Below are 64,460 nucleotides of genomic sequence, written 5' to 3'. Positions count from 1 at the left end.
TGACTTTCCTTTACCTCCACGTCCAGCCATAATTAGTCCGGGTTTTCTTTTGGTTTGAACTAAAGTGTTTGGAAGTTAGAAATTGAATTTGAACTTAATATTGCAAATATAAGGGAAGGGGCAAAATTATAATTTGGAGGCGGTATATGGGAATTAAGGGGCGGCGTGAAGCAAATCACATATTATATTCTGCATTTGACCCTGAAGTGTTGACTATACCATATAACGACAAAACCAAATCACAGTTCCACTTGAATACTGTTATCTTTATTTATGGATTCAAATCTTCTCTCCATTATTTTCTTTTTTCTTTTTTCCCGGAAAGAAAACCTTGCATTAATAAATATACGAGTTATTACGAATACAAACAGTATAGTTCTTAAGAACTTGGGAAAGTACGAGTTTGTCACATTTAAAGATAGAATTATAATGAAGAGTCGTATTGTTTAATTAATAGTTATAATGTTTAGTGAAAAATCGTGTGTTTTAGTGAAAAATCATATGTTTGAGTGAAGACTCATCTTAGAGTATAAATATTTACTTTGTGCTATACATTATGGTTACTTTGTTTTTTTTGATAAAGTAACCATTACTTTGTTTTTTCCACCATTGGATGATGAGGTACAAAATTAATTCAAATGTGAAGAAAAACAAAGTAATGAATCCAATGGTTGGAAAAAGTAATGATTACTTTGTCAAAAACAAAGTAATCATACTTAGTAGAGCAAAAAAAAAGTATTAAATAAACAATGCATTGCCTCATTTATTCTACTTTGTTTATTCTCTGATTTTCAGTTTATCTTCAACAAATTGATATCGAAGCTATGTTCGATCAGAATAAACAACTATAATCCTCTTTCTTGTGTCCCTCAATTAACGAAAGACAATTATGGTAAATGGAGCATCCAAATGAAGCCTCTTCTTGGATCTCTAGAAGAATATGAAATGGTTGAAAAAATGGTATATTGATATTGAAGTTGAAAATGAGGAAATAATAACACAAGTTCAAAAGGAGAGCCTAAATTAACCAAAGAAGAAAAACCACGGAGTCTTGTTTTGGATAACCAAGGAGTACAATCTTATGAAGTAACTTGAGAGAAAATAGCTTGTGCCACTTCAGCAAAGCAATCATCAGAATTTTGGAGAATTCTTTCTAATGAGATGAAAAGCTTAAAAGGGTTTGGTTGCAAACTCTTCGAGTGGAGTTTGAAAGTTTGTATAAAATGGAGTCGGAATCTGTTTCTGATTATTGTTCATGGGTATTATCTATAGTCAGCCAGTTAAAAAGAAATTGTGAAACTATGGATGATATTTGTGTCATAGAGAAAACCATTCATTTTTTGGATTCTAGATATGACCACATTGTGGCAGTCATTGAAGAATCTAAGGATTTGAATGTCATTACCATTGATGAACTCACAAGGTCATTGCAAGCTCAAGAAGAAAGATTAATAAAGAAAAAAAAGGAAGTAGCTCTAGATCAAGCAATCCAGTCAAAGTTGTCTATATAAATGAGAGAATGAAGATTTAAAAAATCAAAGAGGTAAAAATCGTGGTCTTGGAAGAGGAGAAAATTTTGGAGGAAGAGGCTCAAATACTTATAGAAAAGGCTATCATGCAACCAATGAGAATTTACGGAATGAAGCAAACCAAAGTTACAATTTCAGAGGTTCACAGCGAGCACGTGGATATGGAAATCAAAGAGGAAAAAGTCATGTCTATTTTAAATGCTATGATTGTCACAAACCTGATCATTTGGTGTTTGAATGCTTGCACAAGGAAGAAGAATAACCTGAAGCTAGTATGGTGCACAAAAACTGTTGAGCGATTTCCGCAAGTGCAAGGTTTCGCTTGTAGTAATAAAAAGATATCGATCCCACATGGAACGTTTTTCAACAAAAACTTATTTATGTGTAGTTTAAATACGACTTAAGGTTTATAAAAATAGATAATCGTTATTTGAAATTTGGTTTTGAGATTGATTAAATAAGAATTAGGTTAGAATGTGTAGAATGTTAGAAATCAATTCTGTTTTGAATATGAATTACAAAACAGAAACGTTTAGTGTTTAAAATAAGAGATTTATTGTGTTCGTTTGCATTAAGCAAAGAAAACAACTTTAAACTTTGTAAAAATTAAGAAAGTGTAATAACGTAAACTCCTTCAATTAAGAAGCTTTGAACCGCAGATAATCCTCCTACGGTCGGGTTAGATTGCTACCTTAACCAAATTAATTCTCAAAGAATGAATTTGCCTAAGTGTTCAACAAAGTTTCCTTGTAAAGATATTGAATTTAACTACGTTTTGATGAAAACACCAGAACTCACTTCGGATCATTTACCAAAGTGCTACATAAAATTATATTGAATGGAATGAACTTTATTAGATGAAATGTGAATTTGATACAAGTTTACAGAGAATAAAAAGCATGAAAGCATTCAAGAGGACTTAGTGAGTTCAGGTTGTCACTCCTTCCTCAAACCTCGTTAGAGTTTGTCAGGCTCCGGGATCGAATCCGCTACTTAATCTTCTCGCTGAATCTTCGGAATAGAGATGGTTCTTCTACTACCAAAATGTAAACTAATATACGAACAGATCTTAATCTAAATCTAAATGCTACTGTGTTTGTAATTAATTGATAAACAATGTGTGTACATCATATCGTTTTTACAAAATCGAACTTCTAACTCTGAATCGTTTTGACTCAGAATTTCTGCATAAATTCTGTACTAAATCTTAATTATCTAACTCTCTCCCCACAACTCTGAATCAACTCTTTATTTATAGATGTTGAAGAGTCGTGTCTAGGGGACGTGTCTGCTGCGAAGAGACGTTTCTATCCACTCGAACGGACGCGTTTCTTTGAAATCGAACATGTGTATGTTGTGCTGACAGAAAATCTGATGTTACCGAAAATGGTAAATCTCTACCGAGATTAGGGGGCAGGTTTTGGTCTTCAAAAACGGAGGAGAAGAAGACCAGGAGAACGCGTGTCGCGACCGAGAATAGGGAATCTCGGTCGCGACACGGATGATTATTCCCTATCTTGACTTCGTTTCCCATCTTCGTTTCGGTGCGTTTGATTTTCTTCGTCTTTGACTCTTTTCGTAGGGTTTTTCCTTCGTTTTTGACCTTTTTCGCTCCTATTTGGATTTTACCAAATATTTAGGTACCTTGCATGAAAGAAACATATTCAGACGTAAAAGTACTCTAAATAGATATAAACAGCACAAATTCATAGCAAAACTGATGTAAATATTAATGATATTTTAGGTATATTTTGGGCTTAACAAAAACCAAGAGCAAAATCAAGACACTTTATTGCTTATGTAAGATGTCTGGTATATAGACAGTGATGCTAGCAAACATATGACAGGTAACAAAAATTTGTTTCGAATTTATTTGAATCTGATTATGGAGAAGTAAAGGTGATAGATGGAAAAGCATACAAAGTTAGCGATGTTGGTGAATTGGAGTTCAAAACAAATCAAAGAAAAGTTGAAAGAATGTCTGAAGTCTACTTTGTTCCTGGTCTAAAAAAATATTTTGCTTTGTGGCGGTCATTTTTTGAAGAATGGGCTTGACATTCACTTCTATGACATGACCTATTATCGTCAAAGACAAATCAGATTATTGCTAAAGTTGGAGTTGCTTCAAATAATCTTTTCTCACTCACTCTCCAAAATCAAAGTATGTCTTGTTTTGTTGGTGTTGATAAAGGAGTTTCAAAATTATGGCATGATAGATATGGCCACTTGAACTATGAAATTTTGGAGATGATTTCAAGGAAAACGATGGTAAGAGGTTAAAGCCTATCAGCTTGGTAAGCAACACAAACTTCATTTTCCTTCTTAACTTCATGGAAAGCAAAAAGACTAGTGCAACTTATTCACTCAGATCTTTGTGGTCCGATGACAATTTCATCTCAAGGAGGTAACCGTTATTTTATCTCTTTAATTGATGATTAATCACGAAAAGTTTAGGTGTATTATGTCAAAGTTTTCCTAAAATTCAAAGATTTCAAGGTAGAAATAGAGAATTTTATTGGACTAAAAATCAACAACTTGAGGACTGACTGTGGAGGTGAATATCTCAAATGAATTTGAGAAATATTGTAGAGACAATGGTGTTCAGCATGAAATGATAGTCCTCCATACACCATGTCAAAATGGTGTGTGTGTGTGTGAGAAAGAGTATAACAATTATGGAGATGGCTAGATGTCTAGATGTCTTCTTAAAAGGAGGAGATTGTCAAGAAGATTTTAGGATGAAACTATTTCTTGTGCAATTTATCTTATAAATAGATCGCCCACAAAGAGCTTGGAGAATTGCATGCCACATGAAGCATGGTATGGTACAAAGTTGAATGTTCATCATCTAAAAGTACTTAGGAGTGTTTCTTATTCTCATATTCCAGATGCAATGAGAAGCAAATTGGATGACAAGTAAGAGAAATGTATTTCCATGGGCTATAGTAAAATAAGCAACACGTACAAATTGTATAATTCGATGACAAAGAAGACTGTGATAAGTCGAGATGTTCGATTTGATGAAAATTCCTTGTTTGAGGAGATGGAAGTTTAGAAATAAAATTTGCCAGTTTTTCCTTTTAAAGAGGAAGAAGAATTGTTTGACAATGCTGAAAATAATGTTAAAACAGGAAGTCCTCCTGCTTCTCCAAGTTCTTCATCAAGTTCATCTAGCCTTATAAAAGAAAAAAGTCTCCAAAGATATATGCTGTAACTATTGAAGTTGAGCAAAATGATGATGTATTTTTTTATTTCTTTATAGGAGAAGATACAATTTCTTTTAATGGTGCTTATCAAGAAGAAATCAGGAGGAGAGCCATGAAATAAGGAATTGACTCGATTGAAAAGAATGATAATGGATGTACAAGAAAAAATGGATGTACACAAAAACTCTATTAGAGTAAAATGGATGTACAAGACAAAGATGAAACCAAATGGCTCTATCAACAAGTGTAAGGCAACGTTGGTTGCAAAGGGTATAAGCAAAAGGAAGAAGAATATTTACAATGGTATTTGCTCTTGTTTCAAGACATGAGATGGTTTGATTACTTATTTCTCTTGATGTTCAAAATAATTGGAAGTTGATCCAAATGGATGTAAAATCTACTTATGCGAGCCTATTTGATAAGATTTTATGGAGTGAGCATTTTCAAGATGCAAACAAGATATTCTAACATTAGAGAAAAGTCTAAGCAAACAGTTGTGCATAAGGGTCAAACAGCCTACTATTTCCAGAATTTAGTCTTTTGGCGGGTCAGCGAATTTCCATGCAAATCTACAAAGAGAGAGAGGGATAGAAAGAAAAGTGTGTTACAACTGGAAAGAAATATTTGAATGCAATGATTTCCCTTTTTGTATCTGATGGTTTGGATTAGTTTAATCTTATCAGTTGTTCCCTCATGACAATAAGGGAGCATTTCATTAACAAGTTCACCCAGCTTAGGCTGGTGGTTATAAGTATTATTCTCCTTATTTAATTAAGAATGTTATCTTTAATGGTTAGGTGTATTGATTATGTAGACTTGATCAATCTATATATTAATGTTGTGAGATATTATGAGAGTGCTCTTATCGTATGGAATTGTCAACTCTTTCGCACCTGTGGCCTCGTGTAAGGAGTGAGGTGTAACGTAATCATCGATAGTGGAAGTCAATAAAACATCATTAACGATGTAGCAGCTAAGAAGTTCGGGTTGACTATGGAGGTGCACCCTAACCCCTATAGTGTAGGATGGATCAAGAATGTTGGAGAGATGAAGGTGACCCAAATGTGTAAAGTGCCTCTTAAGATAGGGGACTATAGTGATGAGATCTATTGTGATATCGTGTATATGGATGCTTGTCATCTACTTTTGGGGCATCCATGGCAATTCGATTGTGATGCTACCCATGCGGGAAGGAGGAAAACCTATCGTTTTGTGAAGGATGGTATTCGATACGTACTTGTAGACTACAAGGGACGAGTTGGGGTCCAACTCCTTTGAAGAAAGGGTGAATGATGATGACATCTAGATCTCTACCACAAACGCGGTGAGGGGAGTTGAAACGACGATTGAGGCTGAACCTGCATGTCACTTCCCACACATCGTGTCACTCGGCGTGTTACTACCACTCGACGTGGGAGCTTGTGCAAAGAAATGACGAATTACCTGCGAGAGACCAGAACTGGAGTCACACGGCGTGTGAGGTCCATTAAGATGACTTCTTCGTGAAGCTGAATCAAGAGGACAATAGTTGGAACCTCCATAATTACTGTTTTGTCAGTAAACTAATTATTGTCCTGCCACTAGACTTATTTTCCTTTCTACCATTTTATTTACACATCCATATTCTATCCCTAAGGTCCTTTAATTGTTTGTAATACTAGTGGGGGTATCTTAGTATATTTACTTAATCTAGAAGTGAGTATGTAAACTATTTTATTTGTAATAGAAAACATTACGAATATGAATATTTCTAGCTTCCATTGTTGAGAGCTTTTATTAATATTTGGGATTAACTCCTTCAAGCATAGATTTGAGAAGAAATTTTTTATGGATTTAAGATTAAAATCCTTACTTCGAGACGGATCCGTATGAAATTGGATTAATTGAAATTTAAAGATTGATGGTTAAAAAGAAATGTAGGTTTGAAAGAGAAAGCCAAGTTCCATGCATGGGGTTTTGATTTTGGAAGGGTCGTGCGTTATATTCCACAGATTCATATTCAAAAGATCAAAAGGGTCCTTTTCATTTTTAATTGCATGCTCTTTCTGAATTCTCTTCTTCTTCTTTTTTTCATTCTCACGACTAGACAAGACATATGAGAAAGTAATTAATGACTTAATAAATGCATTTTATTATGCATGACTTGTCAATTCTAAATGCATTTAATTATACGATATATTATAATATTATACGCTCAAGTCGTGACGGAACCAGGATCCCGGATGACCCGGGACTCAAATATATCAGTAAAAAAAAATTAAAACGTCAAAAAAAAATCGAAATTAATTGTGCGGTTGATGGTAAATTTTCAAAGTCCAGCCCGTTATGGTTGGACAAAAAAAATTTAGCCTCCAACGTATTAAAACTCTAAAAATATTGTCATTTTTTTTAGAAACTAACATTGAACTAATAGAAAATTAAACATGTTTACTTTTTTTTAAATGGTAAAGACATAATAAAAATGAATTCAAAAGTGTTATCAAAATAAAAATAAAGAGTCCATTTAAATTAATTAATAATGGTAACATGTTTTTATAATTATTGAAAAATAAAATTAAAATAAATAAAAACTTTTAAAAGAAAATGAGGTGGAAGGGAGTTAAACATAGGACATCTCAAATAGAAATAAGCATCCTTAACCATCTCATCTACCTTTAAATATTAAAATGATACTACATAGAGTCAATATAATTCTTTCCAAAATATTACCAGACACAATTACTAAAAAAAAATTTTCAATTATCTGGCCGCCTGCTGGGGCTCGAGCCCCCTAACCCCCCTGGTTCCGCCCCTGCGCTCAAGGCACAATATAAATAATTTATTATAAAATTCTAGATTATTTATATAAAATCTAAAATATAAATTTTAAACTTTAATTTATAAATTCAAAAATATTAGATAACATTAAATTATTGGCTTCATAAAATAACATGCTACACCAAATATATAATATAAGTTCTCTAATTATAGTCCAAATCCACCTTTTTTCTTTGAATGCATCCCACAGCCATCGTGCAAAGCATGAGAGGATCTAGCCTATGGCTCGGGGACGAAGTCTCTTTAACCGTCATGACCACTATTACGGATCGGTTTCAAGCTGAACTTGAAGGAGTTAATCTCGGATTTTACGTTCTAAATCCGTAGGTTGAAAAACCTTAACAAAACTTAAAGAACAAAATAAAATTATATTGATAAAAGTTAATTGATTATAAAGAAAGAGATGAATTTATATCATCTCAAAACCCTAAAGAGCAAATTATATAAAAATGGCAAATTACATAACTAATTAAAATGGTAAATATAAGGGTAAAGGGTGGTATAGTTGTAAATATGGAGTGGCATGGATTGTAATTAAGGAGTGACAGAGTTGTAATAAGGAGGAAGCTGAAGTAAGGAGTAAGGCTGATTCACAAGGCTTTTTAAAAGAGCCAACGCGGAGCGTGGGAAAAGTCACACGGGGCGTGACTTAAATCACGTGGAGCGTGGGTTAACTGCTGACCCAATAAGTGCCACTTCCCCGGATCCACTCATACTCCACGTGGAGCGTGGGTTTAGCTGCTGACTTGCCGCGTGGGACTATTTTAGGCCTCCTTTACTCGTTTGATTGTCCGTGTTTGATTCCTCCTCTGACTTCCCTCCCCCGGACTCGAGCCACAAACCACCCCCGATGTAGGGTGGTGCCGCCTCCTAATAGCTCCCTTAATATCATATTGTTTTTATACAATTGTAGTATTATTACAATATTTTAAGATGGTGGAATTAGTTTATGATGTATGGTTTAGTAGAGACGATCATGAGTTTAAATTCTATGAAATTTTTTTATTTATTTAAATTTTATTTTTTAAATAATAATATTACCGTTGTTAATTACTTTAAATAGTCTTATCTTCTTCTTTTTTTTTGGTAGGAACAGGAAAAGAAAACGAACAAACAAAGAAAACTAACCCGGGATCAGCCTAGGAAGGCTAACCCCAATTCTATCCTCTAAAAGAAGAGACGAAAGAAAGATGGGAGGATCAGAAAGGGTAGAGACACCTAACATCCCCTCATGCCCAGCTGCCGCCGAGCGATCCGCAACCCGGTTCTGTTCCATGTAAATGTGTCTGAACTTTAAGAACTCAAAGGAATGGCGAAGCCTTAAAATAGCTTTGATAAGATTTTGGCTGTTAAGACAAATAGTCTGGTTATCTGAAATCCTGTTGATTGCCTCCATGTTATCAGACTCCACAGGTAACCTCTTTACACCCAGGCTAATGGCAAGCTTGATACCCGAAAGAATACCCCACAGTTTCGTCGAAAAGGAAGAACCCATCCTCAGGTTCTGGGTAAACCCAGACAGCCAGGCGCCACCCGCATCACGAAGAACTCCTCCGGCAGCAATCTTGTCATTGCTAAGGCAGGAGCCATCCGTATTCAGCTTCACCACCCCTTCTCCTGGCCTGCTCCATCCAACGAGGTGGACCTCTCTTTTCTGGGTAGACCTGGCAAGGGGGTCCCATTTGAAGCTCTCAGTAATAATAGAGAGTTTTTTCGAGAAGAAATATCTTCTTAACTTTCTTAAACTCAATTTCTTCTTAAAAATGATTTTCAGACTTAAAAAAAACTTAACTTTTAAATTATATTTTACTTTATGAAAGTTATAAAAAGATGTATAATAAAAAAAATAAAACGCTAATTTTTATGGTTTTTAAAAAAATAGTGCTGGGCTTAAAAATAAATAATAACAAAGGATGTTCACTCTTTCTAAGTTGGATTTTATTAATGTTTCAGCCCCCAATATTTCAAAAGAATTTGTTGGGCTTGAATTTTAGAAAAGAGGAAATTACATAGAAAATTATGTTTGAATTTTTATTTGTAATTAACTATTTTTTATTTTTGTCTTTATAATTATATGGTATTTTCATTTTAAAATATCAAAAAATTTATATTTTTAATTATTATTTTATTAGACAATATTTATCCTTTTAAATGGATGTGTCTATTCATATAAAAAATAATTATTTGATATTATTGGAATTATTTTAACAAACATAAGACATTTGTAAATATTAAACCTTTTATGACTTTTATGTAACGGTCGCTTTAGAAAATTACCCTCCAATTCTTAGAAAAAAAAATAGATGTGCCACTGTATCAAAGTTTCCAGTTTTTTATTCTTCATTTCTCAATATAATTATTTAATTGGATGAGGTCAAATTTATCTTATTATTTTTCAAGTGTATATTTATTTCTAGCATATGAAAATGTATAATTTTATTCATAATGTCGCTGAGTAAGATCAATTTTTTATCCCTATTTGATAGAAAATTTGTACGAAGTGATTAAATAATTATTCAATTGACATATCGGATCTTCCTAACGAGTTTGTCGATAAACTGAAGCAGTTTTGGGTATTTTTACAAATTGTTTGTATCTATTTTAATAACATCGTAAACATTTTAGGTAGTTTTTGTGATCAACTTGTCTCTAACATACTTAAATATTGATATTTTGACAAATTATTTTTGTAACTGTGTTAGTAACAAACTAAATATTAGACGTAATTGATGTTTAAATATATAATTGACAGTTAAATAACAATAAACTAGTCTCTTTAATTTTTTTGTCAAATATGGGTAAAATTTTTTTTTTTTGATTGAAAATTGCATTTGCATTAATCACGGGGCTAAATTACATTGATCATTATAGCAAAAAATAGCGATTTCATCAGGGACCTCCTCTATCAGGATTATTGATGCTCCACTACGTCTACCCCATTGAGCTAGCTCATGTGCAACCATGTTGCCGTTTCGTCTGGTGTGAGAAAATTCTAATTTCTGGAAGTCTTCTGCAATCTGTTTAACGTCTTCAATTAGCATTGATCCACCACCCGGACCTGGTATCTTGCCGTTTAACGTATCAGCAAGTGAGGCGTTATCCGTTTCGAGTATTGCTCTTCTCCATGGGTAAAATTGATCTTATTTAAAAACGTTAAAGATAAAATTATATCATTTCATATGTTAAGAGTAAATCTGTATTAATATATATGAAACTTATCAGTTATTTAATTAAACAACGTCAAGCTGCAAAATATAAATTGTAATATTTGAGACATAAGGGGCCTAGAGGAATAAAACTGTCACGTCCGGGTCTAAATTTCTAGAATTTATACCTTGATAGTACTATATATTATAATTATTGGGTGTATGTGATTTTTATTTGGTGTTATAGGAAAAATTTGAAGTTAATTCGATGGTTTTATGTGTAAATTAAAAGTTTAGAGTAATTTTTAAAAGATTATATAAAGATGGAGGACCAAACTGGATATTTGCCAGATTTGGATTATATATAATCGAAGAGGTGGAGATCAGGATCACCTTTTGTTGTTTTTTCTTTTTCTTTTCTCTGTTCCTTTTATTTTTCGTTTTCTTCGTCGTTCTTCGACCGTTTCTACACCGTTTTTTTGATTTATGGAGATTCGACCGTTGGAATCACTCGAAATTGGAACCATAGCATCATTATGGATAGATCTAAGTCCTACCCGAAGAGTTTTTGAGTTTCGGCAGTGTTTGAAAGGAAATGTCTTAGACAGAATTTAGAGGAAAATTGAGCGGGTCTGTTTTCTTCAATTAGTGACCAAGGTAAGTAACTATCAACTATATTTTGAGTTTTATGTATATGGATATATATATATATATATATATATAATCAAAGAATTTGCAGAAATTGATATTTTAGGGTTATGCAGGAATTTTGTAAAATTATGGTTTTTCATGATTTTGCTTTTTCTTGTGAAATTACGGTTCAAATGAAGCTATTGATTATGCGTCTATGTGAATTTCAGATTTTACTTGATTATGTTGATTTAAGGTTTAATTTGGTTGATTTACATATATACATATATGTTTTTGGTTTCAATATATATCTATTTTGAACAAAATGAATTTGATGATTTATTACGAATTGTTTTTGGATTGAGAAATCGGTTGCGGTTATTATTGTTATTATTTTGGATTGAAGTCCAAATATGATTTTTATGATACAAAAGGGCTAATTGTAGCCAAATGATTTATGGTTATCAAATAGTTTGGAAATTGATTGTGAAAGGAAATTTGAGCACGTTATTATGATTTTATGATTTTATATCCATCGAGCGTTATCCGGATCGGTGCTTTTATATTTGAAGACCATGTTCAGTGAGGGACATGGCCTGTGTACACAGTGTGAAGACCTATTGGGTATGGCAGCGAAGTGTTGGGTAAGGCCATATGGGATAGGCAATGTTAAGAGACGTCTCGACTATATATGTGGTTATTGGATTGATACTTATGGGGAGAAACTCGAGGATGGATACAATATTTTAAGTTCATTTGGATTATGTTTTCGGTTATGATTGATTTTGATATAAGGTTTTACGTTTGATTAAATACGAGTGGTTTGATAAAACACTTATTTGATTACGATATTTTATAAGGTTTTGAACTCAAAAATGGATACAAGATTATATATTTTTATGGTTTTGGTTTACTACTTTGACTATATTATGAACTTCGTTTTGAGTATATTTTATAAGGTTTTGATTAAATCACTTTCTAAATGTATATATGTAGCTATGTTAAGTAAACTTGGTTTTTGTAGCTGATAGTTTCTTACTGAGATTTTTGTCTCACGTTTTTAAATGTTTTAATATTTTTAGGTGATAAAGTACAGGATATAGAGAATGTTACCGACCGATTAGATGAGGTTTGGAAGTTGGCTGCTTATTTCAATTGTAATATAATATGATATTATGATATTGAGATAAATTGGAGACTCCTAAGTATTGATTATGATCTTTCTATTTCACGCCTGATGCCGATTGAGGTCATTTAGGGTCGGGTGTGACAGTTTGGTATCAGAGCTCTAGGTTAAATTCTTCGGACCTAAGGTTGATAGTAATTGAGGAATATGAATATTTGGTGATAGCTAAGAAATAATCGATAGTAATTGAGGAATATGGATATTTGGTGCAGGCTAAGAAACACTAGTAAAAAAATGCTTACTTGTGTCGCACTTTTTCAGATTATTGCGTCGCACTTTTATGCGACACAACAGGGGTGCGACACAAGAACTTTGCATCGCTCTTGAGAACGACACAAGCTACTCATCTGTTGTGTCGTTTATTATATGAGCACGATACAATAGAACGATACTTCTTGTGACGCGCTCCAAGTGTGCGACACAAGCTCCCGAGTTAATCTGGTACACTTTGTATCGCTCCTTCACCACGCGCGACACAAAATATTGATTTTAAAAAAAAAATACAAAATTTTCCAGCATCCAGCATAAAATTTTATAATTAAAATTTACTTGATATTATAAAACATACACAATAAAACTACAAGTACCACATTGCATAAATACATACATATGTGAATTAGTTTCAGAAGCTTACGTCTCACATATTTTGAAAATGCAAGCACTAAATGTATCTTATAACAGATAAAGAAAATGCATGGTACACTACTCTAATACTTCAACAAGTATATTAGGCGGTCAGGATCTAGCATAAATTAGAGAGCATGCACTTCACGATCATTTCCAACAATTCCAATGCACATTGAAGCGCAAATACTGTCACTTTTCAACAGGCTACGGGTGCTGCACTTGGGTTTGGTAGAATTAGCCTGTACCGCAACTGCATTTCTGTTTGCAGATTGCAGCTCTTCAGTCGATTGCGACTCTTCGGCTGCTTGCCACTTTGGAGGGCTCTGCACGGTTGGACGTGTAACCGAATTTGCAGATCGCTTAATGACGACGATATCAGTTTCATCCGTTGAGCAGATGTGCTCCCTGGAGGAAAAGGAAAATATCATTTAGAAGAGAAAAGGCATCGGTTTGAAAAAGCAAATGTGTCCCACTGTGCTTACCTAGGCAAGGAGGTGGCGTGCTTCCTATGAGGACTGTTTCTTTCTCTTCTACCGTCGCATTCCTCAAGATGTGCAAATTGCTCCTTAAAGCAATCAACGCCACTGGCAAATCAAAAGATTGAGCATTGGTCAGTTTAATCTAAATTGTAACGTTTTTTCCTCTTTTATACTATAAGAGATACTACTTGAATGAATGTCTGACCTTGGATACACAAAGTGAGTATGATCTGTTCCACGGAGGTACTCTTTCAACATCTCTGGATGGTACTCCAAAATCTGTTTGTTTTAGAATATATTAATCACAAGGAAGGAGAATTCTACCACCAAAGCTAGCAGAGGATAAGTGAACTAAGCATCTTTGCCTCTCTATAAATCAGTTTTCTTACGTCATCTTTTGTCAACTTCCTCCTTTCAAATTCAAATTCTAATTTTGAAATGGGTTGCCTTGATGGTTCATTCTTCTTATTTGCTAAATCATAGAAATATGGATCTGCTAATGCCTGCACAGAGAACAAAAACGTATATCAAGATCAGAAGCAGATGAAATTCATATGAGAAGGATTTCAAACTAGAAATTACCTCCTCTGCAGATGGGCAATCTTAGCTAGGCTATCATTCATAACTTCTTCATGAAAGTTATTATCCTCATAGTTGCTCATACACTGCACAAGACTATCTTCTTGATTATGGGTTACACTTCCATTATCTTTTCTAGTCAAGGCTCCAATTTCAACTTTTGATTTCTCTAGGTCAGGTCCCATTTTTCATTAACTCAAGATATTTGCACATTCATCTGCAGGAACAAGTATAGTTATCCACATCAAAGCATTATAATCCATGTAACATTAGATAAAATATAAGGCAAAGGGGAGACTCCCCCAAAAGAAAAAAAAAACCCCTACAAAAATTAGAGTGAAAGATGCATGTAATTCAGACCCAAATTACAACTCAATGTCAGGCGTAATTTAGAAATTAAAAAAATAAAATTTGTTTTAAATTTGCATAAATATGTAAGCTTTAACCTAGCATAAGAAATTAAGAGGAAACAAACAGGGCGGAGCCAGGGAGGGTCGGCCGACCCTCAAACTCTAGACATGTCCATCACAATAGAATACTTAGATACGCACATGATGCATAAAACAATTAAATCTCAAAAATCCATAAAACAGAAAAGACAATTAAATAGACAAACAAACACCTGAAGATCTTCAGGAAGGTATTCGTGTTTCATAGAGAGATCCATTGCGCGCTTGATGCCCTGATGGCAGGCATCGACAATCTCTCTCAGAAGCCGATTGAGCGCCTCCTTAATATCAACACGAAAACATGTAAGAAACAAAAGGTTAAGCACCGAAATTAAAGTAAGCATGCTCAACGGAGAAGTGATCTTCACTCCCACTCAAAATGAGCATAATCACAAGAATCGCCCTAGTTGCACAAAAACATTAAAGACACTTCTCGTATCTCATTCGACCATCTATAAGATAAACATTAAAGGCACTTCTCGTATATAAATGGTAAACCATTCAATACATTCTCAAAAGTAGCGAAACACACAAAAAAAAAGAAACAAATAAAACAAGCAATGAAAAGAAGAAGTCAGTACCTCTCTTCTGCACTAGAACATTCAGAAGTGGATTACGCTGATTAGATTGAGAATTTGACAGCCGAACCTGTAATCAAATTTAAATGGAGAAATTCTAATCATTTTCTATATTGCCATAGTATTCATCTGAAAATGTAGGATTACCTGATCCCAGATATGGTACTGGGAACTCAAGAACAAAAACCAAAGACGGAAGTGCACATCCAATTTACTTTAGCAAAAGAAAAAACATTACTTACAGGAAGATTCTCCTTCACATCCCATAATCATAAGGTGATGTCTATCATGAGAACAACTATTGAGATAGGAAGCAACATTTAATATAAGAACAACTATTGAGATGCAATTGCCATATGTCAGAGACCAATTATACCACAAATTTATGAAGATCAATTAAATAGGACAAGCAATTGATATGGACAAACTGCAAAGTTAAGTGACTAGATACCCTTGAAAACAAGTGCACATAGTTCATAGTAATAACTCTAACCAGCATTCACTAAATATTCATTTAAATGCAAACCACACTCAGGGAAAGATTGAAGACATTGTGGGGTAAATTATACATGTCCATGTCTTATCCATGGCCTCCTTTCAAATAATTAAATTAGCTAAATCCCTAGCTATAAAATTAAACTAAAAAACATCTAAAACAAGTAAAGAATGAATAAGGGGAAAAAGAGCAATGCAATACATAGTTCATAGTAACAACTCTAACCAGCATTCACTTAATATTCATTTAAATGCAAACCACACTCAGGGAAAGATTGAAGACATTGTGGGGTAAATTATACATGTCCATGTCTTATCCATGGTATAATGGAACTGATTGACAAAGTACATTGACAAAGTAAAATAGTTCAATTTTTGAGGTGTTGAGTGATAGAACTATAAGTTATGGTATTTGAATAATAAAGAATTCTGGAAGCAATTAAATCAGGAAAATGGAAATAAAACAGAAAAAAATACAGAACAAACCATAAGCTCGATCCGAATGAAAATCACTCATGTCTTCAACATGGAGAGTGATAGGAAAATAACTGCAAGCATGTCTACATATGTTCCTGCAGCACATACATTATGTTGAAAAAATCGCAATTATTCACTAAAATCAAAGAAAAATAAGAGAAAAATTGTAATTAGGTACCTGCACAAACGATGACCTAATTGACTGTTTTCTAGTTAAACAGGATCATTCAAGTACATTGACAAAGTAAAATAGTTCAATTTTTGAGGTGTTGAGTGATAGAACTATAAGTTATGGTATTTGATACCAAAATAACAAGAACCTCAAACGTCATTAACAATAGAAACAAGCTGAACTATACTTGGACTAACAAGAAGGAGAAGAAGAAAACTAACAGAAAGAAAGAATAGAAAACCAAATTAAGAACGATAAGAACACAAAGTAGTAAACAGCTAATACATATAACCCAAAGAAATTCAAACAGAGAAACATCAATTCACAAAAGCCTAGCAAAACAATGAAATCGAAAACTGTATCTCACCGTTCTTCCATCGATAGTATGCTTATCTTGAAGAACCCTATCGAGAATAGGAGGATCTGCAAAAACAACGAAGCCAAAACCTCTGGGTCTTCCAGTCAAAAGAACTCCATCGCCGAATCGGTTGACTCAAGCCAGCGATTCTCAAGGAATTACCAGAGAAAAGAACCGGCGAAACAGAAATTGTAAGTTCCGGCAACGATAAGTAAGGCAATCGCGTGGTTTGAGCTAAAAAGAGGGGGCTGGGGGCTGCCAAATGATCCCTAACCTATTTGAGAATATGTAATAGGTTTTTTATTCTTTTAAACCCTTATTTTGTTTATTCAGGTTTAGTCCTTGCTAATCCAATTTTTGTTCAAATCGACCCATTCCCATTTTATAATTTAGTCCCCCATTGATTTATATACATAGGAATCTGAACCTGTTTACTTTGTCTCTTGTCAATTAGACCCCTCCATGTTTTAATCATGTATCTAATTGTTTGAATTAAGCTTAATTAGGTCGTTCCAAATAGTAGTTCGTATTAGTTGTGTCGCACTTTTATAAAGGAGCGACACAAAGATAACACACTCCTTCGCTTTTATAAAAGCGTGTCACAAAGATAAAACACTCCTTGTGTCGCTTTAGTAAAGGCGCGTCACAAGCTTGCTCTTGTGTCACACTGTAAGACATGCGATACAAGAAGTAACTCGTTTGTGACGCACGCTCTTCAAGCATGACACGGAATACTTAGTTGTGTCGCGTTTACAGAACGCGCGACACTAGTTAATCTGTTGTGTCGCTTTCTCTTCAAGCGCGACACAATAGGTGCGACACAAGTGAGCATTTCTGTACTAGTGAAATAATTTGAAATTTTTCGAGGATTTGATGGTTAGTAAAATATTGGGTGTAATTAGTAAATTATTTGATATTTGGCGACATGGGTTACATATATGATCTTAAGTATGACTTGGAGTTGATATGTGAGAGTTTAATAGTTAGCTTACAACCATATATATATGAGATATGAGTAAATTATAACTTTGAGCTAGAGATAATAGAGAATTGTCTATATAGGTGTTGCGGGAGAATCAGATTCGTATCTGAATCTTATGATGCATTTTTCTACCAGATAGAGGCTGAATATGTCATAGAGTCCTAAATGAAAGTTCTTTATTATTATCTTACGTTTCCAAGGGTTTTTGAATCGCCTTAATCGGACTCCGTATGAAAAAGTTATGCTGAAAACGGCATATGTTGGTCATTTTAGCGTTAAACCAGAATTTGGTTTTTGCTTTGATTTTTCTCCTTGTCTGAGAGACATTTCTACTGGTTTACATGATAAGTTGGTCTTCTTAGGACTATAGGAGATTGAAGAAATGATAAAGTGATAAATTGAAGATAATAGATATGGGATTGAGAAAGATAAAATATGGAGGTCTCATTTAATGGTTTTGGAAGTTGATTAATGATTGAGAGATTATAACATGAATTTAGTGTATTATAGAATCTTAAGTTGAATAAATGAGATATGAAATTTAAATTACTGTTTTATTGGTGAACTTCATTGGGTTGAGGTTTAGAATTATTGAGAGTTATATACATGATGTTTAGAGAGATACCGATGTTAGTGATCAATGAGAAGTAAAGTGGAAGAATATATTTGGAGTTCATGATTTGATGATTAAATATGAAAATTTGGTAAGCTTAAATAGTGTTTGAGGAAATAATTAGATATGAATGTTGAGGACAAATTTTACAGATTTTAAGCACAGTTTGAGGTAGGAAATTAAGAGCTATTGTGTTTGAGGATATTGCTTGGAGATTGCAAAAACTTTCATATTGCGATTTAAGTAAATCGTATTTGTTATTCATATAATTTGATGAGAAACTTAAATTTATTTGGAGTTATTAATGGGATGTAGGATGATGGGTATAAGAATGATCTATATTGATTTTTCTTATTGTAAGGATTTGATTATAGAGGTTTTACGAAAATAAATAAGTCAAGGTGATATTCATAGAGGAAATATGTTATCGCTATACGGTTTATATTTGATTGATAATGATGACTTGGAGTTCATATTCATCATGATTGGAGTGAAAAATTATAGATATAAGTATTATTATTATGATGAAGTAAGATTATATGCTGATGCAAATTATTGATTCGAATTATTTAAAGTTTAAGAAAAATATAATATCAAACATATTAGCGGTTCAAAAGTGATATTTTTGAAGTCTATAGAACTTGGAGATATGTGGAATATATTTGATATATATGCAATTGATGAAATCAATTGTGATTAAAGTGAGATTTTGTTTAATGATATGAAGATATGAATATACAGTATATCATATGATATAAAATTGAATATATGATGTTTGAAGTTTTATTGTGGCTTTATTGGTGATGGAATTGACTATGTTGAAGTTTAGAGTTACTAAGAGTATATTAAGATGTCGATATTGATAAATGACGAAGTTAATGGAAGGAAACATTAGAATTTGTGGTCTTATGATGATTATGAGGAATCTTGATAATGTGAAATAATTTTGTGATCTTGGAGATTATTTGAGGAATAAAATTTAGATTAGAGGATGTGAATTTCGAGGACGAAATTTTTTTTAAGGTGGAGAGAATTGTCACGTTCGGGTCTAAATTTCTAGAATTTATACCTTGATAGTACTATATATTATAATTATTGGGTGTATGTGATTTTTATTTGGTGTTATAGGAAAAATTTGAAGTTAATTCGATGGTTTTATGTGTAAATTAAAAGTTTAGAGTAATTTTTAAAAGATTATATAAAGATGGAGGACCAAACTGGATATTTATCAGATTTGGATTATATATAGTCAAAGAGGTGGAGATCAGGATCACCTTTTCTTGTTTTTTCTTTTTCTTTTCTCTGTTCTTTTATTTTTCGTTTTCTTCGTCGTTCTTCGACCGTTTCTACACCGTTTCTTTGATTTATAGAGATTTGACTGTTGGAATCACTCGAAATTGGAACCATAGCATCTTTATGGATAGATCTAAGTCCTACCCGAAGAGCTTTTGAGTTTCGGCAGTGTTTGGAAGGAAATGTCTTAGACAGAATTTAGAGGAGAATTGAGCGGGTCTGTTTTCTTCAATTAGTGACCAAGGTAAGTAACTATCAACTATATTTTGAGTTTTATGTATATGGATATATATATATATATATAATCAAAGAATTTGCAGAAATTGATATTTTAGGGTTATGCAGGAATTTTGTAAAATTAGGGTTTTTCATGATTTTGCTTTTTCTTGTGAAATTACGGTTCAAATGAAGCTATTGATTATGCGTCTATGTGAATTTCAGATTTTACTTGATTATGTTGATTTAAGGTTTAATTTGGTTGATTTACATATATACATATATGTTTTTGGTTTCAATATATATCTATATTGAACAAAATGAATTTGATGATTTATTACGAATTGTTTTTGGATTGAGAAATCGGTTGCGGTTATTATTGTTATTATTTTGGATTGAAGTCCAAATATGATTTTTATGATACAAAAGGGCTAATTGTAGCCAAATGATTTATGGTTATTAAATAGTTTGGAAATTGATTGTGAAAGGAAATTTGAGCACGTTATTATGATTTTATGATTTTATGATTTTATATCCATCGAGTGTTATCCGGATCGGTGCTTTTATATTTGAAGACCATGTTCAGTGAGGGACATGGCCTGTGTACACAGTGTGAAGACCTATTGGGTATGGCAGCGAAGTGTTGGGTAATGCCATATGGGATAGGCAATGTTAAGAGACGTCTCGACTATATATGTGGTTATTGGATTGATACTTATGGGGAGAAACTCAAGGATGGATACAATATTTTAAGTTCATTTGGATTATGTTTTCGGTTATGATTGATTTTGATATAAGGTTTTACGTTTGATTAAATACGAGTGGTTTGATAAAACACTTATTTGATTACGATATTTTATAAGGTTTTGAACTCAAAAATGGATACAAGATTATATATTTTTATGGTTTTGGTTTACTACTTTGACTATATTATGAACTTCAGTTTTGAGTATATTTTATAAGGTTTTGATTAAATCACTTTCTAAATGTGTATATGTAGCTATGTTAAGTAAACTTGGTTTTTGTAGCTGATAGTTTCTTACTGAGATTTTTGTCTCACGTTTTTAAATGTTTTAATATTTTTAGGTGATAAAGTACATGATATAGAGAAGGTTACCGACCGATTAGATGAGGTTTGGAAGTTGGCTGCTTATTTCAATTGTAATATAATATGATATTATGATATTGAGATAAATTGGAGACTCCTAAGTATTGATTATGATCTTTCTATTTCACGCCTGATGCCGATTGAGGTCATTTAGGGTCGGGTGTGACAAAAACTCAGAATTCAACTCCAAACAAACCTCTTATACTTGATCACTATATAAGTTTTAAGTTTCGATATTTCGCTAAAACAATATTATAGAGCCTATTTGGTTCAGATGATTATAGGGTCTATTTAGTTTAGTTGTTAGATAATAATAATAATGTAAATCTATAATTAAAAAATGAGAAAGAAACTTAGAATACTAATACTGATATAACATAATTTATAATTGAAATATACTTCATTGTAAGTATAATGTTTTAATATTTCTTTGATTATTTTCTTCAATATGTCTTCAACTTCAATGAACCACTATTGCGTGAAACTTTATATCTATTCGTACCAAAATGCATAATAATAATAAAAAAATACAATCCATATCAGTTAGATAAACCCAAATTAAAAAAAAATCAGTGCTTTTCACCAAATTTCTGAATTTGAAAACTTAATCTAAATGTCATTAAACCTAACGGTTGAGTTCATATAAAGCTGAAAATCTAAATTTTAGTTAGAGTTGACAATCGAAACGATTACACCTAGCAACATATACTAAAAAAGAATACAAATGTACAAAATCATTTTGAAAAAAAATAAGACAAATAAAAAAGAAGACATAGATAAGCTAGCGAAATGTATGGAATCTGGGGAACGACACAACTATTGTTTTATAAAAACAAAACAACAACACAATTGAGAACAAAGTACCTATTATATATGGAAAAAAAATGAATAATTACTTTTAGAAACATAAAGATTTCTTATAATTTCTTACACCTTTGCGTTTTCCGATTTTAGTTATCTATGCATCTTCTATTTCTATCGAACTTCTTTAGTTGGAGATATCAAAGTTTGAAATCTCCAAATGCTTGAAGAAAATGCCCATAAATAATTTATTAATGGGAACTGCTTCTAAATAGATTTGAATCTCTTAATGAAATAAAAACAAATTATATAAGGGAAAATTACAAAACAAGGTCAAATGGGAGGTCAATTTACATATTTAACCCATTTACTCAACCTACTACATATCTAGACTGTTTTTGTGTGACTTTCTCATGATACCCTCAATATTTACGTGTGTCTGTCTCCCTCCCGTCTGACTTCGCAGATTCGATATTATGTGAAGCCTACGAAGCTAATGTTTGGGTTTACTTGATGAATTTAATTAGCATATGCGGAGCCTGTGAAGCTAATGTTTGGTTTACTTGATGAATTTAATTAGCATATGCGAAGCCTGGATGTGTTTTAAAGCTAATTCGCGAAGTGGTATATAACAAAAAATGCCAAACAACAACGGATTCTAACATTAAAATCATAACATTATCAAAATTTACAACAAGATTGCCACAATAAACTCCTAACAAATCACTTCAATGTGAACCTGACTAATCTGGACGAAAATTTCTCTCTCTACAGGAAGTCCAGACCTTTTGGGATGAGAAATGGAAATCCAGACCTTTTGGGATGGACATGTCCCATGGTGCACACCAAGATTGGCACAATCTCTCCTAACCAATCATTTTAAAGTGAATGTGCCAATCTTGAGGGAAATTTCTCCCTATACAGGAAGGAAAGTCATCTCCCCTACATCCCAATACGCCGCCTTCTAGAAAGGGATGTTATGTAATCAACCACCTTCAGGAAAAATTAATCGTGTTAGGCAGGAAAAAGACGATTTTGGCTTTGCGAAATAAGGATTAGCGAAGCATACGAATGTAAATGTGCAGGGAAATAGATGATTTTACTTCACTAATCGATGTTTTCGCGAGGTATGCGAGGTCTGAAACGTGACGATCTACGTCGCATATCGATGCTTTCGCGAAGTCTGCGAGGGAAATCATGAACTTTTCTACTCGCAGACTTCGCGAACTAATCGATTCACGAAGTAGATCGTCACGTTTCAGGCTCTTTCTCTTCGTAGATCTTCACGAAATCATCGACTACGCGAAGTGTATTCATGAAACAATGCAGAAAAAACAGCAGATACTTACATTTTTCGCGCCTTTCACCCTTAAAAGCAACAATAACAATATAATAAACTAGGAAAAACGATGGAAATAACGTAGAATAACCATTTCTTTGATGGTAACAAGAAGAAAGAAACCAAGTAACGAGCAGGAACATGAAAATGAAGAATCATGGCTTCATTTTCTAGGATTAGGAAGTTGCAGAATCAAGAGATGAAGAGAGAAAAAAAAGAAATTCATTGTGATTTGGAGAAATGGTGCAGATTTCGTGCAATTTAAAGGAAGATAGGAATATCAAAAGTCTTCAAATCATTAATGGAGGAGCCAACAGCCGTTCGCGCACCCAAAGAGAAGAGGGTAGAGAACGTTCGCGTAAGGGGAAGTGAGAAGGTTAGGGGTATTATGGGAAAGTCACACAAAATCAGTCTAGATATGTAGTAGGTTGAGTAAATGGGTTAAATATGTAAATGAGCCTTCTATTTGATCCATTTTTATAATTTTCCCATTATAAAACTATATTATTTAAAGTAAGAACAAGATTATAAAACTATATTATAAGAGTAACAACAAAACTAATACATGATCAAAACTAAAAGTTGGTAATGACTTTGGTTTTAGGTGGCCAATGAATATATAGGTTTATTTGTGACTTTTGGATTTCTTTCACTTTGTGCTTTTTCATTTTTATGTAACTTTTACTTTTTTTGTTAGTACTTTAATTAATAGGATAGTAATTGAATTTTTTTTTATTATTATAAATTATAAATATATTTAAATAACTTTTTATTTTTTATTCTGTTATTATTAATTAATTAAATATTTTTAATTTTGATTTTTTATTACGTTGACAACTCATAAGAAAAGATCTTTAAAACATTAATCCTTATTTCTCCCTGATTTCACTATTATATATAATAATATAGATTGTTTGTTATCTCAGTTATTATATTTATAAAATAAACAAGTATCGAGTGAATCACATTAAGAACTTAAAATAAATTGTGAAAATTGACCAAATTGGTATATGATCTTATATTGATTCAATTCAACTTGGCTTGTTTAATTGTAGAATTACTAAAATATTTTTAATATATAACTTTCATTTTTTTTAAGAACTTTCACTTCTTTTAAACAAAGTATTAATGAAAATGTGTAAAATAAATTTATGAATACTTGGGAAAATGAAACATATATACCAAAAAAATAACATTTAATTATAGGTTTATAGAACCATTAAACACATGGTTCAAATGGTTAAAATACTAAATTAGCTTAATCAATCAATCAATGATGTTGCCTAATGTCATCCATCTCCTTCCGGTATTGCAGTTCTAGTTGCTCTTGGTGTCTAGAATTTAGGTTAAATTCATCTCTATCGTTTCCATGGATTTTAGATAGGATGGTCCTTTTCCGGGTGTAATTTCCTTCTGAAATCATTGCTTCTCTGAAAGTTTTACGTTTTTGTTTGATTCCACACTCATCGTACCAATGTTAACCCTGTTTCTGTAGTTCCCTTCGAGTCCTTGCTTGAGATGCCTGTAAGACAGCACAGACAGACAAAAATGGGTAAGAGTTCAGCGAACCCACTCTAATGTTTAACGCACCTCTTAGGTTTGTCATGTCTGTCTATTTATAGTTTTTCTGTCGAATCCTTCTTCTTCTTCTAGGAATCCCTCCTTTATTAGGAATCCTTATCCAATTGGGAGTAGTCTTCATTGGGAGTCTTTTACTAGAGGACATCTATTAGACGTCTTCCACCAGTTAGTCAGGAGGGTTTTCCTAGTGAATAATAGTTCCTGGAAGTTCATTGAATTCAAAAGCTCATGATGTTCCACATAGCCTATTAGATATAAAGGCTCTCCTTACTTCACGTGTCACTATTTTATTTTCTACTATATCACCATTAAAATATTAATAGTGAATTTTTTTTTTGGAGAAATTAAACCCACAAAAATGCTACAAACGTTTAAAAATTGAAATCAATTTCAATTCATACTTTTTGCAACACATATATTTAGACATAATTTTGATAATATTCAAAATAAAAAGAAATGCGATCAACGGAACTAATGAAAATTTTATTATATAATACGCTTACCTTAATCCATTATTAAGTATATAAATCTATACTAGTTTTTAACCCGTGCGATGCACGGATTCATCTTAACATGCAATTAATTATATAAAGGTGCTATATAAATTAAATATTATTATTTTATTTTCACATTTGCTTTAAATAATCTTTTTATAGATAAATATAATAATATAATTAAAATTAATATATTATATTATATTTCTTACCAAAAAAAAATATATTATATTATATTTTTTTATCAGTAAAAAAGGAGGAAGTGACACCTCAGCTCAATCGTTACTGTTTTATATTATATATAGATATGCAGAGAATTAGAGAGATTTTAAGGATTAATTTAAATTTTATAGAACTTTTAGATATAGATATGCAGAGAATTAGAGAGATTTTAGGGATTAATTTAAGTTATGTAGAACTCTTAGATATAGTACGGATAAAATAATCTTTTTATAGATAAATATAATAATATAATTAAAATTAATATATTATATTTTATATTTTATCAGTAAAAAAGGAGGAAGTGACACCTCAGCTCCATCGTTACTGTTTTATATCTATATATAGATATGCAGAGAATTAGAGAGATTTTAGGGATTAACCTATATTTTGTAGAACTTTTAGATATAGATATGCAGAGAATTGGAGAGAATTTATGGATTAATTTAAGTTCTGTAGAACTCTTAGATATAGTAAGGATAAAATAATCTTTTTATAGATAAATATAATCTATATATAATTAAAATTAATATATTATATATTATATTATATATTTTATCAGTAAAAAATGAGGAAGTGACACCTCAGCTCCATCGTTACTGTTTTATATTATATATAGATATTATATATAGATATGCAGAGAATTAGAGAGATTTTAGGGATTAATTTAAATTTTGTAGAACTTTTAGATATAGATATGCAGAGAATTAGAGAGATTTTAGAGATTAATTTAAGTTCTGTAGAACTCTTAGATATAGTACGGATAAAATAATCTTTTTATAGATAAATATAATAATATAATTAAAATTAATATTTTATATTTTATATTTTATATTTTATATTTTATCAGTAAAAAAGGAGGAAGTGACACCTCAGCTCCATCGTTACTGTTTTATATTATATATGCAGAGAATTAGAGAGATTTTAGAGATTAACATATATTTTGTAGAACTTTTAGATATAGATATGCAGAGAATTGAAGAGATTTTAGGGATTAATTTAAATTATGTAGAACTCTTAGATATAGTAAGGATAAAATAATCTTTTTATAGATAAATATAATAATATAATTAAAATTAATATATTAAATATTATATTATATATTTTATCAGTAAAAAATGAGGAAGTGACACCTCACCTCCATCGTTACTGTTTTATATTATATATAGATATGCAGAGAATTAGAGAGATTTTAGGGATTAATTTAAATTTTGTAGAACTTTTAGATATAGACATGCAGAGAATTACAGAGATTTTAGGGATTAAGTTAAGTTCTATAGAACTCTTAGATATAGTACGGATAAAATAATATTTTTATAGATAAATATAATAATATAATTAATATTAATATTTTATATTTTATATTTTATCAGTAAAAAAAGGAGGAAGTGACACATCAGCTCCATCGTTACTGTTTTATATTATATATAGATTTCATATATCCTAAAAATTCAATATCTAACACTAACTAAGTTGCAAGAAACTCATTTGCTATAAGATATAAATAATAGGTGTGAACCAAAACAATTTAACATTTATTTTACAATACTTTCGGATTGTAAATTTTCTCATAAAAAATAAAAAAAAAAATAGAATATTCAAAACTTAACATAATTATTTATAAAAATAGAAAAAAATAGGAAAATACAATCCCAACTTCTTTTTTTTTTTTGGTAAGTGAGGAAGCATCAAAAACAAAAGGAAGCTAGAAAAAGTCTCCAAAAAGAACTAAGACAAAAGAAGAAAAAAATCAAAGAATTGTGCTTCCCATATCAGCATGGAGGATATCTAGGAGGCCTGCAGGCGGCCTATCACACTCGTGATGACTTAAAGGAGAAGTTCCTGCGAAATTCGCCAACAAATCCGCTGCTTTGTTGCCCTTCCTGTGGATGTGAGCAACGCGAGCATCCCATCTCTATTTTAACATGTTCTGACAAGCCTCAATAAGCCAATAGTGCGATGATTTCCCGACCTAGAGGACCTCACACAGTTTACCACCACGAGTGCATCCACTTCAAAAACCACTCTTCGGAATCCCAATTTCCAGGCCAGGCTAATCCCATAATATAATCCCCAAAGCTCAGCCAGAGTGGTTGTGCTAATCCCCAAATTGCAAACAAAATCTCCTAACCAATTGTCGTTTGCATCTCGAATCAGGCCTCCACACAGTGTCCTAAAAATTGGCCAAGGCGGTAATTTTTAGAACACCGTCCCGATTTCCACTAATCGGGCGGTATAAATTGGTTGTCCGATTTTTAACCTTCTAAGTGGTCCTAGGCGGGTCTAGGCGGCTCCCAGGCGATCTTTTTGAAAAAATTGGCCCTTAAATTTTATATCAATTTTTTTAATTTTGAAAAAATATATATTAAATAACAAAAAAAAAAACTAAAAAAATTGTTAAACCATCAAATGTATTTTTAAGAATATTAATTTTATTTTACTTTAATACATTTTGTTATAAATGTTCTTTTATTGATATATTTGTTATTTTTTAAGGATATTAATGTAAATAATATTAAAATATGTATATTTTTCTATCCTAAATATTTTATATTGTTATTTTTACATAATATATTCATATATTAATTGTATATATATAATATTTTATTTAATAAAAAATAAATAAATACAAAAAATACAAATCCGATTAATCCCCGATTAATCAATAAGGGTCATGTCCGCGCGCCTAGTGTCTTTTACAACCTTGCACACGACGCCGCCCCGGGGTTCCCTTTGCTGGCCCCGTCACTATTAACCTTAACCCAATTCTCCCTCGGAGTTTTCCACAGCAAAGTACGGTTCTGACAATTATGGCAATTCTGGACGCCGTCGTTGACCATCCCATTCGACTTTCGCATTCCACGATCCATCTCTCTGGCCTGATAGCTGATAAACGCAGGTTTGTCCGCCACTTCTGGTTTTGAATCATCAAAGATCTTCTCATTTCTCCACCTCCCGATCCACCAACAACCAATTGCAAATATCGATCTCCATTGCAGGTCCTGCCATTTCTGTCGGCTCTGGATGTTCATTTGAACCCACTCCCTCAAGGTCCCCGCGAAAAACTGTTGTTGCATGGTGCGTGGAATGAAGTGCTTCCAAATAAGGCTCGCCTCATAACAATCCCTCAGAATGTGTAGGTTTGATTCCGATTTTTTACAGACCTTACATTCGTTCGTGTCGCTCAGGTGTCTCTTGACCCATCTTTCGTTCGACCGGGTCGCATCGTGAGAGATGGTCCAGATAAAATAGTGAATTCTCTCGGTTACCTCTGTTGGTCCCTGGTAATTAGTTCCAAGGGGGGGGTTAGGAACTAATATAACTTTTTCGCGTTTTAATTAAGCTGACTGGAAGTTATTTTGAGAGTTTATTAACTCAGCTTTTTGGTCAGCTTGGTGAGATATGTTTGAAGACAGCTTTAGTCAGATGTTGACTAAAGTTGTTTTCTTGTGAGTTGAGAATTGACACTCTTGGAGGTCAGCTTCTTAACTCAGCACCACTTATTTACTCAAGGTCAGCTTAGGCAATTTATATGCTGAGTAAATATAGCAAAGAACACATACAATATAAAAGAGAGTTCAGAGATTACTCAGTATCACTTATCCTGGTTCGGCCTCTCTGCCTACGTCCAGTCCCCAGAGTCCTCCGGGCTTTTTGAATCCAATACTGAGCTCTTTAACGGTAGAGCACAAACCAATTACAAGGCAGTTGAATATGCAAGAGTACCTTCCTCTATTCGTCTACTCAACTCCTACTAAGTGCTACAACCCAGCACCTAGATTTCTATACCACTGAATGCTTACAACCAAGCACTCAGCTTAACACTCTCAATATTCCTATTGATCACAGACTTGTTCTTTTTATGCTAAAGAACACTTTAGATGATTATACAATAATCAATCTAGCATTTACACAGAGAATAGAAAAGTGGGTGTAAGATCTTTTTGTATTTGAGTGCTTTCAGAATTTTCTCTCTTTGTATTTTTCTTTTGATGCTTGAGTAATGATCCAAGGTTCTTCATTGTCCTTTTATAGAAGGAAATTGCAGATTTGGATCCTTTGAATTGTTGTTACCGTTAACACCAAAACGGCTCTTTTGGGGAACAATTCCTGGTTAGTCTTCAGACTGCTCCGCCATTCCCTTTCACTGTTTTCTTCAGGCGTCAGGTTTGTCTTCTTGCGTCTGTCTTGTCTTTTTGTGCCAGTTGTCTTTTACCAATAATCCAGCGTCCCATGACTCTTGGAATTAGTCTTTTAGGTGTCTTCGAGGTTCCAATTATTGGTGCAGAAGATTGGCAGACTTTGTCCTTTAGTGAACGGATCCTTCATGCTGTCCTGACTGATATTCAGCTTTCTTCGTAATCTTCGGATGTTCGACTTCTAAGCTGGGTGCATACTTGGTCAGCTCCGTTCTGTGTAACCGCTTCTGAAGAAATCTTCAACTTTAGTCAGCTTCGTTTTGCTTTTGAGTTTTACTCCACTCAGCTTCCATTCTGTCAAGCTGAGTTGCTTTCCACTCAGCTTTGCTTATGCTGACTTTTGTCCTGTCTTTTACTTTGTATATATTTTTGCACTCAATATTGAACAAACTCATGAGTACAATTAAATCAAAGCATTTAAATTTAATTGCCTCTTAATCATGGATGATTTTGTCAAATCAAAATCTTGTGGAAAGGTGTTTCAACAAACTCCCCCATTTTGATGTTGGCAAAATACATAATTATGGAACTCAGTTATAAGTTACCCCATGATTGATATTTTTGGAATGACTCCCCCGTAAGGGTTGCACATATTGTCTTAACTTAGTTCTAAATCTTCCAATGTTTAATTGAATTAGTTTTAAGACATTTGTGTATACTTACTTGGTTTTAGATTTGAGCTTGTCTGGGTTAAAGTCAGTTTTTCAAAAATATTAGAAGTATGTTGTTTCTCATTTATTGCATAAGTTGTTTTGGTGTTAATGCATACTGAGTGTTTTTAACTTCTTGATTTGTTTGTTCAAAATTTAGTCAGGTCGGGAAGGAAATTAATACTTATAATATATTGACCTTTTAAATTCAAAACACAAATTCAAAAACACATATATTTAAAGACAGGATATAAAGCTAAGTCCTAGATATTGACTGAGCTAGTTCTACTTCTTCTTTTTCTGAGCCGAGTGATCAGCTTGGGCAATTCCTTTGCCTTTCTCTTTCTCTTTGCTTCCAGAAGCATTACCTGCAGGCTGAGGCTGAGTTCCTCCTTGACGCTGAGTTCCTCCCTGACTTGTCTCCCCCGTTTTGCCATCATCGGGTTTGTAGAGGAAGGTTTCATTTCGTGCTGCAGAGGAGAGATAATGGGAGTAGCGCTGAAGCCTTTTGGTACTTTCACCCAAGCCATCAATGACTGGTACACTATCGTCCTGGATATGCCTAGGAACCCGAAGGGAGCTGCTGATCATGCTGAGGAGGCATTCATGAGATTTGCTCAGGCAGGTGAGTGAGCTTGTGAGCTGACCAAAAGCTTGATGGAACAGTTTTAGCAGAGCAGAATCATAAAACATGCGCTGGGCATTGTTGATGCGCATTGCCTTCATGATAGCTTGTGAAAAGCTCATGAGTTCAGTGTTGGAGATTGGATCAACATCCATCTGGGCTCTGTCGATGTTGAGTAGTCTGACTGCTTCACTTAATTGGTCAATAGTACACTGGGAAGAGGAGGATACTAAGTCACGAGTACTGGTCAGCTCAGTATGAAGCTTGGTGAAGCATTGTTGAAGTTCGGCAGAGGTGGCAAACTCAGCATTGCCAGGTGGACTTGATTTGGTCAGCACAGCATTCAGATTGGTAAGGCAGTCTTGCAACTCAGCAGATGTAGCAGACTCAGGATTGGCAGTTGCGCTAGAGGTGGTCAGTTCCGCTGTTAGCTTAGCAAAATAGCTTTGAAGCTCAGTGGAAGTGGCATACCCTGGATTGACTTCTGACAGTTGGTGAATTTTGCCTTCAAGCAAATTCATATGGGTGGCCATTGTAAGCACTAGTTCAGTCAGTTTTGCTATTTGCCCTTGATTCGGTTGCTGAGTTTGAACCGTAGTGATAACGCTAACCAGATCTTTTAGTCCTCGAAGTTCATTCAGAAGCTGAGTAATACCTGACAGGTGGGAGGACTCAGCTTGAGTAGATTGGTGACTGTCAGCTTGAGTAGTGTTGAAGTCTTGAAGTAAGGACTGAGCAGAAGCAATGACACGTCTGCCAGACTCAGTAGCATTCAAGTATGCAAATTTAGCAGCATTAGACTCAAAGGCTGGGACGGAGTTTGATGGTGGTGGAGGAGTTGGTTCTCTGCCAGATTGAGTACCTTGATTGGTACCTGGACTTTGATTGATTGGATGAGCTGAGTCATCAACATGTTGTGTTGGAGGTGGAGTTTGATTAGACAAGTTAATCTGCTCAGCTTGAAGAGGTGAGGTGGAGACAGGAAGTGTGCCACCTTGAGCAGCTTGACTTGGATCTGCAAGGTTTTTGGCTTGTTCCTCATCCTGAGTAACAGAGGCTTGTTTTTCCACTGGATTTTCTGGTGGTGACTCGGTCTCATTAGAGAAGTACTGGAACTGGATTGTAGAGAGGTCAGTTTCAAGCTCATCAATGGGAAAGTCGTTCATGAGATCAATTTGCTTTTGCGCTTTCTTTTTGAGTCTTCGCCGCGTCTCAGCTTTTGGCGGTGAATGGTCAGTTCGAATACCTTCACTAGACTCAGTAGCAACTGTTTCCTCTTCTACAAGTTGCGCAACAGGACCCTCAACAACATTACTTTCTCTTTTTCTCTGCTCAGCATCATCCTGAGATTTCTCAACATTTGGAGATTCTTCCTGCTCAGTATTAGCTTCTTGGTGCTCAACATGTTGCTCAGTTTCTTCTACAGCTTCCTTTTCTTGGTCAGTTCCATGACCTTCAGGTTGAGTACAGTCTAGTGGGACAGCTTCCACTATTTTTAAGGAGTTACCCTTTTTCCTTTTCTTTAAAGGTGATTCTGAAGTTTCTTCTTCCTCATCCTCAGGCTCTTCTTGCCTTTTTCTTTTCTCAGCTTGCTCCTTAGCCTTATCAGCTTTAGCTTTTTCTTTTGATAATAGTCGTACTTTCTTTGGGACAGCATGAATGTCTTTTGAGCAGGTTTCTACAGCTTTCCTCTTCTTGCGCCTCTCAGGCTGAGCTGTCTTAGGTGACTCAGCATGAGCCTCAACATCTCTTGCAGGCTCAGTTTCGAGCTCAATTTCAGGTTGTTCAGCTTCTTCATCTTCTTCAGCATCTCCAACTCCTTCATATCCCTTTAAGAGTCGATTGTACAACAGTCCATCCAGTAGAACTGCAGTGATTTCACTCCCTAATGTACTTGTTTCATTCACCGTCTCTATTTGCTTGTCTTGAATAATTTTTGTAATGAGAGAGCCCAAGCGGAGTTTCTTACCACTTCGTTGAAAAGCGCCAATGAGGAAGACGGGAAGATTAAGCGGAGTGTAGGTCAGCATGTGCCAGATAAAGCACTGCTCGAAGTTGGAGGCGGATGAGGCTGAGTTGAGTTTTGGGAAGATGAAGTTGGTCAGCATGTAGTGGACCATCTTTTGTTCTTTACCCATACAAGTGCTGAGTATCTCGCCCTTATGATCCTTAGGTTTACAGAACCCTTTGAGCTTCTCAGCCATGTCCTTTGGCACTTTCTCCTTCGTCGTTCTAAACTGAATTCCTTCGTCTGGTAAATCTAGTAAGGTGGCTAAATATGCAGGGGTTATGATGATTTTCTGACCTTTAACTGTGGTCTCCAAATAGTCAGAGTCATCTGCATCAACATGTAGATTCGAGTAGAATTCCCGTACTAACCTGGGATAGGTTGTTCCTGAAAGAGAAAAGAGAACTTTCCACTTGTTCTTCTCGATCCATTCACAGAATGGTTTCTCAGACGACACAAAGCTTGGAGAAAACCATCGGCATTTTAGAACTTCCAGATTGTTGACCCTTGTGTGTACTTTGATCATTTTCCTTTCTATTTCCGTCGAAGGACCCGCCTGGTCAGCCTGAGTGGGTTTGTTTGAGGTTTGAGTTTTAGGGGTTTTGTTTTTGCCGGAAGCCATTTTTGAAGGTTTTGATGTTCTTAGGGAGAGAGAGAGATTTGATTTCAGAGAATCGTAGGAGTAAGGATTTGTGAGTGGGAATTCTTCCACATTTTATACCGATTTACGGCGGCCCTTATTCATTAACTAGCCGTTTTACCTAGGGATGTTCAACCGACAAAGATTCTGTCATTTATGACATCTTCGGCGCATGGGATTTGCCATTAATGTGCGTCTTTCCAAGGTGCCAGAGGTTACACGTGTAGGTTCATTTTACGCGAGTGGGTTTCTTTTTTATTTTTCTAGAATTCGAAGCATTCGTGATGTTAAGTGTCAATGTTTTGTCTATCTCTAAATAACTCAGCATACGTTTGAGCACTCAGTATGTGCTTCTACTCAGCATAAGATGAAGACTCAATATGTCTATCTACTCAGCATGGGATATTTACTCAACATTTGTATCTACTCAGTATAACCACTCAATGTTTATGTCTATTTAGAATGAGGTTATTTTTCTATTTTTAAACTTAATAGAGAGTAGATATTTATTGTTAATTTACTTAGCATGGAATTTGCACATTCATTCAAATTTCCACTCAGTATAGCAATCATTCAACCATACAGAATTATTGAGAGTGGATTTGACATACCAATTGCTCCCCTTAGTGTGTTGAATTATTCTCGTGCTAAGGGTTTAGTGAAGATATCTGCAAGCTGATCATTTGTTGGCACGTAGGTCAGCTTGATCTCATCTTTTAGTACATGGTCTCTGATGAAGTGATGCCTTATGCTAATATGCTTCATCCTGCTGTGTTGGACTGGATTTTTAGATAGATCAATGGCACTTTTGTTGTCGCATTTGATCTCTATTGTCTTTGTTTTGACTCCGTAATCCTCAAGCTGTTGTTTTATCCATAGGACTTGTGCAACACAGCTTCCAGCAGCCACGTACTCAGCTTTAGTTGTAGACAGAGCTACGGATGATTGCTTCTTGCTGAACCAAGATACTAGACAGCTTCCAAGGAAATGACATCCTCCTGAAGTACTCTTCCGTTCTAGCTTATCTCGTCCATAGTCAGCATCAGTATATCCAATGAGTGTGAAGTCATTTGAGGTTGGATACCATAGACCTGCATCAACTGAGCTTTGCAAGTATCTAAAAATTCTTTTTACAGCAGTTAGATGAGATTCCCTGGGGTCAGCTTGATATCTAGCACAATAGCATACTGAGTATTGAATATCCGGTCTACTGGCAGTGAGATAGAGTAAAGAACCTATCATACCTCGATAGAGTTTACTATCAACTGACTTACTCTTCTCATCCTTGCATAGGAAAGTATCAGTACCCATGGGGGTTGATATTGGTTTGCAATCTACCATGCTGAATTTCTTTAACATTTCCTTGGTGTACTTAGACTGACTTATAAAGATGTCATTCTTACCTTGCTTGATTTGAAGTCCAAGGAAGAAGTTGAGTTCACCCATCATGGACATTTCGAACTCAGTTTGCATCTGTTGGCTAAATTCTTTGTACAAAGATTCGTCAGTAGCACCAAAAATTATATCATCTACATATATCTGTGCAAGTAGGGTATGTTTACCCTTTTTCTTAATAAACAAGGTTGTGTCAGCTTTTCCCCTGACATAGTTCCTGGTCAGCAGGAAGTTGGTCAACCTCTCATACCAAGCTCTTGGAGCTTGCTTTAGGCCGTACAGGCCTTTTTGAGTTTATAAACGTGGTTTGGAAATTTTGGATCTTCAAACCCAGGAGGTTGATTAACATATACCTCTTCGTTTATAAAGCCATTAAGAAACGCACTTTTTACATCCATTTGGTATAGTTTAAAGTTCATGTAACTGGCATAGGCACACAGTATACGTATAGCTTCTAATCTAGCAACAGGAGCAAATGTTTCTCCATAGTCTATACCCTCTTGCTGACTATAGCCTTGGGCTACAAGTCGAGCTTTGTTTCTAATCACATTTCTATGCTCATCTAGCTTATTTCTAAAGACCCACTTGGTTCCTATGGGCTTTTGATTCCTAGGTTTAGGTACTAAATCCCATACCTCATTTCTGGTGAATTGGTCAAGCTCTTCTTGCATAGCATTGATCCAATATTCATCTTGCTCAGCATCAGCAAATTTCTTTGGCTCATGTATTGAGACGAATGCAACATTGCTGAGGTATTTTCTAAGCTGATCTCTGGTCATTAATTTGTTATTGGCGGCATCAAGAATGGCTTGTTCTGTATGTCCTCTTGGGATCTTTATTTCCTTGGGCAGTGTTGAGTCGTTTGGAAGAGGTGTTTCTACAATCTCTACAGGAATAGATTGGTCAGCAAATGATATTTCAATTTCTTGCTTACCTTGGGTCAGCTCCTGTATAGTTGACACAGAGGCTTCTGGTTGATCAGCGGAAGCTGAGCCTGGTTCATCTTCTTCAGGCTGAACTGACTTACCTGTAGGGTCAGTTTCATCGAACTCAACATGTACAGACTCTTCTACAACCTGAGTTCTTTTATTAAATACTCTATATGCTTTACTATTTGTTGAGTACCCTAAAAAGATCGCCTCGTCAGCTTTAGCATCAAATTTAGCAAGGTTGTCTTTTGTATTGAGTATAAAGCATTTACACCCAAAGGCACGAAAGTATCCAATGTTGGGCTTTCGTCCTTTCCAAAGCTCATATGGGGTTTTCTTAAGTATAGGTCTAACTAGAGCCCTATTCAGTATGTAACATGCCGTGTGAACAGCTTCACCCCAGAAGTACTTTGGAAGCCTATTTTCACTCAGCATTGTCCTAGCTATTTCGACAATGGTTCTATTTTTCCTTTCAACGACCCCATTTTGTTGAGGTGTTCTAGGAGCAGAGAAGTTGTGGTCAATACCACTGGTTTCACAGAATTCATCAAACTGTTGGTTTTTGAATTCTCCACCATTGTCACTTCTAATGTGAGCTACTCTTAGGTCTTTGTCATTTTCAAGCTTTTTAATCAATGTGGTAAACATCTCGAAAGTTTCATCTTTGCTGCTCAGCAAGATGATCCAAGTGTACCGAGAGAAATCATCTACAATAACCAAGGAATATTTCTTACCTCCCAAGCTGAGTGGCTGGATAGGTCCGAAAAGATCCAAGTGTAGTAATTCCAATGGTCTTTTGGTTGAGACAATATTTTTGCTATGAAATGACTTTTTAGTTTGTTTGCCTTGCTGACAAGCTTTACACAGTTGATCTTTTTCAAACTTTAATTTGGGTAATCCCTCAACTAATTGCTTTCTAGCTAATTTAGCAAGAAGGTCCATGCTGACATGCCCAAGTCTTCTATGCCATAGCCAAGAGTTGTCCTCTTTAGACACTAAGCATATGTTTTTAGAAAACTGTTTTTCTAAGTTTAACATGTATACATTTTCTACACGAGGGGCAGTTAAAATTAATTCATTTGTATTTCCCTCGAGTATTTGACACTTAGTATCACCAAATACAACCTTTCTGCCGCACTTGCAAAGCTGAGCTACACTTAGCAGATTGTATTTGAGGCCTTTAACTAAGGAGACAGACTCAATAGTTGGGTTACCTTTGATAGTACCTGAGCCGACTATCTTACCCTTCTTGTTGTCTCCAAAGCTTACACTTCCACCTCGTTTAAGCTCTAGTGTGATGAACTGAGTTTCATCACCTGTCATATGCCTTGAGCATGCGCTGTCTATATACCATAGTTTTGACTTCTCCACGCATGTCAAGCTGACCTGCAGTTTAAACTATTCATTTTTAGGTACCCAATTCCTTTTGGGTCCTTTCTTGTTAGTATAAACAGGTGCAAACTCATATTTTAACTTGTGACGGCATACTTTTATGGTGTGGCCTGGCTTACCACAGAAATCACAAAAAGGTACCCTTTGTGGGTTGAACTGAGTATGGTCAGCATTATTGTGTTGGGCATGCCAACATACTTTTGTGGTATGCCCTTTTCTTCCGCAGAAGTCACATTGGACAGTCCGCTTATTATGCCAACACACATCCTTTGTGTGTCCCCTTTTTCCACAACACTCACATTGAGTAGATTGCTTATGCTGACTAGTATTTGCGTACTCAGCATGGGGTTTATTTCTATTTGAGCCCTTCCCTTGACTCTATAACATTGTGATATCCTTTCTAAGTTTCTTTGACTCAGATTGAACCTCCGTGACAAACCTATGTAAGATTTGCATGTTGGTATGCAAGTCAGAGTTGTCCTGGAGAAGATATCGGAGGTCACTCAGTTTGACCTCTTCAATCTCATCACAGCGCCTGCTGAGTGCCTTAATCTTTTTGTTACACTTCTTAGTTAGTGTATATAGGCCACTCAGGGCATTTACCATTTCATTTCTAAGCAAAAGTAAGGATGTTACCTCATTGTTGTTTTCCTCCTGCTCGGAATCTTCAGAGAGGTCAGCTTGCTCAGATTGGGATTGGTCAGCTCCATCATCTGCCATAAAACATATGTTGGCTGTTTCATTTTGCTCAGCTTCGGATGATGTTGACACATCACTGTCACTCTATGTGGCTACCATAGCCTTTTTGCTTCCCTTCTTCTCCTTTTTGAGGTTGGGACAGCTTGACTTGATGTGCCCAGTTTGATGACACTCAAAGCATGTGACAGACTTCGAGCTGTCCTTCTTGTATTTGTCACTTGACCCGGCTTTATACTTGTCATTTCTTCTAAATGACCTTTTGCCGTTTCTATCATTCCTTCTGAACAGCTTCTTCATTTTTCTGGTGAACATGGCTATTTCCTCATCATCAGTTGACTCAGCTTTAGTCGAGTCAGCTTTCATGACAAATGACTTTTGTTTCTTATCTTCTGATTTTTCTTTCTCTTTGGCTTCAAAGTTTTTCATAGAGATTTCATGGGTCAGCAAGGATCCGATCAGCTCATCATATTTATAGGTAGTCAAGTCTTAAGCTTCTTCTACGGCTGTTTTCTTTGCTTGCCAACTCTTAGGCAGACTTCTCAGAATTTTCTTCACCTGTTCCTCTTCAGTGAAGTTCTTTCCAAGCCTTTTTAGCTCATTTATAATATTTGTGAACCTTGCGTTCATTTCTGAGATGTCTTCATTCTCATTCATCTCAAACAGCTCGTAGAGTCTCATATGTTGATTGACTTTAGACTCCTTAACTTTGCTTGTGCCTTCATAGGTTACTTCAAGCTTCTTCCAAATCTCTTGTGCTGACTCGCAACCTGAAATCTTATTGTATTCTGCAGCATCTAACGCACAGTGAAGCATGTTTATAGCCGAAGCATTATTTTGTAATTTTTTGAGGTCATCCTCTGTCCACTCAGCCTCACTTTTAACGATTTTCTCATCGTTAACAGTTTTGTATGGCACATGTGGACCTTGAACAATTGCAAGCCATGCACTCATGTTTGTGGCTTGAATAAAGTTTTTCATCCTATTCTTCCAAAATGTATAATTTGACCCAAAGAATAGGGGAGGTCTAGTGATTGATAGTCCCTCAGGGAGTATCTGTGTTGTTTGGTTGCCTGGAAGGAACCGAGTGCTATTCTCACCCATTTTTAGGGATCAGCTCAAGATTGTTAAATCTTTGAGTAGTGAGCTTAGGCTCTGATACCACTTGTTGGTCCCTGGTAATTAGTTCCAAGGGGGGGGGGGGGTTAGGAACTAATATAACTTTTTCGCGTTTTAATTAAGCTGACTGGAAGTTATTTTGAGAGTTTATTAACTCAGCTTTTTGGTCAGCTTGGTGAGATATGTTTGAAGACAGCTTTAGTCAGATGTTGACTAAAGTTGTTTTCTTGTGAGTTGAGAATTGACACTCTTGGAGGTCAGCTTCTTAACTCAGCACCACTTATTTACTCAAGGTCAGCTTAGGCAATTTATATGCTGAGTAAATATAGCAAAGAACACATACAATATAAAAGAGAGTTCAGAGATTACTCAGTATCACTTATCCTGGTTCGGCCTCTCTGCCTACGTCCAGTCCCCAGAGTCCTCCGGGCTTTTTGAATCCAATACTGAGCTCTTTAACGGTAGAGCACAAACCAATTACAAGGCAGTTGAATATGCAAGAGTACCTTCCTCTATTCGTCTACTCAACTCCTACTAAGTGCTACAACCCAGCACCTAGATTTCTATACCACTGAATGCTTACAACCAAGCACTCAGCTTAACACTCTCAATATTCCTATTGATCACAGACTTGTTCTTTTTATGCTAAAGAACACTTTAGATGATTATACAATAATCAATCTAGCATTTACACAGAGAATAGAAAAGTGGGTGTAAGATCTTTTTGTATTTGAGTGCTTTCAGAATTTTCTCTCTTTGTATTTTTCTTTTGATGCTTGAGTAATGATCCAAGGTTCTTCATTGTCCTTTTATAGAAGGAAATTGCAGATTTGGATCCTTTGAATTGTTGTTACCGTTAACACCAAAACGGCTCTTTTGGGGAACAATTCCTGGTTAGTCTTCAGACTGCTCCGCCATTCCCTTTCACTGTTTTCTTCAGGCGTCAGGTTTGTCTTCTTGCGTCTGTCTTGTCTTTTTGTGCCAGTTGTCTTTTACCAATAATCCAGCGTCCCATGACTCTTGGAATTAGTCTTTTAGGTGTCTTCGAGGTTCCAATTATTGGTGCAGAAGATTGACAGACTTTGTCCTTTAGTGAACGGATCCTTCATGTTGTCCTGACTGATATTCAGCTTTCTTCGTAATCTTCGGATGTTCGACTTCTAAGCTGGGTGCATACTTGGTCAGCTCCGTTCTGTGTAACCGCTTCTGAAGAAATCTTCAACTTTAGTCAGCTTCGTTTTGCTTCTGAGTTTTACTCCACTCAGCTTCCATTCTGTCAAGCTGAGTTGCTTTCCACTCAGCTTTGCTTATGCTGACTTTTGTCTTGTCTTTTACTTTGTATATATTTTTGCACTCAATATTGAACAAACTCATGAGTACAATTAAATCAAAGCATTTAAATTTAATTGCCTCTTAATCATGGATGATTTTGTCAAATCAAAATCTTGTGGAAAGGTGTTTCAACAAACTCCCCCATTTTGATGTTGGCAAAATACATAATTATGGAACTCAGTTATAAGTTACTCCATGATTGATATTTTTGGAATGACTCCCCCGTAAGGGTTGCACATATTGTCTTAACTTAGTTCTAAATCTTCCAATGTTTAATTGAATTAGTTTTAAGACATTTGTGTATACTTACTTGGTTTTAGATTTGAGCTTGTCTGGGTTAAAGTCAGTTTTTCAAAAATATTAGAAGTATGTTGTTTCTCATTTATTGCATAAGTTGTTTTGGTGTTAATGCATACTGAGTGTTTTTAACTTCTTGATTTGTTTGTTCAAAATTTAGTCAGGTCGGGAAGGAAATTAATACTTATAATATATTGACCTTTTAAATTCAAAACACAAATTCAAAAACACATATATTTAAAGACAGGATATAAAGCTAAGTCCTAGATATTGACTGGGCTAGTTCTACTTCTTCTTTTTCTGAGCCGAGTGATCAGCTTGGGCAATTCCTTTGCCTTTCTCTTTCTCTTTGCTTCCAGAAGCATTACCTGCAGGCTGAGGCTGAGTTCCTCCTTGACGCTGAGTTCCTCCTTGACTTGTCTCCCCCGTTTTGCCATCATCGGGTTTGTAGAGGAAGGTTTCATTTCGTGCTGCAGAGGAGAGATAATGGGAGTAGCGCTGAAGCCTTTTGGTACTTTCACCCAAGCCATCAATGACTGGTACACTATCGTCCTGGATATGCCTAGGAACCCGAAGGGAGCTGCTGATCATGCTGAGGAGGCATTCATGAGATTTGCTCAGGCAGGTGAGTGAGCTTGTGAGCTGACCAAAAGCTTGATGGAACAGTTTTAGCAGAGCAGAATCATAAAACATGCGCTGGGCATTGTTGATGCGCATTGCCTTCATGATAGCTTGTGAAAAGCTCATGAGTTCAGTGTTGGAGATTGGATCAACATCCATCTGGGCTCTGTCGATGTTGAGTAGTCTGACTGCTTCACTTAATTGGTCAATAGTACACTGGGAAGAGGAGGATACTAAGTCACGAGTACTGGTCAGCTCAGTATGAAGCTTGGTGAAGCATTGTTGAAGTTCGGCAGAGGTGGCAAACTCAGCATTGCCGGGTGGACTTGATTTGGTCAGCACAGCATTCAGATTGGTAAGGCAGTCTTGCAACTCAGCAGATGTAGCAGACTCAGGATTGGCAGTTGCGCTAGAGGTGGTCAGTTCCGCTGTTAGCTTAGCAAAATAGCTTTGAAGCTCAGTGGAAGTGGCATACCCTGGATTGACTTCTGACAGTTGGTGAATTTTGCCTTCAAGCGAATTCATATGGGTGGCCATTGTAAGCACTAGTTCAGTCAGTTTTGCTATTTGCCCTTGATTCGGTTGCTGAGTTTGAACCGTAGTGATAACGCTAACCAGATCTTTTAGTCCTCGAAGTTCATTCAGAAGCTGAGTAATACCTGACAGGTGGGAGGACTCAGCTTGAGTAGATTGGTGACTGTCAGCTTGAGTAGTGTTGAAGTCTTGAAGTAAGGACTGAGCAGAAGCAATGACACGTCTGCCAGACTCAGTAGCATTCAAGTATGCAAATTTAGCAGCATTAGACTCAAAGGCTGGGACGGAGTTTGATGGTGGTGGAGGAGTTGGTTCTCTGCCAGATTGAGTACCTTGATTGGTACCTGGACTTTGATTGATTGGATGAGCTGAGTCATCAACATGTTGTGTTGGAGGTGGAGTTTGATTAGACAAGTTAATCTGCTCAGCTTGAAGAGGTGAGGTGGAGACAGGAAGTGTGCCACCTTGAGCAGCTTGACTTGGATCTGCAAGGTTTTTGGCTTGTTCCTCATCCTGAGTAACAGAGGCTTGTTTTTCCACTGGATTTTCTGGTGGTGACTCGGTCTCATTAGAGAAGTACTGGAACTGGATTGTAGAGAGGTCAGTTTCAAGCTCATCAATGGGAAAGTCGTTCATGAGATCAATTTGCTTTTGCGCTTTCTTTTTGAGTCTTCGCCGCGTCTCAGCTTTTGGCGGTGAATGGTCAGTTCGAATACCTTCACTAGACTCAGTAGCAACTGTTTCCTCTTCTACAAGTTGCGCAACAGGACCCTCAACAACATTACTTTCTCTTTTTCTCTGCTCAGCATCATCCTGAGATTTCTCAACATTTGGAGATTCTTCCTGCTCAGTATTAGCTTCTTGGTGCTCAACATGTTGCTCAGTTTCTTCTACAGCTTCCTTTTCTTGGTCAGTTCCATGACCTTCAGGTTGAGTACAGTCTAGTGGGACAGCTTCCACTATTTTTAAGGAGTTACCCTTTTTCCTTTTCTTTAAAGGTGATTCTGAAGTTTCTTCTTCCTCATCCTCAGGCTCTTCTTGCCTTTTTCTTTTCTCAGCTTGCTCCTTAGCCTTATCAGCTTTAGCTTTTTCTTTTGATAATAGTCGTACTTTCTTTGGGACAGCATGAATGTCTTTTGAGCAGGTTTCTACAGCTTTCCTCTTCTTGCGCCTCTCAGGCTGAGCTGTCTTAGGTGACTCAGCATGAGCCTCAACATCTCTTGCAGGCTCAGTTTCGAGCTCAATTTCAGGTTGTTCAGCTTCTTCATCTTCTTCAGCATCTCCAACTCCTTCATATCCCTTTAAGAGTTGATTGTACAATAGTCCATCCAGTAGAACTGCAGTGATTTCACTCCCTAATGTACTTGTTTCATTCACCGTCTCTATTTGCTTGTCTTGAATAATTTTTGTAATGAGAGAGCCCAAGCGGAGTTTCTTACCACTTCGTTGAAAAGCGCCAATGAGGAAGACGGGAAGATTAAGCGGAGTGTAGGTCAGCATGTGCCAGATAAAGCACTGCTCGAAGTTGGAGGCGGATGAGGCTGAGTTGAGTTTTGGGAAGATGAAGTTGGTCAGCATGTAGTGGACCATCTTTTGTTCTTTACCCATACAAGTGCTGAGTATCTCGCCCTTATGATCCTTAGGTTTACAGAACCCCTTGAGCTTCTCAGCCATGTCCTTTGGCACTTTCTCCTTCGTCGTTCTAAACTGAATTCCTTCGTCTGGTAAATCTAGTAAGGTGGCTAAATATGCAGGGGTTATGATGATTTTCTGACCTTTAACTGTGGTCTCCAAATAGTCAGAGTCATCTGCATCAACATGTAGATTCGAGTAGAATTCCCGTACTAACCTGGGATAGGTTGTTCCTGAAAGAGAGAAGAGAACTTTCCACTTGTTCTTCTCGATCCATTCACAGAATGGTTTCTCAGACGAGACAAAGCTTGGAGAAAACCATCGGCATTTTAGAACTTCCAGATTGTTGACCCTTGTGTGTACTTTGATCATTTTCCTTTCTATTTCCGTCGAAGGACCCGCCTGGTCAGCCTGAGTGGGTTTGTTTGAGGTTTGAGTTTTAGGGGTTTTGTTTTTGCCGGAAGCCATTTTTGAAGGTTTTGATGTTCTTAGGGAGAGAGAGAGATTTGATTTCAGAGAATCGTAGGAGTAAGGATTTGTGAGTGGGAATTCTTCCACATTTTATACCGATTTACGGCGGCCCTTATTCATTAACTAGCCGTTTTACCTAGGGATGTTCAACCGACAAAGATTCTGTCATTTATGACATCTTCGGCGCATGGGATTTGCCATTAATGTGCGTCTTTCCAAGGTGCCAGAGGTTACACGTGTAGGTTCATTTTACGCGAGTGGGTTTCTTTTTTATTTTTCTAGAATTCGAAGCATTCGTGATGTTAAGTGTCAATGTTTTGTCTATCTCTAAATAACTCAGCATACGTTTGAGCACTCAGTATGTGCTTCTACTCAGCATAAGATGAAGACTCAATATGTCTATCTACTCAGCATGGGATATTTACTCAACATTTGTATCTACTCAGTATAACCACTCAATGTTTATGTCTATTTAGAATGAGGTTATTTTTCTATTTTTAAACTTAATAGAGAGTAGATATTTATTGTTAATTTACTTAGCATGGAATTTGCACATTCATTCAAATTTCCACTCAGTATAGCAATCATTCAATCATACAGAATTATTTAGAGTGGATTTGACATACCAATTGCTCCCCTTAGTGTGTTGAATTATTCTCGTGCTAAGGGTTTAGTGAAGATATCTGCAAGCTGATCATTTGTTGGCACGTAGGTCAGCTTGATCTCATCTTTTAGTACATGGTCTCTGATGAAGTGATGCCTTATGCTAATATGCTTCATCTTGCTGTGTTGGACTGGATTTTTAGATAGATCAATGGCACTTTTGTTGTCGCATTTGATCTCTATTGTCTTTGTTTTGACTCCGTAATCCTCAAGCTGTTGTTTTATCCATAGGACTTGTGCAACACAGCTTCCAGCAGCCACGTACTCAGCTTTAGTTGTAGACAGAGCTACGGATGATTGCTTCTTGCTGAACCAAGATACTAGACAGCTTCCAAGGAAATGACATCCTCCTGAAGTACTCTTCCGTTCTAGCTTATCTCGTCCATAGTCAGCATCAGTATATCCAATGAGTGTGAAGTCATTTGAGGTTGGATACCATAGACCTGCATCAACTGAGCTTTGCAAGTATCTAAAAATTCTTTTTACAGCAGTTAGATGAGATTCCCTGGGGTCAGCTTGATATCTAGCACAATAGCATACTGAGTATTGAATATCCGGTCTACTGGCAGTGAGATAGAGTAAAGAACCTATCATACCTCGATAGAGTTTACTATCAACTGACTTACTCTTCTCATCCTTGCATAGGACAGTATCAGTACCCATGGGGGTTGATATTGGTTTGCAATCTACCATGCTGAATTTCTTTAACATTTCCTTGGTGTACTTAGACTGACTTATAAAGATGCCATTCTTACCTTGCTTGATTTGAAGTCCAAGGAAGAAGTTGAGTTCACCCATCATGGACATTTCGAACTCAGTTTGCATCTGTTGGCTAAATTCTTTGTACAAAGATTCGTCAGTAGCACCAAAAATTATATCATCTACATATATCTGTGCAAGTAGGGTATGTTTACCCTTTTTCTTAATAAACAAGGTTGTGTCAGCTTTTCCCCTGACATAGTTCCTGGTCAGCAGGAAGTTGGTCAACCTCTCATACCAAGCTCTTGGAGCTTGCTTTAGGCCGTACAGGGCCTTTTTGAGTTTATAAACGTGGTTTGGAAATTTTGGATCTTCAAACCCAGGAGGTTGATTAACATATACCTCTTCGTTTATAAAGCCATTAAGAAACGCACTTTTTACATCCATTTGGTATAGTTTAAAGTTCATGTAACTGGCATAGGCACACAATATACGTATAGCTTCTAATCTAGCAACAGGAGCAAATGTTTCTCCATAGTCTATACCCTCTTGCTGACTATAGCCTTGGGCTACAAGTCGAGCTTTGTTTCTAATCACATTTCTATGCTCATCTAGCTTATTTCTAAAGACCCACTTGGTTCCTATGGGCTTTTGATTCCTAGGTTTAGGTACTAAATCCCATACCTCATTTCTGGTGAATTGGTCAAGCTCTTCTTGCATAGCATTGATCCAATATTCATCTTGCTCAGCATCAGCAAATTTCTTTGGCTCATGTATTGAGACGAATGCAACATTGCTGAGGTATTTTCTAAGCTGATCTCTGGTCATTAATTTGTTATTGGCGGCATCAAGAATGGCTTGTTCTGTATGTCCTCTTGGGATCTTTATTTCCTTGGGCAGTGTTGAGTCGTTTGGAAGAGGTGTTTCTACAATCTCTACAGGAATAGATTGGTCAGCAAATGATATTTCAATTTCTTGCTTACCTTGGGTCAGCTCCTGTATAGTTGACACAGAGGCTTCTGGTTGATCAGCGGAAGCTGAGCCTGGTTCATCTTCTTCAGGCTGAACTGACTTACCTGTAGGGTCAGTTTCATCGAACTCAACATGTACAGACTCTTCTACAACCTGAGTTCTTTTATTAAATACTCTATATGCTTTACTATTTGTTGAGTACCCTAAAAAGATCGCCTCGTCAGCTTTAGCATCAAATTTAGCAAGGTTGTCTTTTGTATTGAGTATAAAGCATTTACACCCAAGGGCACGAAAGTATCCAATGTTGGGCTTTCGTCCTTTCCAAAGCTCATATGGGGTTTTCTTAAGTATAGGTCTAACTAGAGCCCTATTCAGTATGTAACATGCCGTGTGAACAGCTTCACCCCAGAAGTACTTTGGAAGCCTATTTTCACTCAGCATTGTCCTAGCTATTTCGACAATGGTTCTATTTTTCCTTTCAACGACCCCATTTTGTTGAGGTGTTCTAGGAGCAGAGAAGTTGTGGTCAATACCACTGGTTTCACAGAATTCATCAAACTGTTGGTTTTTGAATTCTCCACCATTGTCACTTCTAATGTGAGCTACTCTTAGGTCTTTGTCATTTTCAAGCTTTTTAATCAATGTGGTAAACATCTCGAAAGTTTCATCTTTGCTGCTCAGCAAGATGATCCAAGTGTACCGAGAGAAATCATCTACAATAACCAAGGAATATTTCTTACCTCCCAAGCTGAGTGGCTGGATAGGTCCGAAAAGATCCAAGTGTAGTAATTCCAATGGTCTTTTGGTTGAGACAATATTTTTGCTATGAAATGACTTTTTAGTTTGTTTGCCTTGCTGACAAGCTTTACACAGTTGATCTTTTTCAAACTTTAATTTGGGTAATCCCTCAACTAATTGCTTTCTAGCTAATTTAGCAAGAAGGTCCATGCTGACATGCCCAAGTCTTCTATGCCATAGCCAAGAGTTGTCCTCTTTAGACACTAAGCATATGTTTTTAGAAAACTGTTTTTCTAAGTTTAACATGTATACATTTTCTACACGAGGGGCAGTTAAAATTAATTCATTTGTATTTCCCTCGAGTATTTGACACTTAGTATCACCAAATACAACCTTTCTGCCGCACTTGCAAAGCTGAGCTACACTTAGCAGATTGTATTTGAGGCCTTTAACTAAGGAGACAGACTCAATAGTTGGGTTACCTTTGATAGTACCTGAGCCGACTATCTTACCCTTCTTGTTGTCTCCAAAGCTTACACTTCCACCTCGTTTAAGCTCTAGTGTGATGAACTGAGTTTCATCACCTGTCATATGCCTTGAGCATGCGCTGTCTATATACCATAGTTTTGACTTCTCCACGCATGTCAAGCTGACCTGCAGTTTAAACTATTCATTTTTAGGTACCCAATTCCTTTTGGGTCCTTTCTTGTTAGTATAAACAGGTGCAAACTCATATTTTAACTTGTGACGGCATACTTTTATGGTGTGGCCTGGCTTACCACAGAAATCACAAAAAGGTACCCTTTGTGGGTTGAACTGAGTATGGTCAGCATTATTGTGTTGGGCATGCCAACATACTTTTGTGGTATGCCCTTTTCTTCCGCAGAAGTCACATTGGACAGTCCGCTTATTATGCCAACACACATCCTTTGTGTGTCCCCTTTTTCCACAACACTCACATTGAGTAGATTGCTTATGCTGACTAGTATTTGCGTACTCAGCATGGGGTTTATTTCTATTTGAGCCCTTCCCTTGACTCTATAACATTGTGATATCCTTTCTAAGTTTCTTTGACTCAGATTGAACCTCCGTGACAAACCTATGTAAGATTTGCATGTTGGTATGCAAGTCAGAGTTGTCCTGGAGAAGATATCGGAGGTCACTCAGTTTGACCTCTTCAATCTCATCACAGCGCCTGCTGAGTGCCTTAATCTTTTTGTTACACTTCTTAGTTAGTGTATATAGGCCACTCAGGGCATTTACCATTTCATTTCTAAGCAAAAGTAAGGATGTTACCTCATTGTTGTTTTCCTCCTGCTCGGAATCTTCAGAGAGGTCAGCTTGCTCAGATTGGGATTGGTCAGCTCCATCATCTGCCATAAAACATATGTTGGCTGTTTCATTTTGCTCAGCTTCGGATGATGTTGACACATCACTGTCACTCTATGTGGCTACCATAGCCTTTTTGCTTCCCTTCTTCTCCTTTTTGAGGTTGGGACAGCTTGACTTGATGTGCCCAGTTTGATGACACTCAAAGCATGTGACAGACTTCGAGCTGTCCTTCTTGTATTTGTCACTTGACCCGGCTTTATACTTGTCATTTCTTCTAAATGACCTTTTGCCGTTTCTATCATTCCTTCTAAACAGCTTCTTCATTTTTCTGGTGAACATGGCTATTTCCTCATCATCAGTTGACTCAGCTTTAGTCGAGTCAGCTTTCATGACAAGTGACTTTTGTTTCTTATCTTCTGATTTTTCTTTCTCTTTGGCTTCAAAGTTTTTCATAGAGATTTCATGGGTCAGCAAGGATCCGATCAGCTCATCATATTTATAGGTAGTCAAGTCTTAAGCTTCTTCTACGGCTGTTTTCTTTGCTTGCCAACTCTTAGGCAGACTTCTCAGAATTTTCTTCACCTGTTCCTCTTCAGTGAAGTTCTTTCCAAGCCTTTTTAGCTCATTTATAATATTTGTGAACCTTGCGTTCATTTCTGAGATGTCTTCATTCTCATTCATCTCAAACAGCTCGTAGAGTCTCATATGTTGATTGACTTTAGACTCCTTAACTTTGCTTGTGCCTTCATAGGTTACTTCAAGCTTCTTCCAAATCTCTTGTGCTGACTCGCAACCTGAAATCTTATTGTATTCTGCAGCATCTAACGCACAGTGAAGCATGTTTATAGCCGAAGCATTATTTTGTAATTTTCTGAGGTCATCCTCTGTCCACTCAGCCTCACTTTTAACGATTTTCTCATCGTTAACAGTTTTGTATGGCACATGTGGACCTTGAACAATTGCAAGCCATGCACTCATGTTTGTGGCTTGAATAAAGTTTTTCATCCTATTCTTCCAAAATGTATAATTTGACCCAAAGAATAGGGGAGGTCTAGTGATTGATAGTCCCTCAGGGAGTATCTGTGTTGTTTGGTTGCCTGGAAGGAACCGAGTGCTATTCTCACCCATTTTTAGGGATCAGCTCAAGATTGTTAAATCTTTGAGTAGTGAGCTTAGGCTCTGATACCACTTGTTGGTCCCTGGTAATTAGTTCCAAGGGGGGGGGTTAGGAACTAATATAACTTTTTCGCGTTTTAATTAAGCTAACTGGAAGTTATTTTGAGAGTTTATTAACTCAGCTTTTTGGTCAGCTTGGTGAGATATGTTTGAAGACAGCTTTAGTCAGATGTTGACTAAAGTTGTTTTCTTGTGAGTTGAGAATTGACACTCTTGGAGGTCAGCTTCTTAACTCAGCACCACTTATTTACTCAAGGTCAGCTTAGGCAATTTATATGCTGAGTAAATATAGCAAAGAACACATACAATATAAAAGAGAGTTCAGAGATTACTCAGTATCACTTATCCTGGTTCGGCCTCTCTGCCTACGTCCAGTCCCTAGAGTCCTCCGGGCTTTTTGAATCCAATACTGAGCTCTTTAACGGTAGAGCACAAACCAATTACAAGGCAGTTGAATATGCAAGAGTACCTTCCTCTATTCGTCTACTCAACTCCTACTAAGTGCTACAACCCAGCACCTAGATTTCTATACCACTGAATGCTTACAACCAAGCACTCAGCTTAACACTCTCAATATTCCTATTGATCACAGACTTGTTCTTTTTATGCTAAAGAACACTTTAGATGATTATACAACAATCAATCTAGCATTTACACAGAGAATAGAAAAGTGGGTGTAAGATCTTTTTGTATTTGAGTGCTTTCAGAATTTTCTCTCTTTGTATTTTTCTTTTGATGCTTGAGTAATGATCCAAGGTTCTTCATTGTCCTTTTATAGAAGGAAATTGCAGATTTGGATCCTTTGAATTGTTGTTACCATTAACACCAAAACGGCTCTTTTGGGGAACAATTTCTGGTTAGTCTTCAGACTGCTTCGCCATTCCCTTTCACTATTTTCTTCAGGCGTCAGGTTTGTCTTCTTACGTCTGTCTTGTCTTTTTGTGCCAGTTGTCTTTTACCAATAATCCAGCGTCCCATGACTCTTGGAATTAGTCTTTTAGGTGTCTGCGAGGTTCCAATTATTGGTGCAGAAGATTGGCAGACTTTGTCCTTTAGTGAACGGATCCTTCATGCTGTCCTGACTGATATTCAGCTTTCTTCGTAATCTTCGGATGTTCGACTTCTAAGCTGGGTGCATACTTGGTCATCTCCGTTCTGTGTAACCGCTTCTGAAGAAATCTTCAACTTTAGTCAGCTTCGTTTTGCTTCTGAGTTTTACTCCACTCAGCTTCCATTCTGTCAAGCTGAGTTGCTTTCCACTCAGCTTTGCTTATGCTGACTTTTGTCCTGTCTTTTACTTTGTATATATTTTTGCACTCAATATTGAACAAACTCATTAGTACAATTAAATCAAAGCATTTAAATTTAATTGCCTCTTAATCATGGATGATTTTGTCAAATCAAAATCTTGTGGAAAGGTGTTTCAAGACAAGTTCCTTCAATCCAGTTGTCGTTCCAGAACAAAGTATCTTATCCATTTTTTACTACACGGTTTAGGCCTTTTCTTAGCAGTTCCACTCCGTAGAGAATGCTCTTCCAAATGTGGCTCTTCGTTCTACTATTTCTGAACATATCAAGCCCCTCTCTCTTACCCGCATAGTTTCCGCGAAGCGCACGGACCCATAACGACTCAGGTTCGGTTATCATTTGCCACCCGAGTTTGGCAATGTTTGCTATATTGGCCGCCCTAGCCTGTCTGATTCCCAAACCTCCTTTCCTGCAGGATTTGCACACAGTGTTCCAGCGCACCAGGTGAATTTTCTGTCCCCTCTCTGAACTTCTCCGTAGGAACTTCCGGCTAATTACATCCAATTTTTGACATATACTTACCGGAAGAGCCACTGTCTGCATTGTATAGATCGGCAGTGCTGAGAGGACCGATTTGATTAGCTTCATTCTCCCTGCAAAAGATAAGGTTTTTTCCTTCCACTCCGAGAGTCACTGCTTTACCCGGTCTACCACATGGTTGTAGGTAGCCTTGTTAACTCTTTCATGAATGATATTCACTCCCAGATATCATCCCAGGCTATTCGTGCATCGGATTCCCAGTTCGGAGACCTCTTCAGCCTTGATATTCGGTCTGATGTTTGAAGAGAAGAAGACACAAGATTTTTCAAGGCTCACTTTTTGTCCCGAGCAGTCGCAGAAGTAGTTAAGAATATCCTTGATCAGTTTGGCTTGATTCCATGTTGCTTCTGACAGTAAGATTATGTCATCGGCGAAGAAACAGTGCATCAGATGTGGGCCATTAGAAGATAGAGTAGCTGGTTTCCATTCTCCTCTCGTTGTTGCTTCCAGAATCAAGTGGTTTAGCCTCTCTAAACATAAAATAAAGAGATATGGAGAAAGCGGGTCTCCTTGTCGGAGCCCCCTAGAGGGTTTGAAGCCCTCTCCTTATTCACCGTTCCAAAGTACATGTAGAGATGGCTAGGAGACACAAGCCATGATAATATCCACCATGCCGGCGGGAAGGCCCACTTGCTGCAAAGTCTCACGAAGGAAGCTCCAACTGATTTTGTCATAAGCTTTCTCTAGGTCTAACTTTAGGAGCATAAAAGCTTTCTTTCCTTTCTTCTTCTCAAAAGTATGCACAGCCTCCTGAATCAGAATAATATTATCCGTAATTTGCCCGCCAGGCACAAAGCTACATTGCATCGGGCCGACAATACCAGGAAGAAGCGATTTCAGCCTCCCAACTATACATTTAGTTATAAGTTTGTAGCTGACATTACATAAGCTTATCGGTCTAAACTGAGATAAGGATTCAGGATTCCCAACCTTTGGTATAAGCATGATCAATGTATTGTTAATCCCATCCTCCAACCTCCCTTCATTCAGGGCTCGTAGAGTACAAGCACCCATTTTAGCTCCCACTATCTCCCAAAATTTCTAGTAGAAACCCGCCTGCAGCCCATCGGGCCTTGGGGCTTTCCAAGCACTCATCGTTCCCAATGCAGCCCAGACCTCCTCCATACCATACGACTTTGCTAGCTCCTACATATCCATCGTCTCAAGCCTTGGGAAAGAAACCTGGGTCAGCAGTTGAGGCCTCACGTTCATTTCTTCGTTGTACAGCTTTCTGAAGAAACGGGTTGCCATCTCACTAAGCTTGTCTCCATTCCACTCCCACATCCCTTCATCTTTTTTTAAACCAGCCACATTGTTCCGTCTTGTGCGAATAACAGTAGAAATATAAAAGTAAGAGGTGTTATGGTCCCCTTTGCAGAGCCACTGAACCCGTGACTTCTGGTGCTAGTACAGTTCCTCCTGCTCTATAATAGAATTCAGTTCAGCGCACAGCCTCTCCTCCAACCTTAGTAGACCTCTAGTGCACCGGTTAGCCAATGCGCGCTGCACCCCTTCTAGTCTCGCATAGGTTCTGTTCTTTCTTGCAAAAATATTCCCAAAACTCTGCTTATTCCACCGAATCAGGTTGTCTTTGATGTTCGTTGTTGCTTCCATCAGCGAAGCCGAGTCCCGCCAGCCCTGCTGAATTTGGTTTCTAAGAGAATCGTCTGTTAGCCACGCTCTCATAAACCGAAATGGGACAGCAGTTCTATTCTCGGCGTTCCATAGGTCTATCAGCAACTGGACATGGTCTGACTGGAACCGCTGAAGATGTTTTACGACAGCTTCCAGGTATTTCAGGCGCCAGTCAATAGAACAAAGACCCCTATCAATACGACAGGCCACTCGGGTGCGGGGGGAGGAGCCGCGGTACCAAGTGAATTTTAGGCCAATGAAGCCTAAATCCACCAGCTCCATTTGGTTAATCCAGTTAGCAAAAGGGGCGCATCTATCCAAAACTCTAGCTGAGCCTCCCTATTTCTCATTAGTCTCCTTAATGCAGTTGAAATCCCCACAAAGTAACCAAAGCTGAACCACCTGACTTTTAATATCAAGAAGATCCTTAAAGAACCTCCTCTTATGAGCCATTTGAGGCCTCATGTAACTAGCAGTCAGAAGAAAAGAAGACCTGTCTCCCGTGCCCCACTGCATAGTAACTTCACAGTGAAGGAATTGGTAATTCCTGAAGATCACATCAATCTTTACCAAGTTCTCATCCCAAAAGACCCAAACTCCACCGCTGAAACCCCCAGCTTCCACTATTTCATACTTTGTTAAACCAATCTACTTACCAATGTTAGTAGCACGGGTACTCGGGATGCGTGTTTCTAGAAGGCAAAGGATAGCATGGTGGTAAGTACCCACCATCAGTCTTAGAGCTCGCTGAAAATTGGTGCCTCATGCACCAAAACAATTCCAGGTTATAATCTTTATAAACAGTTGGGAAAACATGTAACAATGCAACCATCAAAGCACTATGATGGAGATGGAGGGTGATTTTATCCCCCCTGGCTTTTCTTTCTAGAATTCGTAGTGTCGAGCGATCCCACAATTTTTGATTCAATATGTTGTTGCCCCTAACTTTCAGAACCTCAACTTCACTGCTCAGGGACCCAATTTCCTTTAACGGTATGCGAGGCTCCACTTCAGTGCATGTTCGCTTCCCTCTGCCTATTTCCAGTGCAGAACTAATCATATCACCGTGCTCTCCTCCTTCAATCTCCATATTATCTCCTAGGAGACCTGCAAATCTTTTAGTGTAGCTGAACAGATTAGAGTCTTGGTTTTCCTTGTTTCGAATGGTTGAAGTCAAAATAGATTTTCCTTTCTTTTTGGCTAAGCTCCTGTCTGTCGGTTTCTGCTGTGATAAAGCTGAGCCTTATTGCTTGCCAAATCCACGAAAATCGACCCCCGACTGCAGGTTCAGGTTCATGTGCGTTGGGGAAGCAAACGGATTAGCATTAACCAAACATCGCTGATCCTCCCGCTCTTTATCATTTTGCCCTTTGTCACTCTACCACTTCCTCGCCGCTGCTGTGTTGAACCTTCTTTTCGAAACAATCATCCAGGGCCCATAAGCCCCAGCCCCCTCTTCATTCTCACCAGGTTGTTTTGTTGTTTCCACGTTCACATTTACATCATTGTTAGTTTCCGCTTCCTTGTTTTGCTCTCCCGTAACCATGTTGTTAGTGCTTTGAGTCTCCCTAGTAGGAATAGCACCAGGCCAGCAGCAATCCGTTTTGACATGCCCATAGCACCCACAATTGGTGCAAGTAGTGTGCAGACCCTCTTACTCAACTCTCTGGACTTCACCCTCTAGCTCAAACTGTGCTATTAGTGGTTTCAGTAGATCAATTTCTACGTAGATTCTGTCGGCCTCTCGTTTTCATTGCCATGTTCTCATCCACACGAACCGGTTTCCCAACAGCTCCAGCAAGGCCAAGAAGAACATCCTCATCATAGTATAATAGAGGGAGTTGAGGTAATTGTATCCATACCATGGATTTCTCAACACAAGCATCCAGCGGGTTAAAGTTGGCCGACCAAGTTCGAACGGTGAGATAGTGCCCCTGAACCATCCAGGGTCCATCATTGATGACGTGATCTCTGTCCATGTCTTCATCAAATTGCACAAGATGGAAGACTTCTCCCAAGTCCATCATGTTAATTCCTGCAATTGGTTTCCATAGCTCTAACGTTCTTTTCTGTAGTGCGACGTATCCCAGATTTCTTCCCAGGAGCTTCACTATTAGGGCTTTCTCCCACGATTTTGCCAGCTTCCTCTTCAATTCCGGGTCAATCGTCACTTTGGGGATTAGGGGTTCGGTTTCGTCCACCGTGATATTCACAAGGCCTGTTGCGCGTAGATCAATGCGGATTCGGGGGGGTGTGGATGGACTTGGCCATAGCGATATCTCTCAATGTTAGTTTAGCGGCCATCGATGTTTCCGGCGGGACAGTGCACTGTTTATCGGGCGGGACGGGATGGGAGGCGGCGACGGTCGTTCTCCATGGAGAAAGGGGTTTCGGTCGTTCTCCATGCTCTAGAATATTTACGCGTTTTTATATGGTTATGAATTATTGTCTAAATACAATCCCAACTTCATTTTGTCATAATTGAACGCTATTTTTTTATATTTCTATTTTTTAATTAATAAATATAATAATTGATTTTAATAATATGAAATCAAATATACAAAATAATTATAAAAAAAAACCTCATATTCATCAAATATTCAAAAAATGGTCTGAATATCAAATTAAGGTGTTTTTTTTACTTCTCGTAATTAAAATTATAGAAAAAAAATATGACTAACCACAAACTTAAAACCATATTTTTGCATGGTTGTCAAAACCGGACCGGTCAAACAACCGGAAAAGACAAAGGGTCAAGGGTTTGAGGTTTAACCGGGATCCAACCGGGGTTCAACCGGTATTCAAAAATCATATGCAAATTATATTTTTATTCATATTTAATCTTATAACATAGTAGGATAATTCCTAAAAAAATGTTCCTTTTAATAATAATTTTAAAAACAATGTTTGGTTTAAGAAAATGACCACTGTAATGCTCTAATAATTTACCATAGTTAGTTGACACCGGTAATTAATACACTTTTTATTTTTTTATTTTTATTCTATTCAATAGTTTAGATCCAGCTGCCGGAACTACTCCTACCATGGATAGTTTCTGACCCCGTCTGTTGGAACTACTCCTATTATATATGATTTCGACCTCCTGTTTCTAACAAATTAAGGTTCCTAGTGATTAACTGTGTCATTGAGTTTGAATTTAATTAAAAAATTCAACTTGATTAATATATAATAGATGATAAATTTCTCTAAGTTTGTTCAAAACGAGTCAATCTTACTTTCGTAATTCTTTTTCCGCACACACGTGTACATTAACTCAGCAATTAAATCGAACTTACTTAATTTAGATTATGAAAGTAAGCTTGAATCGTTTTGAATAACTTAGAGAAATTTATCGCCTATCATATATTAATTAAATTCAAACTTAATGACTTAATAGGAGTAGTTCCAACGGCTGAGGTTCGTAAACTTTCCATAGTAGGGATGGTTTCTGCGATCGGGGGCTAAACTGAATAAAAGTAAAAAAACTAAAAAGTGTGTTATTAAAATATGATAATAAAATGTAGGGACTAATAAATTATTTACCTATATTATTTATTATGTTCTTTGGTAAAAAAAAGTTTTGGGTAAATTATTACACCTATGGCCACTGATTTTATCCATTTTCACATTATGGCCACTGAACTTCATTTTTTTCCCCGTATGGCCACTGAACTTTACACTTTTTAACACAGGTGACCACTTAACGTCTCAAAACGACTATTGACAGCTAAAAATAAAAAATCCAAAGCGTTAATGATATTTTAAGGAACTTTAATTCTTGAAAATTTTCGTTTTGAGGTCATTTAGGTGTTGTTTGGTTAGGAGAGAAAAAATGAATTTCTAGAGAGAGAAAACTCCAAAAAATATGATTTTCGAAAATAAAAAATGTGGTTTCATGGTAAATGTCGTTCTGAACAACTTTAATTCTTGAAAATTTTCATTTTGAGATCGTTAACGGTCATTTTGAGAAGTTAGTTGAAATTGAGTGGCCACTGGTATTAAAAAGTGTAAAGTTTAGTGGTCATACCGGAAAAAAATGAAATTGAGTGGCCATAATATGAAAATAGGTAAAGTTTAGTGGCCATGAATGTAATTTACCCAAAAAGTTTTATATGTCCAAAATGATGAAATACTAAATTCTGATTAATTTGTTGTATGCGTGCAAATAATGGTTTTTATATACATAGAATAGAATTGTGGCTTTTTTTTTTGAAGGGTGAATTTGTTTTTTTTAATAAAATAATATTATTATTGTGGGTGCTGCAGCATTAAATGCTGCAGCAGCCTACACAAACACCGGATTCATTGCAATAATGACACCGGTATTTTTATTACCGCGTACAGTATTACAGTGATCATTTTTTTAAACCAAACATTATTTTTAAAATTATTATTAAAAGGAACATTTTTTATAGGAATTATCCTAACATAGTATAATATTAACTATATTCATAAAATTTTTACTAATATAATAACATTTATTTAGTATCAAAACATGATATCAAATTAATAAATTTAACAAGACAAATAAATATAAAAATTAAAGAAAATATATACTTTTAAAATTACTAGTGATTACTTTTTATTAATAATAAACATGTAAATATGTTAATAGGATATGTATTTTATAATTCAACTTAAATTTAAATTTATTAGATTTTTAAAATTTATTTCTATATATTTAAAATCTAAATGCTAATTAAACTGTATTAATATTGAGAAAATATAATAATTTTTTTAATGATATTTATCTAAATAGAAAAAAATAATACCAAATCATATTTTAATTATTTAAGTTATAACATTATTATTTATTCTTAAATAGTTAATAATAGACATTAGTGAGATGGTAGTGTAGTGGTGAGTATTAGAGTCTATAGACCAAAGGTCCAAAGTTCGAATCCTACCTTTGTCAAAATTTATATATTTTTTTAAGTAAACATGTCTAAAAGCAAATCGGACCAAACCGCTTAATCGGCACGGGATCAACCGGTTCATGGTTGAACTGGCCGGTTTGAGCGGGTCTGAACGGTTTTCAAGGATTTAACAATCGGACCACCTTCGGGCTGAAATTTTGACCGGTTCTAGTTGGACCAACCGGACCGGTCCGGGTTTGATAACCTTGTATTTTTGTGGAGAAATTAATCCACTAAAAAATATCAATTACAATACATAAAGTTTGTTCACCAGTGGGGTGGGGTTTGAAACAGTGAACCAAAGGTCAAATGAGCAAAGAATTCAGATTCAGGTTTGTCTTCATTTCGTCAAGTTTTGATGCATGTTTTTGCTCCATATTACTATGATATAAAAATTCATGTTATTAAAAGTCTCCTCTCTCTGTAGGAGTGTTTCGTCTCCTCTCTCTGTAGGAGTCCGTGCTTTGTTGTTCGTCTGTGTTTCGCCGCCGTCGGGAACGGATTAGCACTCCCCACCCTGGTATCTTTTCTAATTAATTCTACCTGAGCGGCTCTTATCTGTTGGTTATATTTAGCCAATTATTATCACAAGAATCAAAAACAAGTGTTGTAGAGTACCTAGTTCTGTTTCTCGGCTGTGGTAACATTACCTTGTTCACATACGTGCTGTTGGGTCCGATTTCAAACCTTTTGATGGAGTACTTGTTAAAAACTGAGTGATGGAGAAGTTTATCGAGCACTTATCATTGGAGGAAGAAGATGAAGAGGAGGCTATGGATTTTGGTATAACTGGAGGAAGTAATGCTGTGCCAGAAAAAAAACCTACGTATGATTGGGCGATTTTTATCAGATAGGCCAATAAATTATATCGCAATGAAGAATCAGCTGGAGAGCCTGTGGAGACCTTTGAAAGGGGTAACGATACTTGAACTGGAAGCAAATCTGTCTTCTTTCGAGTTCTTTCATGAGGTGGATCATGACCGCATCTTAGCGGGGGGACCTTGGTCATTTAGCAATAATATATTGGTCATGAACGAGTGGAAAGCCAACACCGCCCCCGAAGAAGTGAGTTTGGATTTCGCGGTTTTCTGGATCCAGGTGTATGACCTTCCTGTAGGAAGCATGTCAGAATCAGTCGGAAAGCAGATAGGTAACTTTATTGGCAAGTTCTTGGAATACGATGCTTCAAATAACTCTGTGTTTCGGAGGTTGTTCATGAGAATACGAGTATCAATTGACGTCCGCAAGCCTCTTAAAAGATACAAGAAAATTAAGAAACACCAGGAAGATGCTTATATACAGTTCAAATATGAGCGATTGAGTAACTTTTGTTATCTTTGTGGAAAGCTGGGACATACTGAGAATTTCTGCGAATTGATGTTCCAGGGACCGAGGTCTGAACTGAGAAGAGATTGGGGCGACTGGTTAAAAGCTCCGATCCGCAGAGGAGGGGAACAGATTGGGGCTAAGTGGCTAAGGGAGCCGAGAGATGCCGCAGAGGCAGGAGCAGGAGGTTCAAAGTGGGGAGAGAAGGGGCCAATTGCACAACATAGCAATTCAATTCTCACAGATCGTACTAATACAGGGGCAAGTTCACTACCTAAAACTGGAATCAATGACCAGAATAAGAGGGGCAAAGATATATAGCAAGGCAACGATGAAAATGCAAATAAAAAATCAAGTGAGGTTGTCTCAGAGATGGAGCAAGATGAAGATGAGACGCTGGAAATACAGGATGAGAAGAAGCGCCGCAGAAATGCAACAAATATGAGTCTCAAAACAGCTGCTGCAGGAGGGGCTATGCCCTCTATATTTACAACTTCATCTCAGAACCAAAAGGTTAACTCAGATGGGTCTATTTCTTTCATCACTAAAGATTTGAACTTATCTAACAGTCCCGATTCGGCGAGGCCTGATATCCAGGTCCGCCGGGATCAATGAGTTGCCTCAGTTGGAACTGCCGGGGATTGGGGAATTCCCGAGCAGTTCGCAGTCTCGTCGAGATTGTTAGAACGTATTCCCCAACAGTGGTGTGCTTGATTGAAACTATGTGTGATAGGAACAGGGTGGATATTGTGAGGAGGAAACTAAATTTCAGCAATTGTTTTGCTGTTGATAGTCACGGGCACAGTGGAGGATTGGCGGTATTATGGAAGGAAAATTCGGCTCTCTCAGTGACAGGATATTCGGCTCGACACATTGAGTTACAGATTCATGATTCGTTGAAAGGGGATTGGAGACTAGTCTCCTTTTACGGCTACGCTGATCGGAATCAACATCATCGCTCCTGGGATTTATTAAATCAGCTCTCTTCAGCATCCATTCTCCCGACGGTGATCATTGGAGACTTTAACTGCATACTTTCACAGAACGAAAAAATGGGAGGGCTTCAATTCCCTCAATCACTCATTGAAAAGTTTGCGGAAACTCTTTTCACGTGCAATTTACATGATCTCACAGTGCAGGGAGAAAATTACACCTGGGAGAGGGGCCGTGGATCTCCAAATTGGATTCGGGAAAAGCTGGACCGAGCTGTAGCTTCTGATCAATGGCTGTTAAATTTCGATAACTACCAGTTATCAACTCTTATAACTTCCTATTTCGATCATTGCCCATTGATGCTGGTGTTCACACAAACGACGCAAGTAAGAAAACAAAGAAGGTTTAAATTCGAAATGAGCTGGCTACAGGTTCCGGATTTCTTACCTGTTGTTCATCAGGGATGGCAGGCGGGCAATGGGAGGGATGTGACATCTCGGCTGGGTTCTCTCACAACAACCATGGATCAGTGGGGCCGAGCTTTTCAACACCGTTTTGCGAGGCGGTTAGCACAGTGTAAAACGATTATTGCAAACACCCAGAACAGCAATAATTCCCATGATGTTGCGAGATATCTAGAAGCGAAGAAGCAGATGGACAACCTTTTAGAGCAAGAGGAAGTCTTCTGGAAGCAACGGGCGAAAGCATTCTGGCTGAAAGAGGGAGATAACAATTCCAAGTACTTCCATGCTTGTTTAAAGGGTCGAAGAAGGAGGAATCACATCAAACGCCTTAGAGACGTAAATGACCAGTTTGTAGAAGGCAAAGCAGAAATTGAGGAGATGACCAAGCAGTACTTCATGGGAGTTTATAAAGCTGCAGAACCAATTAATGTGGCTGCTATAGATGTGATCTCTGAGATTGTTACAGAGGATATGAATTACATACTGACAGGCCCGTTCAATATAGAGGAATTCAAAGCAGCTATCTTCCAGATGCATCCGGATAAATCCCCGGGCCCTGACGGGTTAAACCCGGGGTTTTTTCAACATTTTTGGGATTTAATCGGAATGGATATTTTCAAAGCTTGTTCGGGATGGCTAACTAGAAAAGAGTTCCCTGCAAATCTAAATGACACAATTATCACTCTTATCCCAAAATGTGATAACCCTGATCAGTTAAAAGACTTACGACCCATTGCGCTCTGCAACGTCTTGTATAAGCTTATGGCTAAGGTACTTGCTAACCAGCTCAAACTAATCCTGCCAGAAATCATTTCTGTAAGTCAATCTGCATTTGTTCCCGGAAGGATAATTACAGACAACATCCTTATTGCTTTTGAAACGTTACATTTCATGAAGAGAAGAAACAGAGGAAGAGAGGGGTGTGTGGCGCTGAAACTTGATGTTAGTAAAGCCTATGACCGGGTTAATTGGAAATTTTTAGAGGCAGTGATGATTCGAATGGGTTTTCATACTGACTGGATTGCGTGGATGATGTTATGTATCTCTACTGTTTCATACAGTATGGCGGTCAATGACCAATTGGTGGGACCATTTACACCAGGGCGTGGGCTAAGGCAAGGGGACCCGCTGTCACCGTATCTTTTCATCATTTGCACGGAGGTGTTCTCACAAATGATACACAGGGCTGAAGTAGATGGGTTAATTCACGGTTGTCGAATCAGCAGAGGGGCTCCCAGTATAACCCATTTACTGTTCGCTGACGACTCCTTCTTATTTTTTAAGGCTTCTCCAGAAGAGGGACAGACGGTACTGAACATACTGAAGGAGTATGAAGAAGTTTCAGGGCAAGCTATTAACCGAAACAAGTCTGGAATTTATTTCAGCCCAAATGTATCTTCTGAGTGCAAATCAGCTATCTCCAATTTGCTTCAGGTGCACTCCCCTCTCGATACTGGGAGTTATCTTGGGCTGCCCTCTTTAGTTGGGAAGTCTAAAATTGCCATTTTTAATTTCCTGAAGGAAAGACTCCGAAAGCGGTTCAGCAGCTGGGGTTTAAAATTTTTATCGAGTGCCGGTAAAAGTGTTTTGATTAAAGCAGTGGCTCAAGCCTTACCGACTTTCTGCATGAGCGTGTTCCTCTTGCCAAAGTCTCTTTGTGAGGAACTACAGCGCATGATGAATTCCTTTTGGTGGGGTTCAAAGAGTGACGGCAATAGGAAAATTCACTGGTTTGGATGGAAAAAGCTATGCGGAAGTAAAGAGAATGGAGGACTGGACTTTCGAGACTTACACCTATTCAACCTATCTCTTCTTGGTAAACAGGGATGGAAACTGCTAAACAATCCAGATATGCTTGTGTGTCGTGTGATCAAGGCAAAATATTTTCCGAACGACAATTTTTTGAACTCAAAGTTGGGAAACAACCCTAGCTACACTTGGAGAAGTATCTGGGAGTCTAAGGAGATTCTGAAGCAGGGACTAAAGTGGAGAATTGGGGATGGTAAAAATGTTCGAATCTGGTCTGATCCGTGGTTAGCAGAGAATGAAAATTTCCTTCCAACAGAGCTTGCTGCAACTCAGGAACCTAATAAAAAAGTCTGCGAGCTGTTCAGGGAGGCGGAACGAAGCTGGGATCCGGGAAAATTAGCCACACTGTTTAATCCGGCGGATGCAGCTTATATCAAAACCATATTTATTCCGCAGAGACCAACTCCTGACCGTCTAATCTGGTTATATACAAAATCTGGTGAGTATTCTTGTAAATCAGGTTATCGCACGGCAGTGAAGAGAAATGAGGAAGGAAATATCCGCGCGGGGTGGAAGCGCATGTGGAGGCTGAATTTGCCGGGTAAGATTCAATTCTTTGTCTGGAGAATCATATCAAATTGTTTGCCAACTAGATTGAAATTGGCAGAGAAACGAATTCCGATCCCAACTACATGTGTTATATGCGAGAGAGATATTGAACATAACTGGCACCTTTTCATGGACTGCCCGTATGCAAAGCAGTGCTGGGCTACCGCAGGGATAACGATGCCATGGGATGATGCAGCTGCATTTGGGAATTATTTATTAGAATTGTGCAATTCAGCTGCTACGGAATGGTTGTGTAAAGTCTTGACAATCATGTGGGTTATATGGCATCAGAGAAATGAGAAGCTATGGAACAGCAGACTCAAGCCCTCGTACACAGCGGTAAACCAGGGTTTAAACTATATGGTAGACTGGCAGCAAATCCGTAAAAAACCAGAAAATTCAGCAGCAAGAATCAGAACTGAAGTACCGAGATGGCAAGCCCCTCCTGCTGACACTCTAATCTGCAACATAGACGCAGCAACTTTCTCCAATGAGGGTCGGTATGGCTGGGGTGGGGTGGTCAGAAACTCGACCGGGTTATTCCAGGTCTGTTTTGGAGGCTCAAATGAAGGAAAGATTAGTGCTCGTCATGCTGAGGCGTTGGCGCTGTGGTACGGAATTAAGCAGGTTTTGAATCTTGGGCTCACTTCGGTTATTATGGCCTCGGATGCGAAGATTGTGGTGGATTGCTTTCATGCCGCGAAGGAAGAATTGTCTGAGTTCGGATCCATCATAAAAGACTGTCAATCTCTACTTCTACAACGACACGATATCACCGTGTCTTTTTGTCCCCGATTAGCGAATAGGGTAGCTCATACACTTGCTAGGAATGCCCTTCCAATGCTAGTCATTTTCTTTCATTTTCGGTTCCAATTTTCTTGGAATCTGTTTTGTATTCGGATGTTTCATCTTCTGATTAATGAGTAAAAGCTCTTTTCTTCAAAAAAAAAAAAAAAAATTCATGTTATTAATTTTTTTCTCTAATACCTCGTGAAATTAATGATGGAGTTTGAAGACATAATAAACTTCGTTTTTTCCTTGATTGTAAGAATAGTTTCTTCATCCTTAGATGGTATAGCTTTTTTAAAAAAGGAATGAAGAACAAATAGTTCTCTATGTAATTTAGAGATACAATTAATATAAAGGAATATATTTGAAAAGGCTAGTAGGAGACAAATGGTAAAAATATTATTATAAAAATTATAAAATAAAATAATTTATATTTTGACAATATAATATTTGAAACAGCATAATGTTTGGGTTTTTGTATATATTATTTTTTTAGTTTTTATTTAAAAAAGTTATTACTTTAGGTAAAGCTATGCTTATATGGATTAATCAATTTAAAGTTAATCAAATATATTTCTTTTTTTAAGAGAATCAAATATATTTAAATAGTTTTATTAATTTTTTAACTCATCTAATTAATCGAATATAAATTCATGATACCCTCTTTTCATAGTACCTTTTAAAATTAATTAAAGTC

The 64,460-nt window shown here is 36.8% G+C and overlaps 1 protein-coding gene across 3 annotated transcripts; it reads right to left on the bottom strand.

Moving 5' to 3' along the window:
• Positions 1–13,034: 13,034 nt before the first annotated feature.
• Positions 13,035–16,992, bottom strand: LOC136202882 (mitogen-activated protein kinase 17-like). 3 transcript variants are annotated; one of them, XM_065993841.1, is made up of 9 exons: positions 16,738–16,992; positions 16,208–16,293; positions 15,230–15,296; positions 14,822–14,929; positions 14,203–14,416; positions 14,010–14,123; positions 13,826–13,899; positions 13,624–13,725; positions 13,035–13,546 (listed from the first exon to the last, which is right to left on the bottom strand). In XM_065993841.1, the coding sequence occupies exons 7-9, from the start codon at positions 13,876–13,878 to the stop codon at positions 13,267–13,269; spliced, it is 435 nt and encodes a 144-aa protein (XP_065849913.1). In that variant the 5' UTR covers positions 13,879–13,899; positions 14,010–14,123; positions 14,203–14,416; positions 14,822–14,929; positions 15,230–15,296; positions 16,208–16,293; positions 16,738–16,992; the 3' UTR covers positions 13,035–13,266. The 3 variants fall into 3 exon arrangements, with proteins under 3 accessions (XP_065849913.1, XP_065849914.1, XP_065849912.1); XM_065993842.1 differs by having other exon boundaries at positions 14,822–14,926; XM_065993840.1 differs by having other exon boundaries at positions 14,822–15,296.
• Between the last annotated feature and the right edge of the window lie 47,468 nt (positions 16,993–64,460).

This window comes from Euphorbia lathyris, chromosome 8, assembly GCF_963576675.1.
Source record: "Euphorbia lathyris chromosome 8, ddEupLath1.1, whole genome shotgun sequence".
Classification (NCBI taxonomy): Eukaryota; Viridiplantae; Streptophyta; class Magnoliopsida; order Malpighiales; family Euphorbiaceae; genus Euphorbia; species Euphorbia lathyris.
Note: the sequence above shows the minus strand (reverse complement) of the source record. Positions and strands in the feature narration are given on the sequence as shown.

Excerpts from the sequence above, each read along its gene's own strand:
- LOC136202882 (XM_065993840.1), bottom strand. The coding sequence starts at position 13,878 with ATGTTGAAAGAGTACCTCCGTGGAACAGATCATACTCACTTTGTGTAT. Across the intron at positions 13,726-13,825 it reads ACTCACTTTGTGTATCCAAG|TGGCGTTGATTGCTTTAAGG; the intron begins GTCAGACATTCA and ends TTGATTTGCCAG. Across the intron at positions 13,547-13,623 it reads CACGCCACCTCCTTGCCTAG|GGAGCACATCTGCTCAACGG; the intron begins GTAAGCACAGTG and ends CTTTTCCTCCAG.